Source organism: Dermatophagoides farinae, unplaced genomic scaffold (genome assembly GCF_024713945.1).
Source record: "Dermatophagoides farinae isolate YC_2012a unplaced genomic scaffold, ASM2471394v1 contig5, whole genome shotgun sequence".
Taxonomy (NCBI): domain Eukaryota; kingdom Metazoa; phylum Arthropoda; class Arachnida; order Sarcoptiformes; family Pyroglyphidae; genus Dermatophagoides; species Dermatophagoides farinae.
In genome coordinates, this window is record NW_027461520.1 from 157378 (window position 1) to 218325 (window position 60948).

Below are 60948 nucleotides of genomic sequence, written 5' to 3' on the forward strand. Positions count from 1 at the left end.
CAAGCCTTGCGTCCAATAAATATATCCGTCGATACGCGTTCAAAAAATTTCATGAAAAATATTTTAAGGACTTCAGTGAATAAAACTTTTAACCAGCTGGAACCAATTTCGATCCATGCTGATTTAAATGTAACAACTTTACCCATTACGCATGACGCTAATTTTAGCACAATTGACAACAAAAATAACGACGCAAACTCTTTAGATTTAAAAAAAAACTATCAAAACACACAGAAATACAATCTTTTTACGTCTAAAAAGTTTCCTTTGTTGAAATGCACAAATAAAAATTTAGTATCATTCCGTGTGAAAAAAAAAATTGCAACCGCGGTTCCGTTAGCCTCGCCTTCAGAAACTAACAAATCCGAAGAAGAAATTTTGAAAGAAGTTAATTTGAACGCTACATCAACACTAAAACCCAAAAAGATTTTTACTAAGAAGAACCTACTTAAATTATCGAAAACAGATTCATCAATGTCACCCGAAGGAAAATCTGTGGTTGTCTCTTATAGCAGTAATCGAAGTTTGGATGCTCAGCAGGATAAACAAAAACGTTCTGAAACAAATGACAATTTAGATTTTATCAAGCTAACAAATGTGTTAAATGAAAAAAGCGTTATTATCTCAAATAGTCTTTTTGACAAATCTTATGAAGATCTTGTAAATCATCAGACTTCGCAAGTAAATCCGCAAAGTTCAGTTTTCACAGGAGAAAAGACTAAAAACGCTACAGACCTTACTATATCTTGTAACGGACGACAAGATCTCTACAACTCTACAAATTTTTTTAAAAATATAGATAGCAACTTGACGCGCATAAATGAATCAATTCTTGTTGAAATACCGAAAGAAAAATCGGGATCTGTCTCTTTCACAAAAGCTGCGTCATCTGAAACAGATGAAGCGCAAACAAATACAATCAATAAAGACGTAAAAAGTTTTGGATCGGTGTCTTGGCAACATTCACAAGCTAAGCCATTAAAAGATGCTGTTATAAACAAAAAATTTGAACAAAATTCGTTGCACGAGAGTGGTGGTAACATAGAGCACGATGAGATTGACCAACCATTAGCTAGTTTGAATAATAGTTTCAAAGATACACACAAATTCTCATTGTTAAGACGCGGATTATCGGCTGAACAAAAGAATAACAACCACCTTGCAATGAAAAAAAACAAAATAAATAAAAAAGGCACTACACGCAAAATCAGTCTAGCTATTAGTTCAGAAAAGTTTACTGACCCATCTTTAAACGAAGGGTCTCATTCTATTCACACTGCGTCCAGCAAGGTTAACCAAAAGATAAACGCAGAGTCAAAACATTATTTAAACGAAAATAGTCCAACACGTGGTGTTAGCACCGAAACTAAAACATCGTTGGAATTAGGCAAAACCAGGTTTAATAAAAAAATATCGTTAAATACAAAGCCAAGCATAGTGAAATTCAGCGTTTCGACTTCGCAGGGGCTTCAACATCCAGGGCTTAATGACAAACTGGCGAATTCAAAAGTAGAAACGTCAAGTTCGTTAAGTAGTTTTACTGATCAAGAGTTTGCAGGAGCTGGTTTAAGGAAGTTGAAACTATATTCTCCGAAAACATTCCCGAACAAGTCTGGTTTCGTCATGAGCCACAGAATAAGCAACAATTTTTTTGAGGATGACGAAAACCCTTTTTAATGGCGAGGCTCAAACAGTTTTATGCGACTGAAAGCCAGAACTGCTTCCTGAAATTTAAAAATAATTTAACGGGGCATACAGCTAGTTGTTGTTTTTCCCAATGTAAGCTCGAGAAAAGACCATGCCAAGATCCACCTAGGGTGTCTTCCTGAAGTTTGGCCTATTATTTTACAAAATTTAATATCTTGGAATTTTCTAGCTTTTAATAGTAATAGATCGATATTTTTTTTTTTAGAAACTAGGCACGTATACAGTTTTACAGCGAAATCGCTCTCCGCCAAACAATTATAAGCTTTGGCTGACTCCGTTAATAGATTGGATATGAAACGAAGCTCGCCCCCCGGGTAGAACATTTCGTTTTTTGTTCCAATGTTTATGTCTTTTATTAGATCAGTGACTCCTTCAGTGAAAGCGTCAGAATCGTGAAAAGGCGGATTGCACACTAATATATCGTACTGTCCGCTCAGTTCGGCGAGAATCTGAGCTTGTGAAACTTGTTGAAGGATAATTAAATCCGAAATCTCTGGGTTCATCGATAGAATACGCTTAAAATGAATAACACTATTTTCGTCGATTTCTGTGGCGCGAACGACTCCCAATTTTAGCCCTGCTATGATCAAAGCATAAATTCCACTTGCCCCAGTACCAATGTCGATCCATTTAAGTTTTTCTTTGAGCATATTCGTGAGCTCGTTTTGTTTAAAAAATTTATAAGCAATTTCGATGTATTTCATTCTATTAAAATAAAAAGGAACTAAATGATTTGGCGGAACAGTCCAGTGATCTACGTTACAACACACACTCAAGCAAGCTTCGGTCAGACGAGTACATTCTGCTTGGTTGATATTTTTTTTTATATAAAAAGAGCTTCTTTTTTGCAAAATAATATTAGACAAAGAAGGAAAATGCGACAGAATGGCATTCCATGGTATGGTGAAATAAGAACGTTTTTTCATAATTTACCTAAAATAATTGGTTAAAACTAAAACTAAAGAAATCTAATATAGATAAAACTAAAATAATTAAAAACGTGATATCGAAATTGATTCGATCAATAAACTAAAAGTATCTAAAATAATATTTGAAATAATTATTAGTAAATAAATTTGTTGTAAAGTAAGGCCATTGGTAGGCTAATTGTTTTACTTTACGATCTTGTGAGTTGTGTAATTACTGATACGCGTTTTATCAAACAAGCGCAGAGTATATAAAGTGGTTTGTTTTGCAACAGTAGTTAGCAGTAGAAAGCAAGAGAAACGCGATGCTAGGAATCAATTCATAATAGATTCGTATTCTCTTTGGAGTTTTAAGACCTGATCTACGCCCCATTTGGTGGGAGTAGAGATAGGTTCATTTGTGGGTAAATAATATGGATTTCCATAATATGAACTTCGACTATTACTTGTGTAATTGTAGAATAGGTTCTCGACGTGTTTGTGCGAGTTGTAGATCGAGAAGCAGTACTTTTGAACTTTTTGTTCGACTTTGATAGGTGTTTCAAATGTGACTTTTTCTAAATAAATATGTCTGTTTTTATGTCTGATAAGACAACAGACATGGCTGAATTTGTTAAGCAGTAGCATGCTCAGTTTGCTGTATCCGTAACGCAGCGGTTTGATATCAAAAGAAAATTTGTTGAGCAGCAAGGGTCGTATCTGCAACATTAATATTCTATTATGTTCGTCGAGGATAGTTGAGATCATCGTTTCCAATTGTTTGAGCTCAGCTTCAATGACTTTTGGGTCGATCTCATTTTCATTTGAGTTTTGTTTCAAATTTTCGCATTGCTTGTCACCTGACTCCGCCGACGTTGAACAAGAGTCAGAAAGGTTGGGTTCATAGACGTATTTACGATTGATTCGGTCTAAGAAACCGTATTTGCAGTAGTATTCAGGTGAAATTAAAGCATAAATTTTGCTTTTTTCAGTTTCGTCGAAATTAAGCGTGTAATTACCGTAGTAAAAAGACTCTAGTGAAAGAGTGCAAGGAATAATATTGGTTTTATCATATCTTAAAATTTCTTGCTGAATAGCTAGCTGAATTAAATGGGCGATTTCGCCAATTGCGAGTGATTTTAAGTTAGGCCCTCCGTTTTTCTTAATATATTTCGATAACGAGTATCGAGTGTGATTGAAAATGGAATTATCCGGGTATGTAAACTCATTTTTTGAATTGGGGATTTTATGTTCTAATAAGCTGATTTCGGCCGTAATTAGATCGATAAATTCGGTCCAAACGGCCGAAGAGTAGCGATTGACGGGGGATTTCAAATCCACCCAATATTTAAACCATTTTGGTTCTTTTTTTAAATATACAACTAAGTTGTTGTTTTGTCCGGTTACGGTGTAGTATTGGGGTGTGCTACAATAGTGTTCAATCGCCTCGGAAATTAAATTTTCGCTCGGATTTAAATGACGCAATTTGAACGCGATTTCTGCGTGTCCAGGTTCGACGCATTCTTCATATAGCAGTATGATTACTATATAGAATAAAAATATTTTATCTTCTGAAAATGCATTATCGTTCATGCTTGGATATATAGAATCTGTCATGACGTTAAAGGTTCTAAATGATATACTATTTAGTCTAGAAGTGTTGTTATTATATGCTTTATCTAAGCTAACCTAAATTTAACTAATGAATTTATGAAGAGACGTTGACAATATTTATTGTTTTGTTCGCTTAAAAGAGTGCTTGACGTTTTTACGTTTTTGAATGAAGCTGCTTATAACCAGCTTGCACTTAACTTCTAAAAACTTACAGTTAAAACTAACTAAAAACTAATATTCTTTGATATGTAAGAAACGTTTTCTTCGTTGTGTCAAATATCTATTTTATACCAAAAAAATTTATTACGATGATCTAATAATCGTATCTATTAGCAATTGCAAACTATATTTTCCTAGTACTTCTAATAAAATTAAGTTCAATTGCTAGCATTCTATTTTTTAATCTTCGAATTAATATATTATTTATCGATCAATAAATTTTAGATTAGATCGAAATTACTCTTATTATTAACAATTTTGATTATAAAATTTCAATTAATGAATTAAAATTCTATACCTAATAAGAATAACTAGTATTATATATTGACCTAAAATTATAACGGTTAAATTGTTGTTTAAAATCGAGTATTTCGCGGAAAATCTAAGATCTATGGAATAGTCGATTTGATGCTTTTGTTATTACGAGTTATTAAAATATTTAAATTATTAATTAATGTGAAATAAGATATGTATCTTAAAAATGGATATTAGTCTTGCTAATTAAGTCCTAGATCAAAGCGGTACTGCAATCATAAGTTGTACCGTGCTGTATAAATCTATTTTTTTTTATAAAAAAATATTTTTTCAATCAGATGTAGCTGTGAAATTAAGTAATTGACGGAAAGTGTTGTTTGCGCAATTAATTCACATCAAAGTTTTTGTATCTTTGTTATGTTTTAACATACCAATGAGATAAGAAAATGAAGATTACAAATCTTAACATAACATAATCATTATTTGATTGTGTGACTTATGTTGTAAAGGTGTAGATCGGGACGCCAAAGTTTATTTTTTTTTCAAATAGATTTGTTTAATACATTCCGTGTCATAAACGAAAAGTATTTTAACACATTTCAATTGCAATAGTAAAATAATTTATGAAATTTCAAAATCAATGAAACAAGTCTATTTAAGTATCTCATACGAAATTAATAAAACACTTAATTTGTATCTTATAATACAGCTAATAGCTCTTTTGAGAGTTTGTAATTGAAATATGCCGTAATGAAATGTTAGTTTTGTTTAACAATTAACGATAGTGAGGATTTTCTAATTTGTGTTTAGATAAGCAATATTTCAAGAAGTAGAACTATATATTCTGCTTGCAATTTTCATGAATTAAAGTAGATGCACGCGTTGACGCTCACGCAACTTTGTATACTAATAAAAAAAAAAATTTTTCTATTTGATTTTATAAACAAAGTTCACTATTTGTATAAACGGATATGATAGTAGAGAAAAGTAAAAATATTGGACTTCACCATTGCATAGTGAGCAAATAATTTACTTATCCGTTTTTTTATTTGATTTAATGTTTGTTCTAAGTGCCGCTTTTAATTGTTTTGCTCGTTTTTTCATTTTAGGTTTGTTACCGTGAAACGCGTAAGATAACATCTTGTAAGCTTGTTTTAAATCAATATCTCTGTCATGTTTGTCAATTCGAACAATGCTTTTAATATTTTCTTTTTTATTGATATATCCCTTAGCTCGTAACTTAAGCAATAGACTAGCCACAGACATGTTATTTGCAGACTTATTGTTAGTAATAATTTTTGTGTTTTTTTCTTCGATTTTATTGTCTATTTTTACCTGAGATTCACTATTAGGTGTTACCTTGATTTTATAGATAGTGTAATTTTTTAGTTCATCATAAGCAAAACCAAACTTGAAATTGTTTGTTATTGCATCTGTGTCATTATCACTTAGTGACTCTGAGTGGTCACTCATTTTCTGTTGTACTCAGAGGATTAAATATTAATAAAAATATTTAAAAAATGCCATTCAAGTTATAGTAATTTTACAAAATGATGCCAAATAATAACATATTTGGCTTTTACTTATATGTATTTTATGGACTTAAGCTCGAAACAAGTCAACCAAAGTTAAAAGAAAAACACATTAAACTTTTTGAATTAGTATATTTAAGTAAAAACCAAGGCTTTTATATTTTAGAGTTAGAAAAAAATGAATTCTTAACAATAGAAAAAGTGAGGCAAACTTTAATTTCATTAGAAAGTGATTTTCAAAAAAAAAGTGTTGCCAATATATTTGACGACATCCTTCATGTGATACTACTTCAAACTATTTATTTGAATTGTTTTGTCAACGCAAACTTTTTGCAAAATACTGGCAGGAATTATCGCGATTTGTACAATGATAAGGTTGAAGAGATAAGTGTTAATGGTTTGACATTGCACAAAACAATTAGGTTTTCGAACTTAATTTATTTGGCTAGTTTTTGCATGAAAACCCTGCTAGATATCTTGCCTGAATTAATTTGTGATATCAAACAAAATTCTACTCTTATAGTAGGAATTTTACATTTGGCTTTTCGAACTTCTTGGGTTTTGTTAAAATGTTACGATAACGATGATTCGAGTTTGATTAATATTGTAAAGTCTCAGTCTATTTTAATTACATGTTTATTAATTAATATGATCAAAATAGACAGACAAAGTTATTCAGAATTTTCGCTCTTTGAAAAGACTTACGATGAACTAAAACTCTGTTTTGACTTCGATGTTATAGACACTTACCATGTTTCTATTAGTAAGATTTTTTTGAAAAATTGCAAAAGGTTATTTGAAGCTTTGTTGCAAATAAACATTGAAATGGATAGTAACTTAAATTCGTATTTGTCCCTTTTAAAAATTGAACTAGCTTACTATTTTACTCGCATAACTGAATTTGATTTCGCATTAGTCCTTGTCGAAAATTTAACTTCAATGTCTGGAATTTATTTAAGTGGTAGCTTCGGAAAAGGAAGAAAGTTTCAAGAAATCCAGAACGTCATGCTTACGGTTGAAAAAAACCTCGTGGCAAATCAAAACACATACGACGAATTGTTTAAATCGTCAAATAATTCAATTAATGATATTAAATATGTGGCTCTAGACGAATATTATCCCGAATCTGATTTATTAGAAATTAACAGTGCCAACTTAAAGTTAAAAGAAACAGAGCTTACTAGAATTGATTTGTTGATAATTATGTGCTGGGCATTTTATTATTTTGTCTGTGGCAACTGTGACGACGAGATTAACAATAACCTTGTTAAAATTCTATCAGCTTTTTGCGTAGAAAAGGGAAAATTATTTAGTGACTTAAGCTGGCTAATTAGGTTTGTTTTTCTTTATTACCGTTCTCTTGCCGAGAAAAATTCAAGTATACGTAAAGCTAGAGTGCTTGGCCAGTTAAATGAGTTAGAAATCTTTTTGTTCAACGCAGAAAACCAGCGGGAGTTTTCAAATGCATTTTGGCTTGTTGACTTTCCTACTCTTTGGGAGTTGTCAAAAAACGCAGCTCAGATTCAACTCGAGTATAACAATTATATCAGTGCCAGTGATAACTTCAAACGCATGAAAGCGTGGAAGCAAGCAGTTGACTGTTTATTAAAAGGTGGGCGTCGTAAAGCAGCATTAGCTTTAATTGATAATGTAAAAATCGAGGATGAACCGATTTATTACTGTTTATTGGGAGAAATCAATAACGATATTACTTTATTTGTTAAGGCGTGGGAGTTGTCAAAAAAAAAATTTTTCAAAGCAGCAGCCAATATTGCAGATCATTATAGTCAGTTGTGTTTACGCGGGGAATCAAGCGATCATCAATTAGCAATTGACTGGTTAAATGCAGCTTTATACTTACAGCCCAAATGCACACCGTTGCAATACAATTTAGGAGTGATTTGTTTGAAATCGGAATTCTATACTTCCGCAAAGCGAGCATTTCAAATGGTTGTTTATTTCAATTCAGACTGTGCTTCAGCATGGGCTAATTTAGCATCAGTGGAGATAGCTCTGAAAAATTATCTTGGAGCTTTGCAGCTTATCGAAACCGCCATCAAGTACGAGAGATCCTCTCCATACCTTTATTATCAATTATTTTCATTGAGCTTAGAATTGGGTAAAATTAATACTAGCGTTTACGCTTTTATTAAATTAGTTGAAATCAGAGAAACTCATATATTACCATTGTCTTTACTAAAAAAGTTTGTTTTATTCTTTTTAATTGAGGAAGATCAAAATATTATTAACAACATAAAACTAAAAACGGTTAAGAGTGCTGTTTCTTATATCAATCAAACTAAGGTTATGCTGCCTAGCGAAATTAATAATTTAAGAAGTAACTTTATTTCATCAAATAGTTATAAAAATTCTGCACAGATGAATGAACCTATTTATTCATATCACATTAGATTTATTCTAATAGCGATTCTTTTAATAAGACTTGACTTTATAGCAAAAGCCTATGAGATTTTGATAAAAGGCTTGCATTTTCTGTGTGATGTAATAAAGGATTATTCAATGAACGGTAGTTACACTGCTAGCACTAATGGAAAAGATCATTATTTGCAAACTATAAAAACATTAATAAGTTCGTTTTCAGAATACATTATTGTGCTGAGAACGACTTATGAAATTCATCCCCTCAAAACAATTACTCATCAGTTTGAGAATTTGCTGTCAAACCAATTAAATAATTTAATAAACGCGAAAAAAGCAATCATTAAACTTTATTTTGAAAAAAGCGTTTTGCTGGAGGACTCAAATCGACAACTACTATTGAATCTTTTAGATTAACGATTTTGATGGTGTTAGTATCTTCAGTTAAACTTTTTAGTTTTTTTTTTTTTGTTGAAGAGTGGGTTTTCTAAAAGAGGAGATTTGTTTTGTTCTTGTGGTTCTGTTTTTATATGTGCATCAATTGGAGCACTTTTAATTACATCTGTATGGGATGATTCATTATTGTTTAATAAAAATTCTGATTGATTTTCTTTTGCTTCATCATAAACTGACCATAAACTGTTATTAAATTCGGACTGGTTGTCTGAATTTGGTGAATATTTGTCGTGAATTTTTTGTTTTTCACTTCTGACATCGGTATGAGGCACCACGTTTTTTAGTAAAAAAGATTCACTTGGGGGTATTGTTAGTAAAGTTTCTTCTACGATATCGTTGCTATTTTCTTTTGTGAAGACTAAAGACGAAGGAGTTTTGAAAATTTTTGTATTTTCTAATTGGCAGAACGAACTAAATGACGATTGACTAACTACCAAAAGTTCGATTGCTTCTTTAATCGATAGCAACGAATTTATTTCGAGCGTGCTATAATCACGGACAATCAATTGATTGTTTACTTCGTGAGGATTTACTTTAACTAAACTGTTCTTATTGCACGTGTTGTTGTTGACTTTTTCTGAATTGATGAACAACGCACTACGAGTGGAAATGGTAGTATTTGTTGTGATTTCCGTATTATTGGCTTGTATTAACATCGTTGATCGTTCTTCAATATCAATTAAATTAGAAATAAAGATATTGTTTCCGTTAAGGGATATTTTACTGTTTGTATAACTGTTTATATTATTTATTACTAGTTTTTCGGCAAAGCTAAAGTATAATTTTGCATTCAGTATGACTTTTGCTAAATCTAAAATTAATTGATTTGCTTTCAAAATATTAATAAAACTACCTGTCAAAGACTCAATTATAGGTATTTTCGACAGATTAGTTTTATAAGTTATGTCAAGGTTGGAATTATCTCTGGCTATCAAAGTTGTGTTACCTTTAATAACTGTAATTTTAGCTCTAGATTTTGATTCGAGTAATATTATATTATCAATAGGAACTTCTTTCGATATATTTGTACTTTCTTGCATTTTAGTGGTGCTATTTTCAATAGCTAAGTTTAAAATATCTAGTTCACTGTTTGTACTCGCGAATATTGTTACTCTATCACATATTTCCGCATCAATAATTGTTAATTCTTTGACTTCGGTTTTAACTTTGTTACTTAAAGCAAGTAAACATCCTTTCATTATTATAGAATTAGCATTTATCATTGCATTGTTTTTAAACACAATTTTATCCGAAGAAATCAGTTTATTAAGTTGAGCAACTACGTTTTCCAAATGAAGATTTTCGTGAATAATTAATTGATGATCAACTTCCATTTTTTGAATACCATCAATTATAAAGTTAGTATTTACAGTCAGGTCTTTGACTTTAAATGAGTCAGCGTTTTCAATCTCTATTAATTCAGCCAAAATAGCGCAATGACATTTGAAAACCGTAAAGTTTGACATAAATAAATGAGTACTAATCTCGACACAATATTTAGATGTAGTTAAGGTATGGTTATTGCTTTCTAATATTGTGATTTTGCTTCCTAATCCGATTTCCAGCATATCTGCTTTCATGCGTCCGAGCAAAACAAGTTCTGAATTTTTGTTGATCGATAAAATCTTATTGATATTCATATCACCTTGATGTCTCACAACTGAACCGTGATCTATAGAAAGCTCATTTGAAATTACACTAGTTTGAAGTAAATATAATTTAGAGCTACCAATCAGTGCGACGTTTAAGTTTTTTTTAGAGTTTCCAGAGTATATTGTTCCACAAGCAGAATGGATGTACGACGCATGATCTACCAAAATAAGTCCACTTTTAATGTCTCCGTAATTTATGAGAGAACTACTATTTTGTATTACCATACCTCCTTTTTTTATTGTTATATTGTTAATGGATCTATTCGGGCATGTAATATCAATCATAGTTATTTCGCTAAGTACATCTTCTTTTAACAGAGGGTGATTAAAATGATTCTTTAAAAAGTCTGCGTTTTCTTTGTTTTTACCAAAACCCACTTGGACCTGTGAACCGTAATCAATATTCATTCCTTGAGCAGCTGAAATTGATCCGTAAACCTTTAGTAATCCACTTCCAATTAAGACACTGGCATTTTGAACTTTGAGATTTCCTTTTATAACAGCTTCTTTTTGGTCACAAATATTGGCTGAGAACAAATCTAATTTCCGTTTTTTTGTTTTAACAACAGATTTATCATCGTTTTCATCAGAAATTATTTCCAATTCTTCGTACTCATGAATATTTGTACCAGACAATACGTATATTTTGCCGTCTACATACATATTTCCGTGAACTATTAAAGTATCAGTAACTAAAAAAAGCAAGCATTGTGGATTCGACCACAATTTGACGTCGTCGTCTTTTGCTGTGTTTTCCGCTGAAATTTCGTTTTTAACAAAATCAGCTACAAAAGTATCAAATTGATTTTGATTTACTGTGTCAGCTGAGTTGAGAAAAAACGTTTCGTTTTTAGATTGGGTATTCAAAAGGACATGTTCTTCCAACGTTGTATTTTGCAAAACATCTGATAAATTGTTTTGATCTTTTTTCTTTTTAGGAATATGTCCAGCGATTTTAATATTGTTGTGTTTGTTATCATTGTTAGTTGATGAATCATTTGAATGGTTTTGAAAAGCAGATTTTTGATTGATGCTAGACGTAGAATCGTGCGTATTTAGTCTGGCAATAGCATACGCAAACAAAAAAGATATGTATAATCGAATCATTGCAAATGTTTATTCAATTTTCGATAAATAAGACGCTGCGCAATAAAAAAAATTATGGCGGTAAAACAAAAATTAGATCATTTCCACTATAAAGTTCTTCTAGTTTATTGTCATTGTTGCGTTTATTTAGTTGTAAATAGAGAAACCTACTTCTGATTTCTCTCGATCTTAGTAGAATTCTTATATTTGCGAAAGTTAACATGTTAATGTAGAATTTGCAAAAGATAAAGGTTAAAACAATCCCGACATAAACAGAATTGCTTGTAAATAATATACCTATCAATAAAAGTATTGCTTTCCAAATTATAATATAGTTCACCTTAACGAGATATGCGTCTATGAAGCAAGACACAAGAAAATTAAACTTACTAGTATTGTAAGTTTTGTCACTGTCGCATGGAACAAAGAAGTTTGCAACACTTCTGGGTAGGCTAATTTCATGTGCGATCTCAGCGTATATTTTTGCTCTAGCAAAATAATCTACTTTTTTTGAATATATGTGTAACGTTAATTGAAATAATAAGATTGTTAGATTATAGATCTGCAATACGACAAAAAAGTAATAGAAGTAAAGCCAGAAAGAGAACGCATAAAAATCGTATTGATAATCTAGATAAAATTGTATTAAAAGAGAAATCATATTATCGATGGCGATAATGAAAACTTCTATGACTGAACTACTACATCTTCCTACTAATACAATGGTGAATATGTAAGACAAAGCGAACTGACTTGCAACAATTAAAGTCCTGTTTTTTTTACACCATAGTTTTTCTCTTCCATAAAAATAACAAGCCAGCGATACAACATTAAGTAACTTCAAAATTAAAACCAACATTGCACAAGATATGAACTGTAAATGCATGTTTAGTAAAAAACAAGAGTCCTTTGTTTTGATCTGTGCTTGATGGGACAGTTTCTTAAAAAAAGTTGGACATTCCTTTACAAGTAACGTATAGTACTGGCGCAAAGAAATAACTTTTTTGCGTTTTCGTTCATGCGTCTTTCGGTTTTTTTCACGAAGCCTTTTTTTTTTCTTCCGTTTAAAATAAAAATAAAAACTTTGCAGCTCAATGATGATCATGATCGCATTTTTGACCAACATATAAAACTTACCTTCAAAGGATTGATTAATGTAGACTGAATAGGCTCGAAATATAAGCTGTGGTAAGTCGATGGTCAGGAAAGATACGAGGAAAAACATGTTGTTAAAACTAAAATACATATTTTCCGTTGGAAAAGAAAAAGCAAGTAAGTAAACACCAAAGCTTGCGCCGACTCCATTAGTTATAAAAAAAAATGATGGAGTAAATGAACGGAATTGGTTTTCTTTGAAATTAAGAAATGCCAGCATTAAATCATATACCTGAAACGTCGTAAGAATGATTAAATCGATGTAAGAACATAGGTTAATAACTTCATTAGAGATGTTATAGTGCCAAAGCGTTTTATTCTTGGAATTGCTCACTTCGCCATTTTTGTTTCTATTTCGATTTATCAACGAAATATTAGTACGATTTAAATGGTTTTTCACGAACAGTTGATGTACGAATGGGAAAGATAAACAAAGGTAAATTCCGCAAACTGCAAATGACAAGCTTTTCCAATTCAAAATAACATTCTGGAATAATTCGTCATAAATTAGCGTGATAGGTTGATTTATAAGCTCAGTGTAATAAATTATTTCTTGGCGTAGTAATGTGAACCAGCAAAAAAAACTCCATACAAATGCTCTCCCTTTAATAGAACGATCAATAAATAAAAAAAATGCCAGTAAAAAAACGAAAATTTGGTCGAGCAAAGAGAAAAAGAGACTATATTGTGTCCACTTATTCAGAATGATGTTGCTTAGAGTAACACTGACTGAGTACGCCAAATATAAAAATACAGCATCAAACAGTGTATGAATTATTTTATTGAACATTCTTGCAAAGCCATAAGTAAAGTGGAATGATGCTTATAATTTTTCAGATCTACTATATTAGATTTTATTACCAAAAAAAGTTGAATTACGTTAATAAAAAAAGCTAGAATAATTGTCGCGACCAAAATTATTCTTCAGGAATGGGAATAATGTATTTGGCTATCTTTTCTTTATTGTTTATTAATACCTAAAAAATGACTGGATGATATACTTACCATTTCAGCAGCCCAGAGAATGTTTCTAGATTCTTGTTCTCTTATGCGCTTGTACGCGTGAAAAATACCAAAGTTCATTTGGTAAGAAAACGCCTCGTCATAAACGTTGAGCATGTTTTTGTACATGATATCTTCAAACGAGTAGTTCGCACTGTTATTATTTTTTTTGTTTTGGTACTGAGCACAACCGGCTAAAAACGCTTCTTTATATTCAGGGTATGTCGTGAGCAATTTGGGGAGCATGGAGTCGATGTGGAACTTTCTTGCTTCGTTGGTTATATCTGGGTACAAATAGCCGAAATTAGCAAAGAGCTGTTCTCGTCGAGAGATGTCGTTCTTATTTGTTCCGTGTAAGGTGTTGAGCGTCACATTAAGCAAAAGGTAATCGGCTTCTTTCTTCAGCACATCTGACAAATATTGCCGTGTCGTAGCTTGAGCACCGTTTGAGTTTAAAGAACAGACAAAATTATAATAATCTTCAAGCCAAAATCGAATTAAGCAAACTCTCATTAGTTCAAAATCAATTTGATCCAATGTGAAGTTCAATTCAGAATTTCCGTCTCGTAGGAGTTCTAAATATCGTTCAAAATACGGGCCAACAGGTGTGTCAAAAAGCACTATGCGAAATAGCTCTGTCAGCTCTCCGTTGAAATGTAAAAGCAGTTCTAGATCGTTGTTCCATCCCAGCGGATCTAGCATGTTGATGACATCTGGTTTAGAACGTTCTTCGACAGAAAATTGCAACAACAGAATGATATTGTCAATAATTGACTCGTACGACAGATAGTCGATGAATTTGTGAGCCAGTGGACTGGCGTAGCGATAAAAAAGCTTATAATCTTCTGCTAAAGCCCGTTTAAACTGTATGACAAAAGATTTGATATCGGTGAATTTTTGTTCGTCTTCGAAATATTTTTCGTAAACTGTGTCATCTAGACATGCAATTATGTCGTCTAAACGTTCACATTCTTGAAATTTTTTATAAGTGTCTTTCTTTAGTAGTTTTGAATAAAACCCTCGCAAAAAAGCGTCTAATTGGCCATTTTCTCGGTTGTAGCAAAGCAAATCCATCAAGAACCAAACAGAATAAAACTAAACCTGTTTTCAGCCGATCTGATCTGGACTTTGTATATTTAATAGAATTATAATTATATTTATAATTTATGGATTATTTATTATGGTTAATAATAACTGCAGTTCAATTCTATTTACGTGGTTGTGGCAAATCAAACGAAGTGTGAAATCACAGAATTTGGACAGGAACATCTTTAGTAGATGATTCATTTTAAGTTTTGTTTGCGTCGCTATCTAGCGAACTGTAATAACCTTTTATTTTATAACCATAGATTTTAGGTTCGTGTTTTTTGAGCGGAGCGTCTACGTTAAGTTGAGAATATTTTTGTAAAATTTTTAAATGTATTCCAGGACCGAAAAAAGACTCGTCGATTTGGGGCGACAGAGAATTGGAAGTGTTCTTAACCTTGTTTATTTTTTCAGATCGAGAGTACGACTGTTTACACCAAGGACAGTAAAGTCGGAGTCTAGACCGCTCGTTGTTGTTCTCTTTGCAATACGGCAAAACGGTGGTTTTGTCGCACAAAACTCGAGGGCAATAACCGAATTCGCCATCCAAAACTTTTTGACAAAGCTCATCTAAGCCTTCGTTTTGCACATAATATTGATGTATAAACATATATGCTTGTAGTAGTGACCGAATTACCGTTTTTGAATAAGGTGGAGACATCGTCAGCAACATGTTTACAATTTTTTCAATGTCAGGAATTTTCTGAAATCAATAGGGTGGCAAGAACTTACTTGTTGCAACTCAGTATTTTCGACAGCTGACTTGATAAATTCATTTGGAACTTCTAGTAAAAGATTTGATATTGAACAGATATATTTAGCAAACTTTGCCGTCATAAATCCCTAAAATAAACAAATTAAATGATAAAGTTGTGGGCTGAGTTGCTTAAGGAGCAGGTAATGCTTTTCCAAATTAAAAGTTATATAAGAAACCCTTTATTTTTATTAAAGAGTTTGTAAATTCAAATGAATTTTTAAATATTTCATAAACGGCAAAAAAAGATAAAGGCGTCAACTTCATTTTTGCATTATTTAAATTGTAGTACTATGGACGAAATGTTGTGAATTTTTTTCAATGGAAAAATGTTTGAGTAATCAGTATCCGTATCAAATTCAGCTGATATTTGAGTCGCGAGTACCTGTAATTGACTTTTCAACCTCTGAATACACAATTGATGACTGTAGAGTGACCAAAAAAAATACTTGGCTGGTCGTGAGCCAAAACAAGTTACTTTTGCAAACGCATTTTTTGCGGGTTTTCAAAGTGATTGACGAGCGCGTCGAGCCAGACTCGTTCATTTTAGTAGACGAAACGTCAGACGCTTTCAATATTTTATTGATTTCTAAAGTCAGAGCTCGCATACTTTCTGTTACTTTTAAGAACAAAGTAATCGTCAACGAGCTATTCAGTTACGAGCTGCCTACAACGATACTTTCAGTCCAGAAAATATGCGATTTCTCTGCTATTGTCATTTACTCCAATAAGAAAATGGATACTTTTTCTTTTTTTCAGCCTTACGTTCGTGAATCAGTCTCAGGTTTGCTAGCGAGTCAGAACAGTTTCTATTTTTCGATATTAAATTTTTTTCTGAAATCAAAGAACCAGGTTGAGGTGGTTTGCAACAGTAGTTGTACTCGTTTCAGCGTTTTTGTTTTATTTGATGGTTCTTTTGTTATTTATGATCGAGAATTCAACCTTCAAATTTTAAAAATGACTTTAGCTGAACTATCAGCTCAGTTAAACGCGTCGTCATCAAACTCGATCAAAGTTATAGAATCAGCCAATATCAATATGAGAAACGTTACATCGTTAAAAATCCAAGAAGTTCTAAAAATAGACCATTGCTATGAAAGTACAAAAAACGAGTTAGTTATATACATGGTTACTGGCTGTAATTCGTATTTGGAATTTATAGTGACGAACGACTTAAAAGTGCAAAAAATGGTCGCTATCAGCTGCTCGATTTACATTGACGATGTCTCAATTGACTTAAAAGTAAATTTTTACTTGTTTGACTGTTTTCGCTGCTTGTTGCTAAGTCCTTCGGTTGAGCTCGTTCGTAAAGCGTTGTCCTACGTTTTGATTATTGTCGACTTCAATTGTTACCAAATTTGCGTAAAAGATCAAATTAATCGTATTATTACGCCTGACAAAAGATTTTTAAAAACTTGCAAACCGGTGGATTTGTTTTTGACAAACTATTTCAGCGCGGAAGATCCGTCTCAACTGTCTGACGTCATTTCATATACCATTTTTTTACAGTCTGATCTTGTTATTTACAAGCTATACTGCTACACAAGCTGTACTAATACTCAACTGAACAGTGTGTTTTCCGAATGCAACAATTTTTACGAAAATTGTTGCGCTCGATTAGACGTCATCGAAGGTACTTACAAATTCTACGAAGACACCAAAATACAAAGCTATCTTGACATGCTGAAAGAACATTCTCTTCAACAAAAGGTTTATTGCGCATTGTCTAAGTACAACCAACAGACAAATAACAATTATAGCTGTTATCCTGCTTTTAACGACTCTACTAAAATAATCAATCCGGTTTTCATTGCTTCCGTAAGAAAAATGGCTATCACGTCGTACATATTGTTTTATATGTCTGAAGCGATTTTTCAGCACGAGCAGCCAGTTGTAACTTCGCAGCATCTATCTTATTTGAAAAAAATTTATTCTTTCTCCAACTTAATGGTTGTACTAATACACAAAGGTTTATGCGTTCTACTAAGCAGCAATTTAACATTTGATACATTTGTCAATGCTCAGCCGTTAGATCTATTGCCTTTGAACAATGGCACAATAACTCAAATTTTAGCTTTCATCACTTATTTACATTTTTTTAATGTGGCTAGTATCGAAGAACTGTTCAGTAACGTTTTTAATCACGTGAAACATAAAGTTGCTAATCTCAAAGAGTTTGCTGTTGAATTAACGGACTTTATGTTGCACTTTGTCTCTGTTATATTATGGAGCGTATTCATGTTTCAAAACTATTCTTTGGACTTTTCGAAAAATACAGCATTAAGTGATTCCATCTGTTATTATATGACGTCAATCTTAGATATTCTATTAGCACGTAAAGAATACATCATGATACTTGAAATTCTGTGCGCTCTCGAACAAAACAAGTTCCACGACAATCTGTTTTATAACACAGCTAGAATCCTCATGCATAAAAACGTAGCAAATGCAATCAATAAAATGGTTCCTAGTTTAATTAATGATAAAAATGTTTCAGAATTTGAACGCATGTATACCAAATTTTACGAATATTCAAAGAGTTTGCGGTATTTATTACTACCGTTGCTCTTTCGGTACACTTATGTTCAAGAATATGTTGATTTGCTAGTTGCAAAATCGCTGCTTGAGCTCGAGTCCAAGATTGTAACGTCGTCTTGTTTTGGAAGTATTAGTAATATTGATACAATTAGCGCATTAACAAGCGATATTGCAAATATTTTTTCGCTCGACGACGTAAAACAAGATAACCCTCCGTCTTTAACTCTAGATTTCCTCGTTGAAAATATTGATTTCACGTTCAATCAATTGTCTTACACTCAAGTTCCAGCGACCATTTGGCTAAACTTGTTTTACATTATATCTCTAAAATTCAACTACGCAGCTAAAAATATTCAGTTTGAATGTGATCCAAAATTACATACCAGATCTATGTTATGTTTAGGTGCTATTATATTGTTTCCTGAATTACTTTCAAATAACCTAATAATAACGACTAATTCAGAGTTTTACGCAATTTGCAAAGTGCTATCCACATATGTATCGGAATGTGAAAACAGTGATAGCAGTTCTTTACGTCAATTGTATCGCTATCCAGACATGTTTAAATTACTTCCCAAACATTTTAAGAACGGCTATTACTCAATAAATTTTTTACAACTACTGCTTGAGGTCAATCGAGTTTGCAACATTCATAAGAACATAATAACGACGTTTAATTTGTTACCTAGAAACAAAGATTTAATTTTAAATAACACGACTCAATCAAACTCTATTTTAGACGAAATATCTAAATATGGGCTGCACTATAAACCCGCTCTATTAAAAGAATATGCAATAATATACAAACTTCGACTAGAGGAAGGTTACGCGATTATATATTCTTACGACTTGCATCAATACACTCCCTTGCCGTACGAATTAGTCTTAAGTTTATGTTTATATTTGATCAAACATGCAATTCTTTGCGAGGAGTTCCACTATGTCACATCAATAATTAGCGAAATGTTAAGTATTATGCCGCCTAACGTCTACTTACAGTTTAAAGATTCAGGAGCTCTATTCATTCCATACGATATTATTAAAAAATATGCAATTTCAATTGGTTTCAAAAACTCGAACTTTTTACTAAAACTGGCAGAAGTATTTGAAAATATTCAAAAAATCGAATACGAAGATCAAGATGATCGTGCTAAATTCGAATACACTTTAACTATTTGTAATCAATATGTGCAGTCATTGCTCAAAAAATAAAAAATATAAATTTATCACTTATTTCAGATCATTTTATCAATAATTAATATATTTTTTTAATAATGAGATTTACTTATTTTAGATTTTTCTATGTCAATTATGGAGAGTTAATTTATGGATATTACAAAAAAGATTGTACCTCGTTTCACTAAATGTGACATTAAAGTTATTGACCCAACACTTGACAAATATTATTACATTGTATGTTTATTTAGACTATTATAAAATTTTGTAGCTGGAACTGATTTCAAATGCTTTAAGAGAATTGAATTTTTTCACTCCTATTCCAATCAAATACCAACGCTTAAATTCCAAAAAAAACGGAATATTAAGTAAATTTAATTTTGATGTGTGTAAAAAATATGCAGAAGATGATGCATCAGAAATTAAGACAGCTACCAAACGTTATCTGGTTTTTTACACTGCTATTGTTGAAGCAATAAATTTGCACATAAAAGCGTTAGATTCGTACAAAAATGACGAAAAAGAATATCATAGTTCAATCTTACAAATTTTATCGCAACAGCTTTCAGAATTGAGTATGTTTTACGATGAATACACTATTTTTAAACTTAATGCGCAAACTGCTCCTGATTTGTTAAAAACGAAATCTATCAATAAGATCAACTCGGTATTTGAACAATTATCATGTGACAAGCCTGAATGGAAACCATTAATTTGTGATCTTGTAGAAAAAAAAATCGAAAAATTGATCGAACCAAATAGTCAGTGCGATGAAACAATAATAACTGATATTTATAATTTATATTATAAAATAGATAAATTCGATTTTAATAAAGATGCAGATAACGATGAATTTACGTTAAAACACCCACCCCTAGTTATTTCTACTAAAACTCGTAAAAATATCAATTTGATGTATCACAATACGGAGAATTTCGAATGTTCAAAAGAAGAAAAAATAAATGCTTTAAATAATAAATTTGGTAAAGCGATGATCAATATGCAGAGTAAAAATCGCGAATCAGAGTTAATTGAGTAAGTACTATAAGCGAGTAAAATATACTATGAAAAATAGACTTAAATTTCATGTTTCTTCAGGGAGATTGATCAAAAACTTGAACAAATATCTGTTATTACAACAAAAATTTTAACTGAAGTTCAACTGCAAAAAGAAAAAACTGAGAATAGTAAGTTCAAAATTCAAAAAACCGTGCTTAGTATTAGTTTCAACTGAACTATCGACGCAACATTTGAAAAAAGCTAATCAAGATTTGGACAAAGCAATAAAATCAAAGGTTTCCACAGTAATAATATTAAGTTATTTTTACTTATTACTTGGAATAATGTTAATTGTTGTAGATTTAAGTAAACTCAAAAGCTGGTATTAAATATCATCATTTTTGAGACAATGTTTATGGCATTAAGGTATAATAATTGTTAACACAATTATTATATTAAAAAATAATTACAAATATTGGGACGTAATTACGTCCCTTAATTTACAATTAATAAGTCAAAATCATTGTATATTAAGAAACTTAATAGCATTAATCTACTACGACTAATTTCTAGCACATATCGTCAGGTTTTCCGAGGCTAATTATCATTGTTGGATTTTAGCTTGACTGCATTATTAATGTGTTGTAATTAATTTTTACTGTGTTGAAATAGTTAGAAAGCGACAAACGACATTCGAAAATAAATCTTACAATAAACTTAAGTTAGAAGTAATTAAGTAGTTTTTTTAATTTATTATGTACTCAAATGACCGGAGACAAGCAATAAAACAAGATTTAATGGTGGAAGATTTGAATGTGCACCAAAATGGATGTATGGACCAAAGCAGTGATGGAATGAGAGATTATTATCACAATTCGAATTTTATCGAAGGAAATATGCAGAAAATGGATCCAATGATGGGTAAAAATAACACTTATTATCAACCTCATCCTAAGCAAGGTTACGATTCGTCCATTGAACTCGCTGAACAGCCGGTCAATGTATATTGTCAAAAATTCATACACGAGCCAGCATATAAGATGAATGCCCCAATACCTAACTATTATAAAAGTGATTATCCGAACAGAATGGAAATGCAATACCGTATGACTGCTTCGTCGACCAATCAATTATTTAGGTCGACACCAATAGAGAAGTGCAATAACAGGTATTACAATGAACATCAAGCGAATATGGTTAAAAACATTTATCCACCTGTAAAGGTACGCGAAATGATGGAAAAAGCATTTATGAATAACTTCGGCAACGGAGCGCATTCCAAAAACGTGAGAATGGTTCCTAACACGTGTGACAATATGCAGTACTCGACTGAAATAAAATACGATCAATTAAATGAACATCAATCACAACAACCAAAAATGTCATACTCACCAATGAATCAAATGATGCAGATGAACAGTGCTGAGCAAGGTTCATACATGGTAAATATGCAAAGTCCAAAGTCAATTCATATGAATAAGCACCAAAACATGTCTGTGATGAGAGGCATTCCTTCAAACGTATCAATTAGCCCGGAAAGCGTACCGTCCTACATGCACAGAAAGCCCATGCCAATGCATTATAAGAGTGAGTCACAGTTTGTTCAAGCTTCAACTGCAAATAAAATGAACCAATTCAACGTAGTTCCAAATCAACTAAATCAATATACTAATGTCCCTATGGATATGCAACAACCCCTTCAATCTGATTATATGATCAATACAAATCAAATCCCCATAAGAAATATTGGTAAGCACACATACTACAACAATAATACATATAATTACGAAAATTCCTCTGTCGTTAATAAACCAGATGTCTCAAAAACTAAACCAATGCAACCTTTTATCACTTTACTCACTCCTTCTAGTAAAAAAGATATTCCTAATGCACAAACTGCTGTAAATACCTCAGCCATAGATTTCTACAATACAATTAAAAAGTTTATGGTACAAAGTTAAATAATTTGATTCTGTAAAATATATAACTAAACAAAATATCAACTCGATTAATCAAAATGTATCGGAAATGAAAACAGAAAAATAAATCACTATATAACGAAGTAGTTCTTATTCATTCAGAAGAAACCTTTCTTGAAGGAATGTAAAACAGACGGAAAATAAATAATTTTAAATTAACGATTTATCTTAAATATAACGTTATTTGAAACTCTCATAAAAGATACTTTTGTAAATTTCGTTTACTTTAAAAATAAGCTAAATAAGTTACTATTTGAAGCATAATAATTTATAATGCTAGACTCGTATCAACCAGATATTATTGAACGTAAGTTTTGTCTAAAGATAACGTGTTAGCAAAATGGATATCAACCTGGGAAAAGTCGGGCGTTCAGTTCGGTTCGAACAAAGAAGATGACAAAAGACCAACATTTTCTATGGTTATGCCTCCTCCGAACATCACGGGGCACCTTCACTTAGGTCATACTTTAATGATAGCAATTGAGGATTTGCTAACTAGATATAAACGAATGAAAGGTTTCAACGTCTGTTGGGTTCCAGGTACTGATCATGCCGGAATTGCTACTCAATCAGTGGTCGAACGTAATTTGGCGAAACAAGGAATCAGTAAGCATGAATTGGGCCGTGAGCAATTTATCGAAAAAGTTTGGGATTGGAAAAACCAAAAAGGCCAAGTCATTTTAGACCAGCTGCGTAGGCTTGGCTCTTCCTGTGATTGGTCTCGAAAAGCCTTCACTTTATCTCCCGCTTTGTCAAAAGCAGTAGTAAAGGCTTTTATTGAACTGTATAACAAAAAATTAATATATCGCGATAAGCGATTAGTGTTTTGGTCGCCATATTTGAATACTGCCTTGAGTGATATTGAAGTAGATTCTCTGGAGCTTTCCGAACCAAGAAAAATTTTTATTCCAGGTTATTCGAGACAAGTTGAAGTTGGTTATTTGTGGACTTTTTACTACGCTGTAGAAAACTCGGAGGAAAAAATTCCTATTTCAACCACGCGTCCAGAAACAATGTTAGGGGATGTTGCAGTTGCTGTAAACCCTACTGACAAAAGATATAAGCATTTGGTAGGACGTAGGTTGATTCATCCTTTTATTTCTAATCGAAAAATGATTGTTGTCGCAGACAATCATTGTGATGTTGACTTCGGGACTGGAGCAGTTAAAATCACACCGGCACATGACAAAAACGATTATGAAATAGCTTGCAGACACAATTTAGAAATTATCAACATTTTTACCACTGATGGAAAAATGAATTCCAATTGTGGAGAGTTCTGTGGAATGCATAGATTCGAAGCTCGATATATGGTTGAAAAACGCCTAACGGAACTCGGTCTTTTTATAGAAAAAACAAAAAATCCGAAAAAAATGGTTGTTCCCATTTGCAGTCGTTCTGGAGATATAATTGAACCTCTTCTGATTCCTCAATGGTATGTTAACTGCAAGGACATGGCGGAGCGAGCAATACAAACCGTAAAATCTTCGGAACTGAAAATTTATCCAGCATCTGGAGAGAAACAATGGAATCATTGGCTTTCAAACATTAAGGACTGGTGCATCAGCAGACAGCTTTGGTGGGGTCATCAAATTCCTGCTTATCGTGTAACTGAATCTTTGAAAGGAAATAAACAGTGCGATTTTGAAAACGAGCAATGGGTCGTTGCTGAGTCTTTCGATGAAGCTTTAAAGCAAGCCAAAAAAAAATACGGTGAAAACATCGTTATTGAACGCGATAGCGATGTTCTCGATACGTGGTTTTCTTCAGGTTTGTTCCCTTTCAGCGTTTTTGGATGGCCAAATGAGACTGCAGATCTAAAGAAATTTTTCCCAACTGACGTTCTGGAAACTGGAAGTGACATTCTCTTTTTCTGGGTTGCAAGAATGGTTATGCTTTCTTTAGAACTCACAGACAAGTTACCTTTCCACATAATTTTATTGCATCCTATTGTGCGTGATGCTCATGGCCGGAAAATGTCGAAGTCTCTTGGAAATATAATTGACCCAGTGGACGTTATAAACGGTATTTCTCTCGATAAACTTATTGATAATATCAAGTCAGGAAATGTCAGAGAGTCTGAAATGAAGCAAGCTATTCAAGCCGTTAAGAAAGAGTATCCAAAAGGCATCATGCAGTGCGGTTCTGATGCGTTACGCTTCTGCCTCCTCAGTTATTTACGAGCAGGAAAAGATATAAACTTAGACGTTAATCGAATTGTAGGTTACCGTCACTTCTGCAACAAGATATGGCAAGCTGCGAAATTTGTTTTGTCCATTGGAAAAAAACAAGATTTCAGTTTGTCAAACAACGAAATTTTGATTCCGCTTCAAAAACTTCGTCCGTTCGACAAGTGGATTTTGAGTCATCTGATGAAGTTAATATCTACTGTGGAGCAGAGTATAGAAGAATTCGACTTTTACAGCGCTGTTTCGAGCATTTACTCGTTTTTCTTAAGCAAATTCTGCGACGTTTACATCGAATACTCCAAGCATTCTCAAAAACAGTCATTTCCAATCTTGTTCAACGTTTTGGAAATGTTTATTAGACTCAGCCATCCATTTTTACCTTTTGTAACTGAGGAAATATGGCAGTCGCTCTACCACGACTTAAACATCGCAAGCCCATTCAAATTACTTATCTCCAGCGACTTCCCCATATCGAACGACCAGTTGAAGTTCGATGTAGACGACGAAATTAATCTTGTTATTGACGCTCAGTCCGGTTTTAGATCTTTCATCAGCAAATTCGAGTTTACAACAACGTCAGAGCTTGTCTCATACATAGTTGGCGATTCGCTTATGCCATACTCTGAATACATCCAAAAGTCAGTCAGACTAGGTGACGTCATTTTCGTTAAACAGCTTCCGGCAAATGTAATTAACTACATTACTCCTGCTGGAAGGATTATTGGTATACAATACAACGCTAACATGGATTTACTCAAAGTTAAGGTGAAATCTGTCAAGCGCCAGGAACTTCTCGAAAGCTTAATAAAAAAGATTCAAGATAAGATGCAATCTCCGCAATATTCTGAAAAGGTACCAATCGCTGTTCAAGAATCAAATAGCGAAAATTTGACAAACTATAAATCCGAACAAAAAGAATTAGAAAAGACTATTGAAATTATAAATTCATTTTTATAATAAACTTTGATGGAATTTCATCAATAAACTGCAGTGTATTACACAGCTTTAGCTTTATTTTCAAGAGGCTAAATTAACTAATTTAACAAATGGTCCAGGTTGATTTTAATGCGTAGATTTGGTGGTTGTTTCTACTAAAAGCTTAGGGTTGAAAAGAGATCGCATGGCGGGCGCTATTTCGTTGACGTTTCCGTTCCTCTTAAAAATTTGATCAAGCATAATAGCGGGCATCCCAGTGTTTTTGGGGTTGAAAGGTAACGGCACGGGACCTGACAGCGACTCCTTATGGATGTCTTTATGCTCTCTCATGAAAGGAGGAATTTCAATGGACGGGAATGGCATGTATTGGTGGATTTCGCAAGCATGTAAAACCATACTTTTTGGTTCGAGTGAACCAGCATACACTGGTGGTTCTGTTGTGCATCCGGCATATATTATTGAAGGTTTAAGAGGCGCTTCAGCGTCACTGTCTACAGTTTCGCTGTTAGTATCGTCTACTTTTTCCCACATGTATCCTCCGATGTCTTCTCTATCAAGAAATTCTTCCAGCTTATCTGAATTTTGGAATGTGAGTTCCATATGCGGTTGCGCATCTGCTTCGTCGGCGTTTGATCGGAATTTGTTTTTGATTTTATTGATGATCGATTCTTTCTCAAAGTCCGTCAAAATTGCATTTATAGCATTGTTGTTTTCGTTCAACAGTTCAGTCTCCATTCTCTTACGTTCAGCAGCGGCAACTTCATTAGTTGTGATGTAATGGAGCACTTGCGGTTGCTCATGGTCGCCACTTTGTACCAAATCAGTCAAGCCACGGCTAAACCCAGTGAATTCGTTCACTTCAGGTATAATGTTGCTTGCAATTTTAATTTTTGTGTCTAGTTTGTGACCAATGTTGTTTTTGATACTCTGCAGTTTTTCTTTACTTTTGTTTTTGAATCTATTTTCAAACTGGTTAGCCTCGTTTGATATTTTTTTCAACACATCTCGTTTATTTGCTTCTTTATCAACGATTTTTGGTTGTACTCGGTTTCTTGGAATAGTTGAAGCGTATCCTTGTTCTAACACTTCAAAGTGTGAATCGTCCGAATTGTCGGCTAAATCGTCACTTTGAAACATCCCGTTTTTGACCACATTGAAATCCACTGGTTTGTCGGATTGATAAACATGAACCATACTGTTCGGAATTGTCGCATTATTGATGTTAACAATGCTGCTTGATTTCCGCAATAAAGAAGTTGACTGTGATTCAGCCGCTGTGTCGTTTGACAGTTCTTTATAGTGCTTATTCTGTTCAGGAATAAGATGTATTTCGCGACTCTTTTGGTCAATCGTTATTTTTTGTCCATCTACCTCAATGACGTGCTTTTTCTGGCTTTCGTTTTCAGGACGTTTTGTAACTACGATTTTAAGAGCAACTAGTTTGGATTTAGAGTCTAATATCGGATCTTCGACCAGAATCGTGGGGTCTACCTCGAGATTTTGCGAAAAAGGAGCTTTATTTGTGTTTGCATAAGATAATAGTTTCTGTTGATTTACTACACAAGGGTAAGTATCATTGAGCTCTAAATTTTCTTCACTAGAGTTTGAATCTTCCTCTTTAGGTTTAACTGGAATTTGCCCTGAAAAGCCCAACATTGCATGTATTATTTAAACAATACCTTATAGTATAGATTGAGCTGGTGCAAGTTAAAACATGCACGACATGTACATTAAAAAAATTTAACTACCATTTGTATTACAGATAAAAACTATTCAACAGTCATAACGTGGGTATCAGGTTACTAACATGGAGAAATTTTTCCTTTGTTTTGTAAAATTTAGTATGTCTTGAAAATGCGTAGCTCGTAATTAAAACGTGTCATTTCTCAATTAATAACAATTCTATGGATTATCATTTAGTAACTGCATGCTTTAATAAGAATGTTTATTGCGTTAAACTTGTGGTGTTTCAAAATCAACAAAACTTTACCGGACAGTACAAGAGAGATTTATAAGTAGTTATTATCAGTCAACTAAACGTAGTTACTAAGTAAAATAAGAGGAAAAAACTTTGCCACCTTTGTAAAATGAAAATTGAAGAAATACGCACAGCCGATAATCCGCAAAACCAAGACAAATCTTTTCAAAATAAAAATACTGACAGCATCAAAAAAGCAGACTTCTCGGAAAACAACAACAATTACACTGCATCGGGCTCAGTTTATAAAGTGGACGACAATAAGAAATCTTACCATGCCAAAAAAATACAATATTATGCTGAAGCAAAAACCGATGGCTCTACACATAGTGCTATGCGTTTAAAAATTTTTCAGGTTTCCGCTCAAGGCGAGTCAGCATTAAATTTAGAACAGTTGAAGCACTATTCTATATCTAACGAATCGATTCATACTCCTGCACAGCCAGAAGTCACGCTGGTTGAAAATAATAATAATAATTTGAAATTAGAGGATGGGAACACGACAAGCACAGAACAATTTAGAAACAAGTATCTAAAGCAAGAAGAACCGAGAAAGAAATATATACTTCATACTAATTCAGATTCGATGTCTGATTTGACCGGGAGTTACACTCCATTAAGTCAGTCAAAAGAGATATTAGACATTTACAGTCAATCGTTGAACAATGTTCATAACAAAAAAGAAAGAAGCGAAAATTTGAACGATTTTGAGACGCTTCAAAATTTATCGCCATCTATGATATCTGCAACGGGGGCAGGCTATTCAGTTGCTAAAATTAACTCAGCTCGATCTCCAACTTTAGAGATGCACAACAGTCCACTCCGTATCAAACCTGCCGCCCCACCCGCTAGTCCAAAATTACCGGAGACTGAAAAAATTAATTCAAAGGTAGCTAACAACAAACCAAATGTGTCACTGCCTAAAATAATTGCGAACAATCAATACGTAAACTCTAAGACGTGCTCGTTCGGCAGCTTTAAAAACGGAAATTCAGGAAGAAGGTTTCCTTCGTTAAGCCAAAAAGGTAAATACATTGATATACACGATAATATTAGTTAATTTTTAAGTAACGGATAAATAGTTTAAAAATTTACTATTTTTAACTTGCCTGTTTATGGTAAATGTACAAACCCAATGCACCAGTGACGCATTGTAATACCATTAGTTCACGAAAGAGCTGTAATTCGCTCAAATGCGATCTTATTCGAAGCCAGTAATTAATCAAAGTGTGATTGTTAGACGGTTCAAGACAGTTAGTTTTTTTGTTAATCAAAGGTATACGATGTATTGGACAGTGAATTATGCCTATTAGTTGTGGAATACTAACAATGAAATTGAGTATTTGTGGCATTGAAATTAAAAACAGCAGACTGAGCGAACGAGACAACATAGCTTGAGTAAATAAAAAAAATGTGCAATAATAAGTGTAAATGTTTCCAATGAAGCAAAGTGCTGGGTATTTATTCTTGGAGTATAGAAAGAGAGAAAGTGTTATAAATGTCAGGTACGACCAAAGTTGATGAACAGTGAAGTTGTCGTCAATGTTTAAAGAGAAAGCCGTGTATAACTTATTCAAGAATAAAATGATCGCTATCACGATAGCTTGACCCACTTCCAAACCGTTTATTCCTGCATAAATGTTAACGGAGTTGCAAAATACGACCGTCATTGTAGCAACACACGCTAGTTCGATAAGTTTTAACATTATGGGAAATTTGATGAGCGGTAGAAAGAATTTTTGAATATATGCAACTTCGTTTATTTCGCTAAACTCATTAGTACTAGAACTTTTAACACTCGATCTAATCCACAATCCAAACAACAACGTTAAGAAAAACTTAACCTTTTTTGAAATACACACGATGTCATCAACGAACCCCAGAAATGCACCCAATAACATAGAAAATGACAATATTATATAATTAATTTCGGCATTCTTGTCAGTTATATATTCGAAGATGAAATATATGCCACAAACCAGCAAATGATTCGCGATTACGACAATTCCTAACGTTTCAGGCAACATTGTAGAAGTTAGTTCACTGACTTTATGATAGTTCCGACCTGTAATTCCTTTTTGCAGCATTACGCATGAAATGTACTCAAAGTAAGAATAGAAAAAATTACTCGAAAAAATCAAAAGTACAATGGTGAGTCCAAGCAATCCATAGTGCTGGAAGACCCCAAGATATACGACGAAACTAATATTTAGTAGTATAATCAGTAGTCTCAATCGTTTATCTTGTATAATCATTTAGAACTAATTTTAGATTTCTAGTAAATTATAATTTTTCTTTTTGAGATCATTTAATTTATTGAACTAATTTAAAAATCTTCTCCAATAATATTAATTGCTTTGTTCGTTCAAGTCTTTTTTTATCTTGTACTTTTTAGTTATTTTTTAATATTTCCATTGTCGACAGAAATTAAGTACAACTTAATTTTTTCGGTGTCCATACAAGTCAAATAGATTCACAACAAATTTAGTATTGGTTTGGCATATCTGTAATGTTTAAGCAACTTTTCTACTTTATTTTTTTTATATTACTTAAGCTATAAGTCAATTTAATTAGTTATTTTTCCAAATAAGAAAGTCGCGCTTTTAGCAGAGCTGTTCATAAAATTATACACAATAAGGTTGTTTAATCTTATATTGTATAGCCGAGTTTTTTTTTAGATTTTGATGTCAATGAATCTGTGCAACTTAAACGAAAATTAGATACCTGAAAATCGATGTGTGTGAAATATATTAATCAAACAATAAAATTCTGTAATATACAATATACAAAAAATGAGTTTATGCTCAACTCGTTAATTGCATCGTTCGAACAAGCCGAATTGCATAAAATAAGTTGCTCTTTAAAAAAATCACATCAAAATCGTTTGCTAAATGTGCTGATGTTCTACTGAAATATCATAAACTAGCTAACGGAGCAGATGATATTTTTTTGAACTCATTGATCACACTACAGTGGATATGCAAAAATGAATTATCATTAGCTCTAGACTATAGAAATGAAGAACTAGCTTTTACAGTGTATATATATAATCTAAAACTTTACAATAGTAAAGAGCTGGAAATATTTTTTATTTCTCTGGAGTATCAAGATTATGACGTTAAAGTAAGTCAAACTGTTGAATTATTCTTGATAAAAAATAACGATATTTCTAATTTAATCAACATCTTAAACACTTATTTAAATTCAAAACCTAAAAATATTGCTGACAAATTAGAGAAATACGAATCACTAATTAAATGTTTTGTTAAAAATATTTTGACTGCAGCACTTTTTTCAGAACCAATCTGTTACATTGAGTTAGATACAGTTATAAAACTGGCTTTTTTATATGCATCAAAAGCTTTCATTCAGCTAGATGAAAGTAGTACATGGATTAAAACATATAGAACGAAATGTGAAATGTTTTTAAAAACGATAAAAGTTAGCTTTTTAAATTTCTTGCGATTTTTGTCTCGAAAAAACTTTATTAGAAGCAATCTAAATTACTTCTCGGATAAAAAAAATAAAATTTTTTGTTACTACGCTTTTAAAATAAGATCTATTCTGATGCAACATAAAAATGAATTTGAACATAAAGCTATTACATCGATTTTAAATGTTTCAGAAGCTAAACAAACTGCAGAAACACATAAATTACTTGATAACTTTGAAAAAATTTTTCAAATATTCTCGGAACTGGATTTCCAATCAGGATGTGAGAATCATCATTGCGATATTCTATTGATAAAATGGACAAAAAAATATTTTGCACAATAGCATTCTAGGCAAAGTGCAAATTGATTACTTGGATGGATTAGAAAAATTATATTCTAGTTAACATCGATCAATCTAGTTAGCTTTTCGTTGTTCTTTAGCATTTTCTCGTCGTTAATTTTTCGGCGATCAATAAATTTAAGAATTTCTTCGATAAATATTATTGGAAAGGAAATTCCAATAATCACCAACCAATTGTAAATATTCAGCGGAATAGTATGGAATATTTTGTTAAAAAACGGAATATAAATCATCAACAAATGAATTATAAGACTGAAAATTATAGCAACAATAAGAAGTGGGTTGCTCAAAGGTCCTACAGACAATAGACTTTGGTTTTCATTAAGAGCGTTTAATGCATTTAACATTTCGATAACTACTAAAACTGTTAATGACAAAGTGGAAGCTTTAGTGCGATTTTTCAAAATGCATTGACACAAGCCAGTGTTTTGTAAAGTGGCATCAAAAAAAGTACCATGATATTGCGAGTCTTTCCACGCGTGACATTCTTGATAGTTGCGTAACTGTTTCAAAGTATCCCAAGCGCCAAAAGTCGAACAAGCTGACAAGATATGAAATAGGTATATTCCAACAGTAGCGATTCCAACGTATGTTCCTATAACAACATATCTGATGATTGTCCAGGAGTTTATTAATTTTTCTGACGAATCTCTTGGTCGTTTATTCATAAGATTTTCATCTGTTTTGTTAAAACTCAAAGCTGTAGCGGGAGCCCCATCTGTGATTAAATTCACCCACAATAATTGAACCGGGAGAAAAGTGTCAGGCAAACCCATAGCCGTGGCCAAAAAGATTGACATGATTTCTCCTATGTTTGAACTAATCAAGTATCGAATAAAACATTTCATGTTATAGTAGATTGATCTTCCCTCTTCTATTGCTGAGACAATGGTAGAGAAGTTATCATCAGCCAATATCATATCAGCGGCTTCTTTCGCTACTTCAGTACCGGAAAGTCCTAGAGCAATTCCGATGTCGCTAGACTTAAGTGCAGGACCATCGTTAATACCATCTCCTGTCATTGCAACAATTTCGCCTCGCTCTTGTAGCAAAGTAACAATTTCAAGTTTGTCTAAGGGATTTGCTCGGGAAATAATAGCTCCGTTTTTAGAACTTAACAACTCAATTTTTTGGGTGCGAGGAAGTAACTTAAACTCTGCAGCTGTTAGAGAAGAAAGATTAGTGTTATTTCCACCAAGTCCAATAATTTCAGCTACGGCGTTTGCCGTTTTTTTAGAATCTCCAGTGATCATAATTATTCTGACTGCAGACTTTCTGCATTTTTCGAGGGCTTTTTTGACTTCTGGGCGAGGTGGATCGTGTATACCGCATAACCCGAGCAGTATTAAATCTTTTTCTACGTTCTCATATTCATTTTCATCGTCTAGAAAGTCAAAATTGTCAAAAACTACGTTGAATTTCACTGCTAGAGCCAACGTTCTAAGCGCTTTTTGAGCCATTTCTCCTAAATGTTCGTGTGCCTGGTTAATTGCTTCAGGCGACAAAGCCACAATTTTACCGGATCCATCAAACATATGAGTACATCTAGCGATAATGTTTTCAGGCGCACCTTTGACGTACAGCGAATAGTTGTTATTGTAATCTTTAAGAATGACACTCATGCTTTTGCGGGCTCTAGAAAATTCTAACGTTGCCACGATGCTTTCATTCTGACGCCAGAAGTTTCCGTTCACTTCGGCATTGCTGCTATCAATACTAGTATGGTCGGTATTAATTAAGCTAGGTTTAAAAACAGATACATCAATTTGCTCAACCAAATACTTTAAAGCGATATCGGTGGGGTCTCCTCTAGGTTCGAGAGAAGACGTGTTTTGGTATATCAATTTACTTTGATTGCAGAAAGAAGCGCATTTCAAAAAGTGGATAAACGCTGTTGTGTTGTTAAATGTGTCAGAAAATTTCAAAGTGTTGCGTTTAATTACGTCATCTCCCTTCGAGTCAGAAGACGATACGATTGACTCATAAGGTTCAGCGTCGTATTTTGTAAATAAGTTTGACAAAATTGAAAACTCATGAACTCTCATTTTATTTGTTGTAAGTGTACCTGTTTTGTCCGAGCAAATAACAGTGGTACATCCAAGAGTTTCCACACAAGCCAATTTTCGCACAATAGCATTTCGCATGCTCATTCTTCGAGTTCCAAGAGCTAAGCAAGTAGTAATTACAGTAGGAAGTCCTTCCGGCATAGCAGCCACTGCCAGAGCGATTGATATTTTAAGATAATAAATACAACCATTGAGGAATGATCCATGGGCACTGAAATTTTGAATGTTTATCAGCCACACTAGTGCACAAATAACCAATATTATTTTAGTAAGCTGGTCTGCGAAGATCGAAAGCTGTTTTTTCAAAGGAGTTTGAGTTTCATGGGTGTCTTCAACAAGTGATTTATGGATTTTTCCTATTTCTGTGGTCATTCCTGTAGCCAATACCAAGCAGCGGCATGTTCCAAACGTTAGTGTCGTTCCGCCCAACAGAATGTTATTGAGCCCTTGAATTTCGTTACAAGACTGTTCCAACACTGCAGCAGTTTTAACAACAGGGTAACTTTCTCCTGTAAGCTCACTTTGTTGCGTTTTTACAAATCGAGAAATAATTTCTATAATTCTGCAATCTGCGGGGATGCGATCACCCGTTCTAATTTCAATTATATCACCGGGAACAAGATTACGAGAGTCAACTCGGTGCCATTTTCCTTTTCGTAAAACAAATGACACGTCTGCTTGCAGTTTTTTTAAAGCATCTAAACTTTTTCGAGCTTTTTTTTCTTGCGTTATGCCGATTATCGCATTGATAACTAGGATTAAAAAAATAACTCCGGGTTCGACAAGAGCGTCAAGTGTTAATTTATTATCTACATATGAGAGCACAATTGACAAAATAGCTGAAAACAGCAAAATTAGAACTAATTTGTCTTCAAATTGTTCTAAAATTAATTTCAAGGTGGAAACATTTTTTTTCACGCAGAGTTCGTTGTAATTATAAATTTCTCTTCGTTTAATAACTTCGTCCTGAGTCAAACCGACGGAAGGTTTTACGTTTAAAAGCACGCACGACTTTTCTGCAGTGTACTGGCACGCTTGGTAAATCGAAATTGGAGGCTCATTGAAAGTAGTTTGCATATTGATCTGATTATTGCTCATAATAATACTTATTCAAATTTAAAAATTTTTAAATATGCAAAATAACCTAATTTAATCATTCTCAAATTGTAATTACGACAAAAAAATACTCATCCGTCGTTTTACTCAAGAAGTCAATGAACAATGATGAGAAAGATTTCCTACACGAATACCCACTAGTTGACGATATTTTGACAGTTAAGCTGTTGAAATCAGTTTATAGACTCAAGGATGACAGTTTAATAACAACTGGTTTATCACAAGGTATGTTTGACACGCAAAATACTTTTTTTAGTCACAAAAGAATTGAAAAAAAACAATTGCAAACTCGTCATATTTGCAAAAGATACCGAACCTATCAGTATTGTGTATAATGCTCAAGACATGGCAAGACAAAAAAACGTTCCGACTTGCTTTGCAGGAACTAGAAAACTGCTAGGTGAAGCTGCGGGAGAAGAATTAGGCACGTGCATCATTTGTATCAAAAAAACAAACAATCATCAACTGTCAAAACTGATTGAACAGACTCTACTTGATTTAGATTTGTGTTTAATCTGATCGTCACGGCAAGTAATTATGCAGTTCCACAGGAAATATAGCAGCTTCAACAGGATACACGCACTTATTTTCAATTTTAACGCCATGACAACTATGTTTCTAAAAATTATTTTCCGTTTTTTAACTTACACTTAACACTTTCAAAGCCCAGTATCCTTTGTTGGTATTCAAACATTCTGGAAATCTGTCAAAAGCGATTCCGCAATCGATGTTTTCCGCGCCGGGCATCAATTCAAACTTGGCCCACGGATGCAGAGGATTGAATTTGTCTTTGATATATTCGTGTCCATAACCGTTTAGGGTGAAATAAGCGGTATTTTTATCGTACCACAAATAAATATCAATCACCGTGGTTGTAGGCAGTCCATATGTAGACTGAAATAATTTCAAGTTTTTGAAATCTATTTCCGTCTCTAATATTTTTCTGTAAACAAGAATTTCTTGAGGACGATGATCGAAAATTTCATATGGCCCGTCAAACAGCTCAGGATAATAGCTTTTAGAATTTGCTTCGCAAACATTTTGTTTTTTACATGATAGTGTGAAACCTTCAACATAAATAGTGTTGTAAATGCCGTACTCCTTATTTTTTGCGATTTTCAAAACCTGAGACTTTACTGACAATGCGCTACTAGCTTCTGGTTGCGCAGCATTCGTGTCACATGAGTCCGAAAATCTGCATGATGCAAGTTCGTGGGCTCTATCATAGATTTTGTCGAGTTTGTGGGGTGTTATAGCAAGTCTATCAAGAGAATCGAATATCAAATTATTAGCAGCTTTTTCAATAGCTTGAGAGTACGGATTCTGGTCTTTAGGTTTAAGAAGCAGAAACGGACTTGACAAGTTATGTTTGATACTCTCCATGGTTTGAACAATCGGCTCCATTTCGAGTGTATCAATCAACGTGTCAGTAACGGGACTTTTCAAAACATTGTACGTGTTTTCACCAAACTTCCAGGTTTTGTCATACAATTTGTATAAAGTGCTTTCTGTAATCATATTATAAAGCGGTGAAGCGAACGACGCGCCAAGTTCACTTAAAGCTACACAGTCATGTAACTCAGGATTACAGATAAAACTATGAAATGAATTTTTGTCACTAGAAATGCCAGGAAAAATGTGGGTGTTAAAAAAATTTTGGTTCTCCACATTTTGCCTTATGTTGCTAAATAGTTTTTGACTGTAGTTCTGATACTTTTCTAAACTATTTTGTATAGAACTGATTTGGTCTCGAACCACTCTTGACATGCTCGGCACATTTACTTTGTGAATCGGGCTTTCGTTGAAGGAAATTTTGTCATCGTTAATTAATCCCTGTAGTTTTGTTGGCACAAATGTTGTGGTACCCAACTCAAGCTTATTTTTATTAAGAACATTTCCGTTCTGGTTCAGCACCTTAATGTTTTCTGATTTTACTTCTGGTAATTTAATTGCTGCATTGTTTAGATTCATCCGGCCAGGCAGCTTTAACAAATCAGCCAGAAGCTGACCTTGTGTTAAGACCAAAGTAAGTACATAAACTATCATAGGTAAGTATATTTTCGTTTTTATAACAGAATGTAGTGCTTAGTCTTCACTTAATACCGATTCGTCACTATCACTCCAGTCTTTTATCTTAGTATCTACAATTTCTAAATTCTTTAAACACACACCTGTATTATTTAAAGCATTTTGTAAGGGGGAAAAAACTTCTTGTTCATTTACTTCACTAATAGAATCAACATCGATGGTTTTTGCTTGTTTTTCAATTCTAGCGTTTTTTAAATCAAATTCACTTTCAACGTTTGTTTCATGCTGCGATTCAATCTGCGACAGATTTGGTATGTGCGTTTCAACTTTTAGTTTTTTTGTAAATTGTTGGATGGCAAAGAAATCGTCCGACGAACTCGATATAAATAAGTTACTAAGCATTCCTGTCAGTCTTTCTTCATATCCCGTTACAAGAGCATTAGCAAGATTATGTAGTTGCGTTTCTGACAATGCATTCAGTCGGCTTAATAAGCAGTGGATGTAGATAATAGAGAGGTCGAGAAGCGAGTCAAATAACAAAATTGTGTCGTAATTATAATTATCAGCAGAAAGTTGATAAGCAAAGTTTAGTATAGGTTTTGTATCGTCGAACTCTTTGGCTTTATGAACTGTATTTTGAGGTTGAGGAAGTGTTAAAAAGAACTCGGTGATGTAGAAGCTCAACGACTCTATGTTTAGCTCTTCGCATTTAATTTTTAATCCATTATTAGACATGAAGAGTTTCACAGGCTTAAGTTCATTAGATTTATTCGCGAATTTTCTTTTGAAATTGTCTAATTTAATATCGTCTTCAGAGGAAGCGTTTAGTATAAGTTCTTTTAAACACAAAAACGGTATTTTTGCGTGAATCGTGTAAACTCCTTCGACAATTTTTCTGTGTGCTTTTTTAATAATAGTGATACTCGGCAGAATGGGTCCCACTATTAATGATTCTTCGTTTTGGTCAAAAACAACGGTTACTTTAACTAAACGCCCAAGCATTGCTGTTGTCAAAAAAAGCGAAGGTCCTTCGAAGTTTAAACTATCCGTACTAAAACTTTGTTCGTTAACTTTTCCAATGAAAGCAGACAACGTCCACGTTATTTGTTTTAATTGTTTTTTAGTAGTCTTGCATAATACAGTTTGGCCCACGACAAAATCGTTTTCAATAATAAAGGCTTGTGTGCTTTGCGTGACTTTTTGTTTTTGGCGAACTTTTTTCTGCGTTCCAGCAAATACTACGTTGTCTCTAATTATGTTAATGTGATTATACGCTTTAAAAATCTCAATAACTTCTTGAAACTGTGTGTTTGACGAAAACTTCCATTGCATCGTAATTGATTTTTCAATTTTCGTAGAAACAAACATAATCGAAAGCAACATAGACGAATATATTCCGACTTCCTTGACTAATTTAACACTTAAGCGGCGAACATCAAGTTCTTGCTCGTTAGAAATAACAAATGAACTAGATTTTTGATCGAAATATAAAATAACATAGGAACTTACGCCATTAACAGTTAGTTTAATTTTATATATTTTTTTTTTTTTGAATTCACTATCTGCAACGAAAAGAGGATCCTCTTTTTGTTCATCATCAAAACTTTCTTGAAACAATGATTTCATTTCTGCAAAACTGGGTAGCAAATTTTTCCAGCTAAAATTTGATAAATCAGAAGGTTCTATAAATAACACGTTTCGCAAGAACCAGTTCATCATTTTCTAATTATATAATGATCAGATAATTTTATCTACTTAAAAGTCTAGGTTCGAGCAGTTCGATTTTTTTACGCCACCATACTTTTAATTAAACCATTATTCATTATAAAAAATTTTTTGTTAATCAAAATACAATCAATATCGTTATACCTATGAAAAAGGGTTAGTTTGCGTTTCATCAAGCAAGAAAAATCTAACGCCATCGACCCTACTCTTAAATGTAGGAAAAATAGTTAGTAAAACATAATCTTTTTGAATATAACAAAACTCGCAGTATCCGCATTTACAGACGTTTTTCCCAATGCAGAGCTTAATAATATCAAGCGGTAAATTGTTAATATACTGACCAGATGTTATGGCTATGGCAGGCATTAAAACATAACAGCCCAATCTGTTTATTATAGAAGGAAGTGGCAGTTTAACCGGTCTATAAGCTTTGTCTTTAACTCTGATAGACGAGTCCACGTATCCTCCTTTTAAAAAAGACATAGGCAGTAAGTTGTTTTGTACGAGGTATTCAACATTATCCATAATGATTTCTGCATTGTCCAATTTTTTGTTTAGCACGACATCTACAGCTTCAAACTGGCTATCAATCCATTTATCCATAATAATGGCAAAAGTTTGACGATTTTCATTTTTCTGAAGACGCACAAGTTTGTTATATATATTGTGTAAATCATTTATGCGATCAACTGCATATACAAACGTTTTTAACTTACTCGTAAATAAGTTATTCCATTTTTCACTAAAAAGTTTTACTTCGTTCTGGTTTGAAAGTTCAAGCAAATTTTCAATTACGGTGTTTTTCCTTCTATAAGTATTTGATTTATTGTCCAGAAAAGTTTGTTTGATATAGCCAAAAACTGAGGTTAGACCCATTATTGTCTTGTTAAAAATTTGTTTATTCTGAAAGTTAAAAACACCGCAATCCATTATCAACTTTTTTTTTTTAAGACTATCAATAAGACTAACAGAGAGTCTTTCATGAAGTTTTTTAATTTCATATTTTGCCAATGTCGAATATTCACAGAAAGCTACATCAATTGTTTGTTCAAGTAATAACTTTTCATGCTCAGCAAGAGACTGATTTGCAGTTGCAGTAATAGGTTTGAAAATCCAAATATATATAAGTTCGAGCAAAGTTTGGATCACGTTTTTATTTTTGTACGAAAGCGTGCTGCTACCGAGTCCAAATTCAACGATTTCGTGAAAAAATTCATGGTATGCAGATAGCGAGCGTTTAGTTATTTCTAAAAATTCAGCCACATAAACCAAAAACATGTCTATCGACATGTCTGACACTTCGTAGTCAATATTTAGTAAACACGTTGACTCAGTATTAAAGATGTCGTAATTCAAACTTTGTTTTTCCAAGACTAATTTGAATTGTTCGAATTCAAAATTGGCGTATGTTGCTCTAGAACTTTGACACGTGTTGGGCGTCATTAAGTGTTCAATTGAATTAGTTTTTTGAAAATTTTTGAAATTCGAAATCAAATTTTGAACTGGCATAGAACCCTGATTGACTTTTGAGTTCAATTTATCAGTTTTATTATCAGCGAATGAATTTACTAAATTCCTTTGGAAAAACGATTTTTCTTTTGCAAAGTAATTTTTTTGCTTCGGCTTTTCATTTCTATTATCATTAGTCGATTGAATATTGATCAAACTTTCTGATCTAATACTTTTATGTTCTACAAAATTTGAATGTGAATCTTGTTTATGATAAGTTTGCTTATCCGGGTTTTCTACTCCTAATTGGTTTTCACTTAAGGTATTATTTAGTTCGTAGTCTGAAGAATCATTTTCATCCTGATTTCTAATTAAAGTGCTAAATTTCTGCGTATCCCTGTGGGATTTCACGTCAGGTTCCTTGATTATTTTATATTCTGTAACAGTAGTGTCACTTAACATTTCTGATTTGTCAATTTGCTTTTCCTTTACTAGATTTATTCTTCGCGAAGAGTCAAGAATTTTAGTAGTGGACATTGGAGCAACATCTACATTGGTTTTGGAAACACAAAGCGAGAAGTTTTTGTCGATTTTGTTATCCAGTTTTTTTCTATTTGTCTCATCAGATGAAACTGCGCAATCGGAGAAATTATTTGAAGAGTGTTGGATCTGTTCAGCTTCTAAAACTAGCAGTTTGTACCGCCATTCTTTGGTCTCAAGCAAACTTCTTGTTAAATTTTCCGGTATATTTACAGTTTTATTTGATACAGGATTAACACTTCTTAGACTTTTAATTTTTTCTGAATTTGAAGTTTTTGCAGTAGAATAATTTGATTCCTTTGCAGAACTTATATTTAAATTTGGCATGACGTTTAAAAGTCTTTTGTCTGTATTAGAAATCAAAAATTCTACAGTGTCTTTCGTCGTCATATTGAAAACTTAGACATTTAGTTTTAAATACACAAAAAATATTCTTTGATATAGCTCTGCACCCTGTGAGATTCAGACCTAGCAAGTATCAATAATACTTTATACGGCTTCGAGTTAAGAGTTTCTTGTTAGCATGTATTAAGACAAAATAGACACTGCATTATGCATAAGGTAAGCAAAAAACTTACTACTCGTACAATACAATTTTATTGAGTCAGCCGTGGGTAAAACAAGCTCGTATGTTTCTTTCATCATGGGTTAGAACATATTTGGCTCTAGAATCAATATAGGAATACTGCAGTCGAAAAAAAACGTTTCTAACAAAGTGTAAGAATATCCGTTATATTTTTGCTTAACCCAGTTTTTCTTCATAGTAAGATCTGCATATGAATCTGGCAGTTGAATTTACGTGAAAAATATTTTTTACATAGTTAATACTTGATTAAAAAAACAAAGCAGACAGACTTAATTTCTTAAATGTAGTTATTATATGGAGAACTCTGTTAATTTTACTGGTTCTATCCCAGAAACCCGATTTGGACACAGCATTACGCAAATTTCGCCGACGGATTATTTTTTGTTCGGTGGAGCCATTGGCAATGCAGGATCTTATGAAATTACTAGCGATGCTTATATCTTAAATCTAAATGCGTTATCGTCAACTAAATTATCAATTCAAAACGATATCGGACCACGCGCTGCGCATTCGGTTACTGTAATAAAGGAATATCAAGTAATATTATTTGGAGGAGCTACAGGCGGGGGATCTCTTGCTACAGAAGAACTTTACGTTTTAGACTTGACTAGTCCAAAACAATCGTTACAATGGGAAATAGTTCCTGTTTCTGGAGTTACTCCAGGACGAAGATACGGTCACACCTTAGTGTTTCATAAACCTCATCTGGTTTTATTTGGAGGCAACAACGGACTGACCACATTAAACGACTTGTGGACTTTAGATGTTCAAACAATTCCTTTTACTTGGAAAAAAGTTGAATTTTCTGGGATTGTATTGCCGCAGCCTAGAGTTTATCACACTACAGCTATTTGTCCGCAAGGATCAGCACAAAACATGATAGTCAGTTTCGGTGGTAGAGATAATGAAGGTCAATCTTTAAATGACATCTGGGGCTTACGAAAACATCGCAATGGTAACTGGGATTGGGTTCAAGCACCAATCAAAAGAGGCTCCATGCCAGAGCCAAGATTTCAACATGCTTCTGTGTTTTATAGAACTTATCTAATAATAGTTGGCGGAAGAGAATTAAATATCGGTCGGCCTTTATACACTGGAATATATGATACGGAAAAATGTGAATGGACAAATTTATCTTGTATGCCGAGATTTAGACACGCAGTGCTACTATATAAATCAAAAATTGTGACGTTTGGAGGTTTTGAACATGCTAGTCAGAATCACCCAAAAGCAGGATTTTCTGTAGTTGATTTGAATTTACTACTTAAGCAACCTTTATCGAGTTCGTTAGCAATCACACCGTCGCAAGTCAATTCAATTACTGTAACTAATTTGTCTTCCGTCAATTCTCACCCGGCGTCTTCTGCTGCTCAATCTGTATCTCTAGCAAATCATGTAATATCAATTATTGATTCCACGTCCGATCCTTCATCAATTTTTAAAAAAATTCCAATTGAAGATTTAAAAGATGAAGGACGTAAAATAAAATGTATCAATACACCATTAGATAAAAACTACTCCCTTGGTAAAATTGCAAAATGCAATAAACTTTCATTATCAATTTTTGAAAAGTTAATGCATCCAGAATTATCTTTAGAACAAGTAAATCGTTATTATAACACACAGGATCAATTTGTCGTACCTAAAGAAGACATTCTACAACTAATAAAAGAATGTACACTATTGTATAGCAATGAAGAAAGCTTAATTAAGCTTCGAGCGCCAATAAAGGGTAAGTCACTTGGCATAAGCATTTTTAGTATTTGGTGATATACATGGACAATATTATGATCTAATGAGACTGTTTTATAACTACAAAGCTCCGGTGGACGAAGATTATTTTTCTTCTTCAAATATTCAAGGTGACATAGATTTATCAGATTATTTGTTCATGGGAGATTTTGTAGATCGAGGAACCAATTCGTTAGAAGTAATTTGTTTGTTATTAGCTTTGAAGTTACAATATCCTAATCAAATTCAAATGATAAGAGGAAATCATGAAGACATTAACATAAATAGCCTTTACGGTTTTAAAGATGAATGTAGAAGAAGATTGCTTGAAGATCCCGACAGCGAGAATAGCTGTTTTTATAAATTCAATAAGGTAAGTTACAGATTTTACAGCTATTTTAGTTATTTGAACATCTGCCGTTGGCAGCTTTAATTGAAGATAAAATACTTTGTATCCATGGTGGAATAGGACAAACAATACATACACTAGAAGATATAAGTTCAATCGTCAAACCAATTACCGTTTCTTTGGTTCCGTATGACGAAGTTTCTCAGAAAGTGTCTGATATATTATGGTCAGATCCAACTGAAAACGATAGCAAGTTAGGTATTGTTCCAAACCAGATCAGAGATCCAGATCAGACGAGTAAGATTGTTAGATTTGGTCCAGATCGAGTTATAGATTTTCTAGTTAATAACAAACTTGATCTCATAATACGCGCGCATGAATGTGTTATGGATGGTTTTGAAAGATTTGCAGCGGGTAGACTAATAACGTTGTTTAGTGCTACAGATTATTGCAGCACGCACGGTAACGCAGGAGCTTTATTATTTATCAGAAGAAATTTATCAATTCTGCCCAAGATAATATATCCCGCTCGAATGACAAATAAAACATTGAACAATTCAACTTGGTTGACGTTAGATACATCGAGACCACCTACTCCACCAAGAACTGGCCGACCAATCCAGAATTGGCCTAATTAATGAGCATAATCATAGACTTTTTATTGTAAAAATACACAATTACATGTTCTGTGTGACACGCATGGTATAATAAACCATCTAAGTGGTTAGTCCGAGATAGTATAGTGGCAGTATTTCCGCCTGTCACGCGGAAGACCGGGGTTCAATTCCCCGTCTCGGAGTTTTATTATTAACAATAAATATTGAGCTTAGTTTATATTAATTAATATATTATCTTGTAAATCCGAGATAGTATAGTGGCAGTATTTCCGCCTGTCACGCGGAAGACCGGGGTTCAATTCCCCGTCTCGGAGTTTGTTATTAGAAACAATTTTATTAACCATAGAGCTTATATCGAACTTTTATTAACCAATAGTTATCGCACAGATGCCCGAGTGGCCCAAGGGGGTGGACTCAAGATCTACTAAGCGTTTGCTTGCGGGGGTTCGAATCCCTCTCTGTGTATTTTTTAAATAATTTTTAAAAGCATTAATCTATTATCATAATTTCACGCAGAGCACAAGTCATATACGAACCTTTTGGTAAATCGCAACAGACTTTAACTGCAGAGGTATTCTCTAAAAAAGTAAAGCATTCAAGAGTTGAGTAATTATCAGTAGAATAATCAGTTTTACATATTTTTTGAAAATCGTATGATATCAACGGTAGACGTACATTATCATAAATCTCATATGTTATATTTCTTGGAATCAGCGTAAGATACCTATAAGAACCTAAACTAAATACTAAATAAGAAGCAAAACTAAATTCGTTATAGTTCATCCTAAATAAACGGTTGAAAATTTTATTTAAGTACTCGAGCAGATTGCTCGAAATCTTTATGTTAGGCCCTATGAGTGGAATTACAATTTTGTCAAAGGAAAATAACTTAATTTGATGTTCGCTTACAACTTCAGTCAAGAGTTCGATAGATTGTTCTGCAGAAAACTCAACCTGAAGGTCGTCCTTGGACTGGATAACAAAGTCACCAATTTGGACTATATTGTTGTCAAATTTTTTTAATCTGTAGCTTGCTAGGTAATTCCAAATAAAACTCTGGAATGCGTGATAATACAAGGTTAAAAGCTTAGCAGGCAAATGTTGCAAAGCCCCTTGTACGTTGTTAGGGTTTGTTAAATAAAATTTTAATGCTTTTTGATATGTAGCTTCAACCGTATAATTCTTAAAGTTAGATTTAGAAAAAAATTCATCTAGCTTCTGTTCGAGTTGTTCGATCAACTCAAAGAGAGTCTCGTTCAGCGTATCCGAATCATTAGAAGAAAAATCCATAACACGCTCAACGACAAAATCAATATCATGAGCAAATTTTTTGATGCATTCATCAACAGATTTCAATTCGTCAAATTTTTGGTTGTACTTATTAATCAAGATTGAAGCCAAAATGTTAAGAAAAAAAGCCAGCTTATATTTTTTCAGCAGTAACAAGTATCCAATCAAATGAGACTTAATTGAAAAAGACCCAAAACGTTGCGATCCAAAATAATTTATAAAACCCTTTGTCGAAAAAGAATTAATCAGTTTATCTACATCGCTATTCTTTGCAACATTTCGAATTATAATATTGAAGTTGTTTCCTTTAAGTTCGCCTATTCGAAGCTCTTTTTCACAGGCTTCATAATACTCAAGAAAAATTTGTGAAGAGTTTGTTTTAGAATAAGGTTTAATTTCTCCAGTATCAGTTTTAAAAAAATTCTCGTGCAAATATTCTGCTATTTCTAACTTCAAACCTAAAATAGATTTACGAGGCACAGTGATAAATTGATAAGTGATTCCACGTTTGTCTTTTATTCCAGCGAATCCAATAAACTTAGAACTGACTCCTAAAACTCTACTGACAATTGATAAGGCTCGTGAGTGGTCAATATTTTTTTTCATCAAAACCAATTTAGCATAGCCCGGCATTTTGTTATTCCACAAAGTAATAGGATTATCCTTAGCAAAAACGAGTGCATTTACAGGAATTCCGGCAAGATACAACTGAGTAATTCTTGAAACCATTACAAGAAAAATAGTTTTGTTTATACAAGGACCTAATAATGGGTTCGTACATTGTTCAACGTTTTGGTTTTGTCGATTTTTTGGATCGTTAACAATGTAAACTGTGGATAAAAACGGAGCGTGTTTACTAATAGCTTCATGAATAGCAAGTCGCTCCTCTTTCGTGAGGGCCAAAGGCAATTCTAAGTTTAATCGTAAGGCATCAATTTCTGAAATTTTTTTTTTTGAATGTTTGATTAGTTCAGAAAATTTATTTTTACTAAAAATCTCATCGACGATCTTGCAACTCAAGTTTGAAGCATTAACAATCGAGATAAGATTAGAAATAAAATCATTGATTTTATCAAACGCTTGCCTATCAATTAGTGTCTGATTAAAAGCTTGAAAATTGAGATATTTGATGTCTAAAAAAGGGTTCAAATTTTCAAGAATTTCTTGATGAATTTGTTTTCTATCTGGCACTTCGACTATCTCAGCTTTTTCATCAAGACAAGAGATTTCTCGTACATTAAAATCCTCGAAAAGCTCTTTTATTTGTCCCGAAATTCTTTCGAACTGATTATTTACATAACACAATCTTCCTTGCATATTTAAGTGTTTTTTGTTTTATTGTATTTATACTTGTAAGCCGAATAAGAAATAAACTAGAGAATTTTCTTATTGAAATTTAAAAAATTCAGCTGTCGTTCTTTCAATAAAAAACGACCTTAAAAACTATAAAAGAAGAATAAACATACAAATCAATTAAAAAGCATTATAAAAATTATTTTGACTCTTTTTCTTTGTATTTACCGTCAACGCTATTTTTTTTTTTTGGGAACGAACGAGTTCGGTCGGCCTCAGTAGGAGCCCAGAATGGGTTGCGTTTAATTGTGAAGATTATTCTAGCAAGACGTTTGGGGTTCTCATCAGGGTTAGTTTGGTTTAAGATGCATTCAGTGTTTATGTCAACTATTTCACAAACTTCCTGATCGACAAGCTCGTGAACAATGACGATTGCATTGCTACAAGCGCCTCCAAGAGCTGTTACCTGGAATTCGTCAATTGATTCGTTTTCCGCTAGAATATATTTAATATATTTTCTTTGGCTAAAACGAGCTCGATTTCCCGAAAGCTAAAAAAATTGTTAAGCATCGATAAAATTAGTCGCGCAAAGCGAATCAGTACTTACTTTAATTAGGGATGTTGGTTGTTCCGCAGGACTAGACATATTTATTTGATTATATAAAATAATATTAAAAATTTATAATCCGTCTTGTTTCGTTATTAATTTTTTGAACTAAGATTAAAAATAATAATCTAAACGAACAATATATGATTTGCAAAAATATTCATGAAATTTTTACTATCTCTATTTTTTATATCGTACTTTAACCAGTTTAAGTTTATACAAGCATATTTTATCGGTCACAAACTGCATAATATTATAGGTTTATCTGATTCAATTTTGAAAAAAAAAGTTTTAACTAACACAGTAACTAAAGAATCACTTAGTAAATTTTATCAAAAAAGTTTTGAAAAATTGAAAAGAATATTTCCGATTGTAAGCAATGAATCTATTTTGGACTTAGAAGATGTTTTTAAATTTCCGAAAAGATATTGCAATTCCGACGTATCAAGTGAAGAACTATCGTTAATAGTACAAAGTAAGTTTATAGAGTTATACATTTTTGAGGCGTCTCGACCAAACTTCGACGAGAAATTGTAATTAGAATGTTTCAAGACGCTGTTTATAGAAAAAAACGTAAGTAAAATACACAAGCGACATTAGTTGTACATTGCTGGGGTCCTTATATATGTCAAATTTCACACGGTAGAGCTTTTTACTACGATGATAACACTAGAACATGCCAGCAAAAATTTTTACTCAATAAATTACATGATAAGGTAGAAAATCTGCACAACGATATCAGCGGTAAGTTAACAACACATATTTAAAAATGATAGAACTTAAGCCGCCACTGTGGAATTTAGGAAATGAATGCAAGTACCCTTTACCTTTATTTATATTGAAAATGTTATAAACTTACTTTATTTTTAAAATATCGGTTTTTCCAAAAAAAGGAAATTAGAATTCGAACCTTGCATCTCTCAGGATTTAATTATGACGAAAGATAACAAACCTGCCATTGGTATAACAGTTTCTAAAGCCGATGATATCAGCAAATGGTATACTGAAATATTAAAGAAAACAGAAATAATCGATTATTATGATGTCAGTGGATGTTACGTGATTCGCCCATGGATATTCAATGTTTGGGAAGAAATTCAAAACTTCATCAATAAGCAGTTTAAACTACACCAAATAAAGAATTGTTATTTTCCTATGTTTGTCACCAAGCAGAAGTTAGAAGCTGAGGAAAACCATTTAGACGGATTTGCGGCTGAAGTAGCGTGGGTCACAAAATCTGGTTCAAGCGAATTGACCGAACCAATTGCAATTCGTCCGACGAGTGAAACGATTATGTACCCAATATTTGCCACATGGATCAGATCCCACCGAGACTTACCTGTCAAAGTCAACCAATGGTGCCCTGTAGTAAGATGGGAATTTTCAGATCCAACTCCATTTTTAAGAACCCGTGAATTTTTGTGGCAAGAAGGTCACACAGCTCACGCTTCACCTGAAGAAGCACGAGACTTCGCTCTTAAAATGCTCCACGTGTACGAACAAACATATACGGATCTGCTTGCTATCCCGGTCAACTGTGGACGTAAAAGTGATTTAGAAAAATTCGCTGGTGGGGATGAGACTTTTACTATTGAAACTTTCATTGCAAATTCTGGCAGAAGCATTCAAGCAGCTACTTCTCACTATCTTTCAAGCAACTTTGCTAACATTTACAACGTGAAATTCGAAGCGATTTCTGGCGTTCAAGAACCTGTTTATCAAACTAGCTTTGGCTTATCAACACGTTCAATCGGGGCCATGATTCTTATACACAGTGATGACAAAGGTTTAGTACTTCCTCCCAAAGTTTCTTTCTTACAGGTTATAGTCATACCCATAATAAAGAAAGGGATTGATGTCGGCGCTTTAGTTACTCACTGCGAAAACATCAAAGAAAGTTTGTTGGCAAATAATATAAGAGCGGATTGTGACCTTCGTGAAAACTACAATCCAGGTTACAAGTTCTCGCACTGGGAGCTCAAAGGGGTTCCCCTTCGACTTGAAGTAGGTCCGAAAGATTTATCTGAAGGTACATTCCGTTTAGCAAGGCGAGTTGACGGTTTCAAAGCTGATTACAAACTAGATCTATTGATTTCGACTGTTGAAACAGCAATGACAGAAATACACAAAATTATGTATGAAAATGCATTTGAAATTCAAAAAAATTGCAAAGTTCCCATAACTTCTTATCAGGAATTAATCAACGTAGTAATCTCGTTGAAGCAAGCTGTAGCACCGTGGTGTAATAGAAAAGAATGTGAAAAAGATGTAAAAGTAAAATCTGCAGCCGATCTTCTAGCTATGAACAGTCCAATAAAGGGTTCAATTAAAACTCTTTACACTCCTTTAGCTCAAACAAATGGCTTAGCAGACATAAAATGCTTTAATTGTGACCATTCAGCCACACAGTACACAGTTTGGGGTCGCAGTTATTAAGCCGGAATAATAATTATTTTTATCGTTATAATAATTAATTGCGAAATTATATCGTTATAATAATGTTTGTATTTTCAACTGAATCGATCGTATATTAAAATTGTAAACATGTAATATTAGTTTTTCTGGCCACAATTGCAAACAAATGCTTTCTAGACTATTGCGAACCAGCAAAACGACTGTTGCCACGGGCATTGGTGAAGCCAACAAAATGTATTACAATGAGAAGCTTAAATGCTGGGTCGTTCCGGGAGAAGAAGAAAACAAAGAGAAAGAAGTGGCTTTAGCTGCTTTACCGCCAACTGTTACTAATAAAGAAACATTTGTGAGAACAAGATTAGACCCGAGTAATTTGACTAATCTGTATCCACAACCTGCGAACAGCATAGGGTCTTTGAAAGAGGCATTATCAGGAACTTCAACACCAGGACGACCGCAACGTCACAGTGGACATGTTAACATGCCGAACACAAATTTTGCTTCCGAACCGCAAACAGATCGTAATCCCCTTTTATCACAGAGTATGGAGCTACCGCCTGCTAATCACTTCAATATTATCAATCCGGAGCAGTGTAACGAACAAGAAAAAACTATTCCAGACCGTATATTAGAGTTGAAATCTAAATTATACAGTTTTGATGACAACTACAGCTTAAAATCATCGATAAAAAACTTGCATAGAGAATCTGACTCCGTCGAACTAAAAAACAAACAAGTTGATAACTATGTGCCACCAAATGAAAAGAACCTCGTTCATGACGACGCGACAAATAACGATCAATTTGGTCTTGAACCGAACTTAACAAAAAGTTTTGTTGACTCAAATAAATTTAATTACACATCTGAGCCTATTACACATGAAGCTAAATCAACCGAAACTCAAAACGAAGATTCTCGGCAACGCTTCGATGACTTAGAAATTAAAGTAATTGAAAACCAAATTACGGCAAATAACACAGTTCAACACGTTTCCGCTTCTTTGGCTATCGAATGCAAAATGAATTCGCTTCAATCCGAAGCAAACGTGGACACTTTATATCGTTCCGATACAATTTCCGTTATAGAAACTCAGTGCAATGACTCTGCTAACTCAAATTCAAATAATTTATCAGATGTTATAACGCAAAATAAAGAAAGAACTGACCACGTAGATAGACCATTAGTACAACTAGATCAAACTGATACTATTAAAGTTGTGGGCTGTGCTGGTCAAAGCGTTCCACTATTTGAGACTAGTTCTGACTTAAAAGAAACGAGCAATTCTATCGTTACAGAATCAGAACCCATAAAAATAAAAGTGACACAAAGTTCCAGTTATAATGGTAGAATAAATCAAACTGATATTTCCGCTGGTATTGAAACAAATTTACCAAAATTAGATTCAGACGCGACTGAAAAGTTAATTTCCTTTGATGCTAACCAACCCACAGCAGAAAAAAATCGTATAGTCACTACAGAACATGAAAACCCCGAACAGCATAATGGAATCATAGATTCAACACAAACTTTAGAACCGATGCAAAATCATAAAGATAATTCAAAGTTTACCGCTGATGGATCAAAATTTACACTTGCAAACAAACTTTCTCGAACGGGCAAACAGGTAAATCAGGCTACTAGAACCGCATTGCAAGACATGTATCACATATTAAACGTCTCCGGAGAAGATCTCTCGAAGCTTGCAAACTACGTAGATAGCAAATCATTATTGGTACTTGATGAAATTCGTAATGTACTTTCCGAATTCGCTCTATCATATCCATCAGTTGAAACTGAACCCATAAAAGTTCAACTATACAATTTCAAAATTAAAAAGTCACTATCGAGTTTGGATATGCAAAAAAAAATCAAAGCGCTTTTTGATAATAAAATTATAAATTTAATTCACAGTTCTTTTGAGAAAAAATTTTTATTCTTTGCTTCTCGTGTTGAAAAACAAAAAACAATCATAATTGAATCTAAAAATGAAATTACAAGATTACAAAATGAATTAAACAATGCCAACAAAACAATATTAGCTTTGAAAAACCAAGTAGAACAAAGAGATGTATTACTTGATAAAGTGAAAAGTAAATTAAGTTCTATCATAGCAAATCAAAAAAAAAAATAAATCTTCAACTAACGGAATGAAGTTTTTTTTTATAAATTAAATTTTTGTAATATCTTGGTATAAGGCTTGACAAAAACGACGTTATAACTTGTTTTGCATGTGGAGTAAAACTGACTATATTATCTTTAAATTGACAGTTTAGAATAATATTAAATGCATAATACCCGTTGTCTTGGACTGTAACACTGTTAAATCGATTGATATTTTTTTGAAAATCCAGATTTGTTCTTATTAAACCAGGTTCAATTTGTAAAACTTTGATTTTGAATTCTAATAATTCTTTGCTAAGGGCTGAGCTAAACGCATTTAGTCCAGCTTCACAGGATGACGCTACAATATTATTTGGATTTGCATAATAATGATTTGTACTGCCGAAATTTATTATAAAGCTTGTGTGTTTATTTTTTACCATATAATTTGCTATATTCTTTGTAAGCAGAATAGGTGTTCGATAATAATAGTCGACTAATGATTTGATTTGATCATTAGTCTGCGCTTCAAAAATATTTTTTGTGTTTGCGTAACAACAAATTGAAAAGCAATTGATAAGACAGCTGATTTTTTGATTATTTATTGTGTTTATCCAACTCTTGAACTTTTCAATTTCCGTTGTGTTTGTGAAGTCCATCTGTAAAAATTCAAAACGTTTATCAGGAAAAGCTTCTTTTACTGAATCAAAATGTTTCTGATCACGTGCTATAAGTAAGTAATTATGAAAAGGATAAATTTTAGCAAATCTATGAATTAGATCTGTTGCAATGGGTGTATTTGAATTAGCAATAATAATCCAAGAGTTTTGATCAGATAAACATTTATCGAGGTATCCTGATTTAAAGTCTTGGAAAAAACGATACTTGACGGCATAGTAAATAGAAACTATATACTTAAACCCGCTGTAGTAGCAGAGCGCGGACCAAATATACAGAAACATATATAGTTTAAAAATTTGTCTTACAAATAATTATTTAAGAATCTTGTAAAATTGGTCGATCTGATTGTGTAATTAAAAATAAAATCAATTCTACGATAAAACGATACAATAAACATTTTAAATAAATGAATGATTTAATTAAACTAGCAATTGTTATTCATTGATGGAAATTTATACGACTGTAGAGTTTGACTTCCTTGTAAATTTTAATCAACTGGTTTCTATATTTAGGATCTATAATTATATATGGATAAGGAGAGCAATTATTTTCGTATTTGCCAAACAACAGAGACGTGGGTGGTTCTGTTATGCGTTCGATGTAAACCTTCTTCCAATCGTCTAAAGACTTGTAATTAAAGTCTTCATCGTCATATATTGGAGAATGAGCAATTATCGGTATCATTTTCTTTAGTTTCTGTACAATAGTGGAGAATAGGTTAAGTTCATCTTCCTGGTTAAATTCGAAAATTTCTGCTGGCATGTACTCAATACAATGATGTTGAGATTCCCAGAGTTTCATCTGGTTAATAATGTTTTCAGGTATAATATCCAGATATTGTTGATTTATGTTATTCTTGTTAATCTCAAAACTACAGCTTTTAGCACCGACAAGAGTGCTTAAGAAATTGTCAATAACTTGTTGACTTGATCGTGAAATTAAAAAAGAAAATATGTGATTCACAGATATACCTCGTGTGAAAGCATTTTCAACGCTGGATCTTTGAATTAACGCAACAACAACCGCTGGTGAGATTATTCTAATATCTGTAAAACTGTCGACAACAAAAGTTGTGATGAGATCCGGATTGTGGATGTAAATTCTAAAGTTTCTTTCACATAAAATATCACAAAACCCGATAACCTTTTTCACTTCAAGCTCAGATCCAGTTTTGCTGACATTTTGGCCGAGCTTGTGTGTGTGTTGAGATTGATCATTTAAAGGCTCTTGCTGCGTAACTACACAAGACAGTTGTTTGAAAGGATCAGACTCGATTTTAGAACAATATATTGTATTGAATTTTTCTATATCTGGAGCATTGTTTACATAAAAATAAATTGACGACAATATTCGTGAATTAGAAAGGTTGATGTCTTTAGTGAGAAGGGTGTAGTTAGCATAAAAACGCATAGCGTAAAAATAATTAATGGTTTGGGTTGGGGAAACTGCTTTGGTAAATATCACATTTAACGGTGTGGGATAATAATATTGATCGTTCTGAGCAACGAGCAGGCCTATGTCGATACACAAATTTATAAACCTTGAAATTAATCGAGAAGTAACAACGATTCTTAAAGGCATACAGACGTCAGACAAAATTATCTGACTGAACAGTGAATACAAATAAGTTTTATTTACAACGTCAGACTCAGTTTCGATAAACGACTTAACGAAATAGTAGATTTGCTGGTTTAAAGAGTATAAAAACCATAGATGGATGCTCTCAGATTGATTGAAAAATTTCTTTTCTAAAATAAACTCTAGTGGCTCTGATATCTTTTCATAACGCACAACTGGAAAATATTTAGCAATATTGCTACGAATCTTTGATTTAGCGCAAATATAAAAAAAAACATTAGAAAGTTTTTTCATAGATAAGTGTTCAATTTCTTTGTAGTTTAAAAGATTTTCATTACTAAAGTTGTAATCTGGAATTAAAACTTCGTATTTTGGAAGTTTAGAATACTCGGCTATATCATTTTGATTTAACTCCAAATTAAAAGGAATTTTTGATGTGATGTCAATACTGCTGAGCAAGTCTTTGTAGGTCTTTTTAATTTTTATAGCTTGAATGATAGAGTTCCGGAAATCAGAGTTTAATTTAAACTTGATTAGCTTTGTTGAATTATCTGAAGACAAGTCTGGGAAAGCGTATTCGATAAAGTTTCGTTTTTTACAATAATCTAACAAATCTCTAGTGAGTTCTGATTTTTTATGTTTTTTAAAGTTGAACCAGTGGAGAATCGCGTCGATTTTTACGTCATCAGTCAAAAATAAAGTACGAACAAGTATTGTTTTGATAATACAAGGTAAATAATGCAAGATTAATCTAACGCATGAAACACTTTTAAAAATTTGAAGGTAGTCTTTATTTGATTCTGAAGCGAAAAGAATTGCTTCAATGTCATCAAACAAAAAACTAATGTTTTCACTTGTCGCCATAAACTTTAAACTCCATAAACAATCAATTAAACGTAATAGAGATCATCAGAACGTCTTATACAAATTTTTCGGTTTTTTATGGACAATAAACATAGCATATTTTTATAAATTTATCTTAAAAAAAAATTAGCTTCTATAATTTGATTAAGTTTGGTGGAACTGCGGTTTGACCGTTTTTCCATATCATAAACATTATATGAAATTTTTTGTTGCAATCAGTTTTTGTGGTTTATCAAACTTTGAAACTAGATAATCTAAATATATACTGTCTATATCGTAGTTGAAAACTATTTCTCGTTCATAAATAATGACGGTGCAACAAATGATTATTATCCATAGAATGGCATTTGAACAACATAATTAAACGGACGAATCATCGCGTATAATATGCTTTATCATGTGAGTTTTTATATAGTCACTTTTTTCAATTTTATTCATTCTTTTTGTATTTTCAAGATCTTCCAAATTACGAAGCCGTCGTTCATTCACATGTTTACTCCGTTTAACCAACAACGCGAACAAATAAATGAAAACCAGAGCAATAATCGTAAATCCTAAACAGCCTGCAACATAAAATATTATGTTAAAGTTTCTATTATACAATACAACCATTTACAATCGTGAAATTTTCGGGTGCAATAACAAAGTTATAATAAGTATATTAAGAAAACGGTTACATTTTATCCTAAATTGAGTTAAACCCAATATGCAACTTAAAACTTGTTTAAATTTGATATTTGTTATAAAATGTTTGGAAACACTTTCATTTCTGAAAACTTAACAAAGTACGAAATATGCTCTTTTCTTATTGGACGAAGAGAATTTTTTGTTTTAGCTTAGTAAATGCTATTGCTACAGAAGGATTCCTCAAGGAAGATATCTTGAATGACTTGAGAAGAAAAATAGCTACTACGCAAAAACCAAACTTAATTGCTCATGAAGTGTTTTCGAGTGTTGCGCCTACGCTTAAATGTCCGTACGATTTTGTTTTGGTAAATCAATCCTGTGAAAAATACGCAAGCGAAGCCCCTGTTATCACGTGTCCTCCGGGCTGGGTGATCGAGCCAGAAAGCCACGTTTGTTCTGCTTATGATATTCAAGCTTCGTTTTTAGTTTGTGAAAAAGGAGCGAATCAAAACAATGTTTGTGTTGAAAAAGAAATTGTGCCGAAAACAATAACATGTCCAGAAAATTCGTTTTTCGACGACGATGCAAAAAAGTGCTACATTCCAAAATTTAGAAAAAAGAATACAATTTGTTCAGCTCCAGAAAAATTAGTAAACAACGTTTGTAGCCTAGTTGAAACTCATGTCCCGCACAATGTATGCAAAGTGAATTCAATCTTTGACGAAGACAAATGCATTACAAAACATATAACTGACCCTATCTTTTTGTGTAGAGAAGATTTTACTTTAACTTCTAGACAGTGTACCCGAGCTGTAAAGTCAGAACCAAGTTTATTTTGTGAAAAAGGATTATTAATAAACGATCAGTGCGTTGAAGAACTTTCTGTTCCTGTGATGTATAGCTGCCCAGATAATACCGAGCTGACAAGTACAAAACAATGTAGTCAAACGTTACACGAGATTCCTAAAATGACTTGCCAAATGGGGTACACGTTAAATACTAGCTTGAAACAATGTGAAAAAAAATCCGTAATCAAATTGCCATATGAGGAACAGCATAAAATAAAAAAACAGGGACTATTAAAAGGATCTGTGGATTTAGATGAATACATTCAAACAAAATTAAAGTGCCCCATCGGATACTATCAGACTAGTTCTTTCGAATGCGAATCATTAGACGTTGTTGATGTTAAAAAACTTTGCCCACCGGATTATTTATTAATGTCAAAAACGGATTGTATCCAGCGAAAAGTGTTTGAAGCAAGTGCTGCTTGTCCTATAGGGTTTGAACTTACTGGAAATACTTGTTTGTCCACTGTGATAACCGAGCCTTCGCTTTTATGTACGAACAATACAATTCTTTCTGATGGTATGTGTTTATCTGTAGAAATAGACACAGCACTTGTATCTTGTGCCGAAGGATACGCGTTACAAAATGATGGAACATGTGTGAGTCTGGAAATAACCTCTCCAAGTGTAGAATGCGTCGATGGTTATTATTTGACGGAAGAAAAAGGTGAAAAATTATGCATGAAAGTGACACGAGCAGGTATTTTAGAGGACTGCAATGATACAGAATTAGACATAGATGGCTTTTGCATGAAAAAAGAATATGTAGAAGGAATTACATCTTGTTCCAATGAAGATGAAGTTTACGAATCAGATCGTGGATGTATACGTATAAGAGAAAGTAAACCATTGGTTGTCTGCGAAGAAGGATACACTCTTATAAATGACAAATGTCTTAAAAAGTTATTCGTCGAACAACTTAGTTCTTGCCCAAGTAATACAATGCTAGATTCAAACGGAAAATGCAGTCGGTTCGAGCGTATAACAGCTGAGCCTGTTTGCGTGTATCCTTATGAATACGATCCAGTTCGTAAAGAATGTGTGAGCATTAATTTGCTATTCGAGTTTGATCACGAAGCTTACGTAGAACCTGTAAAAATAGAAGCTAAAAAAGATTTACAAGTCAAGGAACCAGAACAAGAAATATTGCCAGTCGAAGAAATACCTAAAATTGAAAAACGTGTTAAAGTTCCGGTTGTCAGCACAGCCATATCAATAGGTTTTGATGAATATCTACTAACAGGCGAAAAAGATCTGGTTGAAGAAAAAGCTAAGTTAATAGAGAAAGGAGTTGAAGTTCAACCAATACCGGGTGTTTCTATTACGAAAATAAAAGAAAACGAGCCTGAGAATACCGCGAGCTAAAATGCAGTTGATATATAATTGATTATAATAATTTTGCTGTAAATTTTTTATGATGTTTCTATGTATTATCCGCACCAAATTATGAATTCAATCTCAAATAGTCGAAAAAAAAATTTTATCAACGTAGAAGCCGAACAACTAGATTCTGATATTCACTGTAACCCTTATGCTGTAGAAAAAGTGTTGGCTGTTAGAACAGCTTTAGAGACAAATGATTTCTCCGCAGCAAGAAAATTGGTGAGCGAATTGCAATGTTTGGATTTGTTATTTAAGACTTTACAGCGTGATCGAAAAGATCTGTTGAAACGCAACCAGATATTGGAGAAAAAAGTTTTTAAGTACCAATCTGAAATGCAAACCATAAAAAGACAGCTTTCAAGTAATACGTGGGACACTTTGCTAGAATCAAACAAACATGAAACGATGACAGAATGTGTGATTGAAATCAATCCAAGTATAAATAATTATGAAGTCGAAAGGCAAACGAAAGATTTACAAACTATAGAAGTTAGTTTGCAGGACAGCATAAGAGAGGCCGTTAACGCGAGTGAAAACGGAAAAATAAACAATCCAGTTAGTTTATTGCTGGAGTGTGCGGAAACGGTGCAGCTCGCGTTATCTGAATTTAATGCGTTAGCAGAGTATACTTTAGAATTAGAAAATATTTTATTTGGACATGAAATAAAAAATTAGAAAAAAAATTAAAGAAAAAATTGTAAGAGACAATTGCGATAAACTTTTTACCATAAACAAAAAGTAAAAAATGGCAGATTCTGATCGAATGAAGCTGCGATTGCTCGGGGAATGGAAGGAAACTGCTTTTCCCAATCAAGACGCTCAATTTTCAGTGCCAATTGATAAACAATACAAAAAAAATGAATATCCAACGGGCGTGTTTTTGCCTTACAATACGCGAAACAACATATTACCAACTGTAGACGAGTTGCGAGAACAAAAAGTGATTGAATCTGGAAATTTTTCTTCGATTCGTCGCGCTGCAGAAGCACATAAACAAACGAGAAAATTTGCACAGTCAATCATCAAGCCGGGTTTGGAATTCTTAGAATTTGTTCAAAAGTTAGAGGCGAAATCAAAAAAACTGATATCTGCAAAAGGATTGAAAAGTGGATGGGGTTTTCCTACAGGTGTGAGCTTGAACGAATGTGCAGCTCACTACACACCTAATTACGGCGATCCTGTCATGAAATTTTCGCAGAATAGCATTGTCAAGGTTGATTTCGGAGTTCATGTTGATGGGTACATTATTGACAGTGCATTTAGTGTAGCTTTTGATGAAAAATTCGATCCGTTGATTCAAGCAACGAAGGAAGCAACGGCTGAAGGTGTCAAAATGGCAGGCGTAGACCAGTGCATCGATGACATCGGAGCCAGAATAGAAGAAATCATTTCTTCTTTTGAAATGGAAGTGGGAGGAAAAATGGTTCCCATTAAACCAATTGAAAATCTCAGTGGTCACAACATCGAGCCTTATAGAATACACGCAAAAAAATCTGTTCCATTGGTTCAAACCTATAATCATGAGCGGATGCATGAAAATGAAATCTACGCTATAGAGACTTTTGCCACAACTGGTTCAGGTACAGTAGTGTCATCTGGTACCTGCAGCCACTACTCTCTTAACTACGATATGGTAAGACACCAACTGCCAGGTCATTCAATGGCTTCAGCTAGACAGCTGCTTCGAGAAATTCACACTAAGTTTGGTACATTACCTTTTTGCCGCAGATGGCTTGATGACTTCGGAATGACGAAGCATTTGTTGCCATTAAAGGCATTAGTTATGGCGAACATTGCGTTAGACTTCCCACCTTTGAGCGATGTTAATGGCAGCTTTACTTCACAAACAGAACACACGATTTTACTACACAAAGAGTGCAAAGAAGTGTTGAGTATGTCAGACGATTATTGATTGAATTTATATTTTAAGGAATACCAGATTTAAATTCAAATTCCGCAATAATTTTATCAAAAAGAATTTCTACTCCTCGTATATTTGCGATACCGCCTCTTATGGAGAAGTTCCAAATGTTTTTTCCTTTGTTGTTGTACCTTGATAGGTGCTCGCAAATGCCAATTATTGAGTCTGTTGCTTCTGGTTCGTCGCAGTTTAATGTTTCTACGTCGCTCAAGCTCGAGCTGACCTCGTCGAAATCAGAGATTTTTGTTATATTAGGCGCGTTTCTGCAACTCGTTTTAAAAATGATTTCAAAATCTTTATCTTCTGGGTATTCAATGTCGTCATCTGATAAGTTTTGACTCTGAACCTCAACTGGTAGGGTTGACTCTTCTGGAGTTTCTTCAAATACGGAACTAGGCGCTTGTTCTTTTTCCCCAAGGTTTTCCCAGTCTCCCCAATCATCAGATTGGTTTGCTTTACTATTGTCTGACAAACATTCTTCAGAAACACACCCATTTTCAGCTTCTTTTGGGTTTGGAGAGTTGTTTAAACTCATAGAATTCTGTGAAAAAGATTCGATAAATAATGTTTTAGATGCGTCAGACGCAGAATTGAGGGAAATACTTGTTCCCGTGCCGAAAATGTCGTCATTTTCACTTTCAGGCATGAAGGGGCTAATATTTGTGATTGACTCTGTATATTTTTTTTGGGATCCTTTGACTCTGCTGTTAAGTAATGCGTACCATCTTTTTTTTAATTCGTCAATAATGGCGCTTCGTGCTAAATGCCTCGACGAGTCAATAGTTTGTTCAATGATTTCATTATATATGTCCCAAGTATTCTCGACGTTATCTGGCATAAGATAGTGTCATTGAATTTAAATAAAGCTAGCTAAAATTATTTTGTGTCTGTTAAATTAATTATGAAATCCAGAGAATTTAAATATATATTGACGAACTGGTTATTTTGAAAAATAGCTGATCTATCTTGACTACAAGATGTCATTAACCAATGTTGGCATCTTTTTTTATGTATAGTATAAAACTACGTTTAGTTTTCTAACTAATGTGCAATTTTATGCATAAAAAATAGAGTAATACATTACTTGAAAAACTCATATTTAATGCGTATATCTATTATTTATGGAAAAGGTGTTTATTTGCTTTGTTCAAATTTTTTGAAGTGTAAAACCTTACCGTATAGGATATCGTGTAGCGTTACTGATACGATTTGCAGGCTGAAGTAAAGTTTCTAAATTAAAGTTTCTCAAAAAATAATCAAGGTCTGTGGTTGAGCTACGCGTTTTAGTATATAGAAATTGTCTTGTCATTTCGTTTCGAAACTTAATTTCATTCCACGCTAAAACAATTGAACTGATGTGTAGCTTTTTTAGTATGACTTCTAATGAAAGCAGTCGCTTGACCTTTTCGTCAAGCTTCACAATTGGTTGTTTGAACGACATCATATATCGATACAAATGCAGCAAGGTTGTGCTTGCTGTTTCATTGCTGAGCGAGTGAAACGCGTCTCCATGTACATACAGGTAAGTGTATCTAGAAAGTATGTTACTCAAAACAATAATAAATCTTATTTTTTTGATTTGCCTTGACTGCAGTTTAACGTGATCATTGTGAGTGAAATTATCTATGTCACCGCATTTAAGCAGAGTGTTTGTGTCTATTTCAATGTCAAGTTTCATGTTGTCAAATTCAAAATATTTGTTCATTGTAATAAGTAACTTTTGTTTATCTAATTTTAATTTG

General features: G+C 33.2%; 4 protein-coding genes and 3 non-coding genes across 7 annotated transcripts; 5 read left to right on the forward strand and 2 right to left on the reverse strand.

The window, feature by feature from the left end:
* The first annotated feature begins 22910 nt into the window (after window positions 1-22910).
* On the forward strand, window positions 22911-25640 carry LOC142598050 (valine--tRNA ligase-like). Its single transcript, XM_075735024.1, has 2 exons — window positions 22911-24792; window positions 25444-25640. The coding sequence occupies exons 1-2, from the start codon at window positions 22911-22913 to the stop codon at window positions 25638-25640; spliced, it is 2079 nt and encodes a 692-aa protein (XP_075591139.1).
* A 3057-nt stretch (window positions 25641-28697) lies between these two features.
* LOC142598051 (UDP-N-acetylglucosamine--dolichyl-phosphate N-acetylglucosaminephosphotransferase-like) lies at window positions 28698-29267 on the reverse strand. Its single transcript, XM_075735025.1, has 2 exons — window positions 29167-29267; window positions 28698-28968 (listed from the first exon to the last, which is right to left on the reverse strand). Exons 1-2 carry the CDS (start codon window positions 29265-29267, stop codon window positions 28698-28700), a joined length of 372 nt encoding a protein of 123 aa, XP_075591140.1.
* Window positions 29268-41196: 11929 nt separating this feature from the next.
* LOC142598052 (uncharacterized) lies at window positions 41197-43620 on the forward strand. Its single transcript, XM_075735026.1, is given in 4 exon segments — window positions 41197-42040; window positions 42362-42634; window positions 42723-42944; window positions 43007-43620. Coding segments are annotated over 4 exon segments (1953 nt in total).
* Window positions 43621-43710: 90 nt separating this feature from the next.
* Window positions 43711-43781, forward strand: TRNAD-GUC (transfer RNA aspartic acid (anticodon GUC)). The gene has a single exon. It is a non-coding gene; the product is annotated as a tRNA-Asp (tRNA).
* A 61-nt stretch (window positions 43782-43842) lies between these two features.
* TRNAD-GUC (transfer RNA aspartic acid (anticodon GUC)) lies at window positions 43843-43913 on the forward strand. The gene has a single exon. It is a non-coding gene; the product is annotated as a tRNA-Asp (tRNA).
* A 67-nt stretch (window positions 43914-43980) lies between these two features.
* TRNAL-CAA (transfer RNA leucine (anticodon CAA)) lies at window positions 43981-44064 on the forward strand. Its single transcript has one exon. It is a non-coding gene; the product is annotated as a tRNA-Leu (tRNA).
* Window positions 44065-44088: 24 nt separating this feature from the next.
* LOC142598053 (uncharacterized) lies at window positions 44089-45522 on the reverse strand. The gene is made up of 2 exons (XM_075735027.1): window positions 45341-45522; window positions 44089-45271 (listed from the first exon to the last, which is right to left on the reverse strand). The coding sequence occupies exons 1-2, from the start codon at window positions 45520-45522 to the stop codon at window positions 44089-44091; spliced, it is 1365 nt and encodes a 454-aa protein (XP_075591142.1).
* Window positions 45523-60948: the final 15426 nt, after the last annotated feature.

Bases quoted from the DNA above. Each gene is read 5' to 3' on its own strand.
- LOC142598050 (XM_075735024.1), top strand. From the start codon at position 22,911: ATGGTTATGCCTCCTCCGAACATCACGGGGCACCTTCACTTAGGTCAT. The intron at 24,793-25,443 runs GTTTGTCAAACA...ATTTACTCAAAG, and splicing joins TGGAAAAAAACAAGATTTCA to TTAAGGTGAAATCTGTCAAG.
- LOC142598051 (XM_075735025.1), bottom strand. From the start codon at position 29,267: ATGACGGTCGTATTTTGCAACTCCGTTAACATTTATGCAGGAATAAAC. The intron at 28,969-29,166 runs GTTATACACGGC...TCGTTCGCTCAG, and splicing joins ATCATTTTATTCTTGAATAA to TCTGCTGTTTTTAATTTCAA.
- LOC142598053 (XM_075735027.1), bottom strand. From the start codon at position 45,522: ATGCCGGGCTATGCTAAATTGGTTTTGATGAAAAAAAATATTGACCAC. The intron at 45,272-45,340 runs GTTAGAAATAGC...TAAACCTTATTC, and splicing joins AAATCTATTTTAGGTTTGAA to TAAAACAAACTCTTCACAAA.